This window comes from Triticum dicoccoides, chromosome 4A (assembly GCF_002162155.2).
Source record: "Triticum dicoccoides isolate Atlit2015 ecotype Zavitan chromosome 4A, WEW_v2.0, whole genome shotgun sequence".
In the NCBI taxonomy this organism is placed as follows: domain Eukaryota; kingdom Viridiplantae; phylum Streptophyta; class Magnoliopsida; order Poales; family Poaceae; genus Triticum; species Triticum dicoccoides.
Window position 1 is genome coordinate 550,064,731 of NC_041386.1, and position 64,820 is coordinate 550,129,550.

The 64,820-nt window shown below is 45.2% G+C and overlaps 2 protein-coding genes, 2 non-coding genes and 1 pseudogene across 4 annotated transcripts; all 5 read right to left on the bottom strand.

The window, feature by feature from the left end:
* Positions 1–13,320: 13,320 nt before the first annotated feature.
* Positions 13,321–15,523, bottom strand: LOC119283638 (NADH-ubiquinone oxidoreductase chain 4-like). Its single transcript, XM_037563102.1, has 2 exons — positions 14,965–15,523; positions 13,321–13,942 (listed from the first exon to the last, which is right to left on the bottom strand). The coding sequence occupies exons 1-2, from the start codon at positions 15,423–15,425 to the stop codon at positions 13,321–13,323; spliced, it is 1,083 nt and encodes a 360-aa protein (XP_037418999.1). The 5' UTR covers positions 15,426–15,523.
* Positions 15,524–35,698: 20,175 nt separating this feature from the next.
* Positions 35,699–35,771, bottom strand: TRNAF-GAA. Its single transcript has one exon. It is a non-coding gene; the product is annotated as a tRNA-Phe (tRNA).
* A 421-nt stretch (positions 35,772–36,192) lies between these two features.
* On the bottom strand, positions 36,193–36,279 carry TRNAS-GGA. Its single transcript has one exon. It is a non-coding gene; the product is annotated as a tRNA-Ser (tRNA).
* A 5,830-nt stretch (positions 36,280–42,109) lies between these two features.
* Positions 42,110–42,984, bottom strand: LOC119289111 (annotated as a pseudogene).
* A 660-nt stretch (positions 42,985–43,644) lies between these two features.
* On the bottom strand, positions 43,645–59,271 carry LOC119283639 (B3 domain-containing protein LOC_Os12g40080-like). The gene is made up of 10 exons (XM_037563103.1): positions 59,241–59,271; positions 58,958–59,104; positions 49,087–49,187; positions 48,843–48,907; positions 48,565–48,679; positions 46,207–47,020; positions 45,906–46,093; positions 45,160–45,631; positions 44,846–45,024; positions 43,645–44,173 (listed from the first exon to the last, which is right to left on the bottom strand). The coding sequence occupies exons 1-10, from the start codon at positions 59,269–59,271 to the stop codon at positions 43,919–43,921; spliced, it is 2,367 nt and encodes a 788-aa protein (XP_037419000.1). The 3' UTR covers positions 43,645–43,918.
* Positions 59,272–64,820: the final 5,549 nt, after the last annotated feature.

The following is a 64,820-nucleotide window of genomic DNA, read 5'->3' on the forward strand; positions in this document are numbered from 1 at the left end:
TTAATGTTGGAAAAAAACAGAGCTCTCAAACTCACCCTCCGGGTGATAGGTAGAAGCATTAGTACCTAACGGAGCGGTATCTAACTAAAAAGGGAGGTGATGTTCTTTTTAGAAACAGGATGGAGCATGGCTTCCTTTCTTCTTAGATACATTTCATTCATTCCATTTCTCTATAGTTTACACCAGAACATCTTGCTAATCCTGACAGATCTCGAAAAGGGTGGGGGCACTAGAACCAAATCTACATACACATCGAAACTTCCTATCTCAGCCAAGCTAGCACCTTCATCCCACCAATGCATTGTACGACTCTCCACCCCCTTTTCCTCCCTCATGAAATTCGAATTTCCCGCAATGAAATTCGATTTCGTTCATGTCGGCGGTTGGCAAAATGGCCCTGAGATCCGGGACTGGTAAAACATGGGTGCCCAATTTGCTTTTCCGTGCTTCGCCTTAGTGCCCTTATGAAGGCGGCGGGGAGTCCTTAGCCTTTGAACCAAACTCTAGGGAACGCTCAATTGCCTGACGTCTCAACTGCAATGGTGAACTCAGTGACATACACTAAAATGGATTGCATCTATTGTTCCAAACAAGGCTGATATTAGCATAAAAGCCCTTCCACGCAATTTCTTGCTTCGCTCTATAGACGAAAGTGCCGGATAGTCAATGGTAACCAGAAGATCTATGGTTTTCGAGAGAAGGTAATTGGAAAAATGATTCATTCCTTTGCTTTCTTTCAGATATCTATTCAATAAGATGGTCTGACCTTACCTGAAAACTAGATTCATGAAGAAGCCCAAAAAGTGTCGGGCTTAGTGCAGCCCAGTTCCTAGCCAGTGTGGGGTTCTGCCATGGATATTCGGTCCACTCCAGAATTCCATTCATTTTTCAAACATAACTCGATTGACTCAATTCACAAACGGCAAGGAAGTCAAAAGTGACGCTTACAGGTCATACGACAATTGCTTCTCTTCCGGGATTACATACATCTTTTCTTTAACAACGACCATACAAGCTATTCGCTTAATACATGCTAGTAGGTAGGCTGGTGGTGGAGTATTTATTTGCTTATTTTTTTTGGTCTGTTTGTATTTCGGTTTTGGGATGGTGCGAATCCATCTATCCACCATTATTTTATCTTTCAGTAGTGTCAACCTCAGTTGTGGTTCTTTATCTTGGAATACTCTCCGTTGTCCTGGAAGCAATGCTTGAAAGAAAGCGTAAGGAAGCGTCAAATCAGTATGATGTATTGGCAAAGCCAGTAAGAAGGGAATCGAAAGTAGATAGGGACTCCCACTGTAGATGTGGTTTTATACCTTGATGAATTGGTACCTTATAGCATAGCGAATTTACTTTTCTTTCAAAAGGATATATCAACCTGTAGTGAAACCGGGCCACCGAGCTTGCTTTTACCGCTCTTACAGCTCTCTCTCTTCTTTTTTATGGGTAGTTTGGCCAGAAAGAGAAAGAGGAATGTACCCATTTCTATTTATCCATTCTCATAGAAAGTACCAAAATTGTTTTTGAATGTATGGAGCAGGCGTATGAGTTTATATCTTCAAGAGTCAAATCCTTTTCTTTCCCACCCAGCCATAAAAGAAAAAAATCGTTACGAGCGGTCTTAAACCCTCACCTCAATCTCAAAAATGGAATTGAAAAGCTCCAATTTAAATAATGGTACCGGGGAAATACCCAGGGAAGAATCATTTCTTTGAATCGTCCAGATCTATCAGCGAATTCAATAAAAAACGGACTGATCCTCGGAATACACCATCATCTTTCGAAGTGCGTAGTCAATATTATGTTATATTCAAAGAAACAAGTCAAAGAGTAAAGGCTTCGCCCTTCAATACCACACTTCCAATCGAAATTCCTACGAGATTGACGTTCGAAGAAAAAGACATGGTTTGATAGAAACTTTAAGTGGGTATCAAATAAACTGGAATGAATGGTATCAATTTCTTCTTTTCTATACTGAATCTGCTTCGGTATCTCTTTCTTCCTTCCCTTCTATAAACCAAGCAGTGACTAGCCTCTGGCACTCACTTTCCAAAGCACCAATTGACTTGCTTTTAGAACAACCCTGATCAGTTATACCTAAAATACCACCCATACGTAGTACGCCATTCCCAATGCGGAGCGCCTTTATTTTCGTATTGAACTCCGCTAGGAAGAAAAAGTTAGACCGTAGCCTTGTCGAACAACCTTGTTTCTCGCTTTTGTCGATTGACTCGTGGGACTCTACTGAATTCCACCATGGGTGTGGTAGATTACTGACGTGAAGCCGGACCTCTATGAGTGCTCTACATGGCCGGATCAAAGCTCCAAATCGTAATGTCGCGGCATACATAATCAAAAAATAGGATTCGTGAGAGCGTTTTCTTTAGCTGTTCCCTAAGAAAGCTATCAACTTAACCGCTTGTGTTAAACATATAGATTGTCCTATTCTCTTTTTTTTTCTCAAATGACCTATTTCACATAACCGATGTTGATTACAGATTTTGCCTTGCGTCACATTATCATGGTGATCAATTCCTTTCGTGGATCGATTGAAATAACTGATTTTGGTGCATTAATTCAAGATAGGTAATTTTCCTCAAGGTCATAAAGATCGGTCATCTAGCGTGGACTTCTGACTCTAAGTGGAAAGTCTTTCTCATCTACCTCTTCCATCCAAAACTGTTTTCCGCATTTTTTTCCTGCCAAGTTACTTAAATCTATATCAGAGCTATAGGATCGATAGACCCGTAAGCGAAGATAGTTCGCTCCCACATAAAGAGACAAATATTCGATGTGTTTAGCATAGTGACACTTTTTTGGTGCCGAAACAGCCCCAATCCCTTTGGTCATTTCTCTTTTCGTGCCGGCCTGTATTCGGAGTTTCTTGGATTTGCGGTGCCTGAATGCCTTTCTCCTTCTTTTTGGTGACGTCGGATGCCCGCCTTTGGCGCTCAGAAGTGGATTCTCCTTCAAAGATGGCTTTTCCCCTAAGAAAGGGACATGGTTGTACTGGATTTCTAGTCCTATAGTGGAAGAGCAGATAGGATCACACCTACACGTAAGTTCGTTCGTTGGGTTAGTGGCCACCCACACTCCAACCTATCTATATGGCAACAAAGCGAATGACAAGGCCAAAGTAGCTGACTCTTATCGCTAACTTGACTCGGTCTAAGGGCGAGCTTGAACAACTCACAGAACGACTCCTCCAGGGGCCTTCAGGCACTCAAACAGATAGTGAGACAGACACCATCTATAGAACTTGAATGACAATACACCCATATATTCTAGCTAACAATCAGAAACTGTATCCAAATGGAGGGGACACTCTTCCTTCAGAAAGATGCCTTCGAAAGAAAAGCTCTTCCCCTCAACGACACAACACATTTTCTCAAATGTTCCACGTTTCTCACCATATCCTCATAGGGCTGAAGCACAAGAAAGAGGATTACTTGGTTACCTTGCTTCCCTCGCCTAGGATAGTAGAAGGATCTGTGGCCGAAGGCGCCACAAACGAAGCGGGTCGCCTCTTTTCTGTAGATCTCCGCAAGATGACCCTTCTCCCTGCAACGATAGCACATAATGTTTTTCCCATGCTTGCGCGGTGAGGAGGACGAGGCCTTGAGAAGATTTTCCACCATTTTTCCCCTTTGGCATTTGGATCCATGTTTTCTTTAATGATATCCATGATAGTAAAGGTTTTTTTGGTAGCCTTTGCTTTTGACGGCGATGAAAGAAAGAGAACCCCTCCTATCTTTTGATCATGGTCAAAATCCTATCCAAGTCCCCTTTTTTCAGATCTTTCTCCTGGTTTTGATCATCACCGTTCACCTACTTGTTACGGAGATCCCGACCAATGCACAATCCAGATTTTTTTTAGCTTTTTTCTCCCATCCCATCTTGGACGGGCCCAGAAGCTTTTCTCATGTTTGAATGGAGGTCTTCCGCAAATGAATTTCCATATAGGAATTCTATAATGTGCCTGCAGATATTGATTGAAAGCTTGTTTCAATTGAACAAGGATGTGAACGAGAAGGCAACAAAAGGGAGCTTGGAGCAAGAGGAGTCATTTAGTAGTTCACGAAAAAAGGCATAGTAGAGAAAGTCTAAGGAGCAGGAAAATTTGGTCACATAGATCTTCTATTTCGCCGGAATTCGTTGATTGCTCCGTACTCATTTACAATGGAAAAACTCCTGTTCGTTGTAAGATCACTGAAGGAAAGGTTGGTCATAAATTTGGAGAGTTTGCTTTTACACGGAGACGAAGACCCTATCAAACAAATAGAGGAAAGGGGAAAAAGTAAAGTCTAAGCGACATATGGATCAATAAGGAAATCCAATTTCGGTAATCCGAATCCCATATAGGTCTTTTCTTCATACTCGACCAGCCCTAGGTTGGGGATAATGAATTTTTCGAATCTTGTTGGGAGATGCTTCGCTCCGAGTCCGACTGGGACGGAATGGGGGACCCAGGCCCTTCAATGCCTCCATCCGGATCCACTAACTCGGAAGAGCTATTCAAAGCTTTTCTGGATGACTGTGAGGACGCCTCTGCATCCCGGGAGCAGACCGCTCCCCCGGAAGCTGTGGTCAGTCAAGAGCGGCATCCGAATCCCGCTCCAATGCCTGGAGTGGCAGCGGAAGTTGAACAGAACCCTCCTTCTTTTGATTGGGAGGGGCGACCTAAATCCTGTGGTCAGTTTGGATAGGGGCATTACAAACGAGCTATGCTCTATGATTTCGCTTTGTTTACACGGGTGAGTGACCTACACCTTCCAATCTATGGTTTCACCCGCGAGGTAGAACTTTCTCTAAAGCTTCTTCGCTCCGTAATACACTTGCACCTTCCTTTATAACCATGCACTCCCACTACTTCTTTAGGACATGGCTGACTTGCTTCTCACAAGTCGTCTCCCGAAAAGGCAAATATCGAGACTGAGATGCTGCTTGGAGTCTTCATTCTCTAGGGTAGAGCTCACTGCCACTCATTATCGGAGGGAGACGTAATAATACTGAGCTATTCTTCGATTTCCTTGATTGCGAGATCAAAAACTGGGTATCGAACAAAGAAATCTGCTCACGGTACCTCTTACCTCAAAACTTCTATTGGATCTGGGATCAGAAGAATTCCAATTTGAATGTGCTCATATCCAACTACCCGAAGGGACGATATCAGGAAAAGCAAAAGGTGCATGGGCGGTTTCAAGTTGTTTTGGTTGCGCAGCTTTCGATCACTGTGTCAGCCGAGCTCTAACGCTTCTATAAAGTGAGAAATCATGGTACCTTCATGTCTACCTTTCCCAAGGGCTAGTTCAATTCCAGAGAAATGCAAGCAATCGTATGGGACTCCCGCCGCCTTCTAGGCTCACTATACCAAGTTAAGTTCCTCCAAAGTATTTTCATCATCGGTATCAGTAGAGTCACAAGATAAGGGATAAAGATAGTAGCCCATAGCTCCTTTATCAATTTCCTTCTGAAACTTATCAGGGTCTAACAATGTTGGAGAAGTAGTATTGCTGCTGTCAGAAAGAATAATGGTTTCTTGCCCATTGTGACAAATACTCACTGTTCTGGCCTTCCAATCTAAATTGATTGGACTATGACGATATAGCCAATCATAACCCAGTATAACATCATTACTTTCCAATTTCAGTAGCTTGAAGGTGTCTTGAAATGTGTGCCCTTTAATAAGTAGTATCTGCAGTGTAAGCTCCAGTAGTTAATTGACCTCCTCCAGCCACTTTGACAGTAAACAAATGTTTCTGACTCTCATATCAGTGAAGCCCACACCACCATAATCTTTAGGGGTGCATAGGTGTTCCCATCTGACCATGTGAAATTTCTTCTTCTTACTCCTAGTAGAAGTGATTTATTATTGTATCAACTTTTTTCTGTATTTTGACAGGCAAAGTGTAGCAACCCAGAAGGTACATAGGGACATTTGATAAACAAGCATTGATCAATATATCTCTTCCTCCATAAGAGAAATGTTTGCATTGCCAAGAGTCCAACTTCTTTTCTACCTTTTAATGAAAAAAAATCATTAGAAGAGATCTTGTCTTTGCTGATTGGTAATCCCAGATATTATATTTTATTGGAAATTTGCCTATCTCACAGTTATATCAGCTACCCTCTGCTCCTCCTCTACACTCAACCCTACTGTGAAAATATCACTCTTCAAGTAATTGACTTTCATGCCAGACATTTCCTCTAAACAGTAGAGAAGGAATTAGAATCCAGTAATAGACTCCATGTCATTATGCAAAAAAAAGCAAAGTATCAGAAGCATATTGCAAATGACTAATCCCCCCTGGTATCAGATGTGGTACCAAACCTCTAATCACACCTGCTTCCTTAGCTCTATCCAGAATTGCAGATAGTGCATCACCTACTAGGTGAAAAAGCAAAGGAGAAAGAGGATCTCCTTGCCTCAAATCTCTGAAAGTAGAGAAATATTCTCGCCAATCTCCATTCATATTCACACACACTTTGCCTCCTTCCACTGCTTGTCTAATCCAATCTATCCACCTGTCAGGGAAGTTTTTCCTATGCATTACCTCTGCCAAGAAAGGCCACTGAACTCTATCATAAGCTTTTTCAAAGTCCAACTGAAGAAAAATTTCTTCAGAGTGAGAGGTTTTCAACTCATGCAAAACTTCATGAAGAATTACACATCCATGCAAAATGTACCTCCCAGGAATAAATCCAGTCTGAAGAGAGCTGATTACTTGTCGAGCCAGAGGAGTAAATCTAAGTGTCAGAGCTTTGGTAATAGCTTTAAACATAACATTTAGAACACATATGGGTCTATACTGTAGGATACTATTAGCATCCTTAATCTTTGGCAATAGAGAAATGACACCATAGTTTAGTCTAGACAAGTTCAACCTACCATGATACAGCTCCTGAAGCATTTATATTAGTATATCTCTCAACTGGGGCCAAAAAGCTCTAAAAATCTAACAGAGAACCCATCTGGACCTGGAGCAGTATTTGGTTTCATGCTTTTCACCACCTTGTCTATCTCTTCACTCATGAAGTTAATACAAGTGAGGACTGATTTCTGTCATTCATATAATTCAGAAGAGGAAGGCCGGTTGAGTGCTTTCCGCGTAAGACTATTGAGTTTCCAGCTGATTGCCCATATTTTCCAGGATAGGATTTGTCCACTTGATTGAATTCATGTCATTGAAGCAATGAACTTGCTAGCCAGTGTGCCAAAAAGGTTGCTGACTTTGGGTACACAGAGTAGTGGCGAGAAAAGGGCTTGCACCTCAGCCGTTTCGCTTGATTCGGACCTTGTGGTTGTAGTCATAGGGTACAAAGATAACCCCACAACCATTTGTTGTATTCTTTAAGTCAATTGCTCATAGTATGTGCTAGAATGAGATGAGATCTAGCTCAAAGGTGAAGACCTCATTCTTTGAACCCTCCCGGGCAGTTCCTGTTCTAGCTTCTCTATCTCTAGCAAGTGATACAAACAACACAACATCTTCTCCGGTCGTAGGTCGGTAGGGCTTGCCCTGGCTAAGAAATGGAATAAAAAATTCCTAGTTTCTTGACTGTTTTTGAGATTATTTACCTTTATTTACATGAAGATGCACGGTCTCTTACACTTTTCCTAGCTTAAGTTGGCGGATTGGTAAACAAACGGCTCTGCAGCTCCGTTCGCTTCGGCACCACTCCCTTGCTTCTTATCGAGGTTGGTGCCAACAAACAAGTCCCATTCGAGCAATGGAATCTACATAAGAATGTAATCACTGTTAAGTATTCCACTCACTGATGCCCAGGAAAATGGGCCTCTGAAGAAAGCAAAGACGTGGCCCAGACCAAAAAAGGAACTTGATCACCCAGAGAAGATTTCTTTTCTTTGCTGATTCCTCTCAATGAAATTTGCCATGTTGCACTAAGTTACTTACGGATGTATGCATGCAGTCCGGGAACACTTTGGGGTGAACACCCATCCGAACAAGTAGGGTCAATAGTTCAGCATTTAGGCCGTAACATTTAGCAAAAAACGAATCTGAAACCCAACAAGTGCTCTCCGAACCAAGCTAGATAGTCTCCTATCACTAGGCTCACCAACCAACCTGGACTTTGATTCTTTCTTATTATTCTAACCGGATATAAAAACCATAAGGATTGTTTCCAGCCGAGAGTTCCCATATGACATAAGCACTCTTGGGTGGGGTGGGCCCTCATTCGCCAGGTCTTTGAGTGCCGGTCGTACCACCTGGTTGGTACACTAGGCTGATAGATACTTTACTTTAAGGATCTAGCACCTTCGCTAGACGGAGAGTAAGCGACTTCTATTAGCACCGGACCGTCGAGTCAAATTTCTCGTGTCATGTGCAACGTCCATCAATGGTGGTTCATTAATGTCCATAGATTTAGACTCCTTCCCCCTTCCCTTATATGCAAAAGATCGAGAGGGGCCCGAACCCAAACCGAGAACGTAAACAGAATTCGACTCACTGTCGTATGGCTCGCCCTCGAGCCCTGGGCGAGTCGGCCGGGTCTTTCCCTCTTGTTCTATTTCCGCCACGATAAAGACGCACGGAAGAACTATGGTATGCCCAGCGCGTGGAGGATCCGTTGAGAGTGTCCCTTGTCTCGGTAGGGAACAGTACCTATTGTCTTGAAAAAAAAGGTTAGTGCTACGGTCCCCTATTGTTTGATCCAATATTGACCGGTGCAGATCACGTTCTACTACCTCCAGTCCGTGGTTCGACCTCCCGTAGTGGTCCTTGCTTTTCTTTTTGAAAGCTCCGCAGGGCCAATTTTGCGTACTTGCTCAGCGTGCCCCCCTTTCGTCGAGTGCCCCGCCCGGTTCACAAGGCTATTGGCCTACCAAGCAAGCACTTTCCCGCTGCTCCTGCCGCCTGCCAAGTGGGCTCCGCGCTCGTTATCCTGACTGTTCTCTCTGCTTGGCCCTTTCCTATTGCTCTAACCATAAGCTATGGCAATTCCAGCTCGCACCCGCTCTGGCCCGCCCAGCAGGGCCTAAGTGAGCTCAGTGGTCAGCCCCTGACGTTAGGGGTCTTTCGCTTTTGCCAGATCTATAGAGATATTAAGAGTCCTCCGTCCCAGATTCCCTCGCCGCGACCATCTGGTTCACCGGTACTACCAAAAAGTCTCATGCTTACGTTACTGTGACTGATATATAAGTATGATCTCGGACTACGAAGACCCAGTCGTGCTTCTGGTTTCCATTCTCATCATCATATTGAAGGAAACTCCTCATGCTCTGCCATAAGAACTTGGAGTCCGTATCATGGTGAAGGTAAGGTAACGTTGTGATTCTTGCTCAAAAAATTGACCGAACACGTTCGAGTTATTGGCTCGTCCGACCCGGCAGCATTCATGAGTCGCTCGTTCAACTGTCCCTCGGAGACACGGTCGAGAAGTGCCATGCATGGTCGCCCCCCCTGTCCTTTCTTTCTCTCGGTCCCACCAGGGTGGGCCCCTCTGGGGTAATAAAGAAATGGATAAAAAAAGGGGACTTCTGCTACGGGCTATGCCACCCATTACTTATGAGGGAAGTCGCATCCGTCCCATCGCAAGCACCTACAATGTCATGATCACATTGGTTTACCCTTTTTTGGTAGTTCAACGGACGGTCGCCCCTCCAACAAAAAAAGGTAGAAATATGGAAACTTCTCTGCCATTTAGATCGGAGAATTTATAGAGGAAATCGGGTTTTAAATTTCCAGAAACCACACGATTATATAGCCAAAGGGAATATGCCGTGCCTAAAATCATCCCAAGCGCAGCTAATGTGGCTACTAAGCTATTTCTTTGGAAAGCTCCTACTAAGATTAGAAATTCCCCGATAAAGCTGCTAGTGCCGGGTAAACTCATATTGGCTAAAGTGAAAAAGAAGAAAATGGTAGAGAAATTCGGCATGGTGCTCACTAAACCTCCATAATATCTAACAAGTCGAGTCTTATGTCTGTCATATAGAACACCAACACATAGAAAAAGGGCTCAAGAAACCAGTCCATGACTTAACATAAGTAAAATGCTACCTCCAATTCCCTGTATGTTCGATAGAGCCTAATATTCCCCCAGAGTACGCCGCTTACCCCCCGAACCGTACAAGATAGTTACCACCTATCATACGGCTTTCTAACTCCACTTCTTTTTCTGGTCGTCCCGCTCTGTTGGATCGATGGTAGTCTCAGAGATCTGGTACCCTCCGACATTTTTGACAACATGCTTCCTGCTTCCGTTTTGAGTTGCGCATCTTTCTCCCCGGGGCATACTATAGTATCACATCGTAGACCCCCACCCCAACTCTATCTTCCTTATCAGTAAACCGGAACATAGTGCATAGGTACTCTTAGATGCTGCGAGGACGAGATGAGGTGACATACTAGGATCACGCACTGAAGTTCTGCCCTTCGGCTCGGCATATGGAACCTCTCAGCTGCTCCCTCGGGATAGGTAGGCCCACCCTCCCCCTTTCCCGAGAGGCGGCCGGGCTGTGTTTCCCCTGCGGCCACCCAATGGCGGCAGAAAACGAAAAAGGGTGGGCTCCGCGCGGTTCGCGTTTTATTGTAAAAAGAGAGCTTTTCATTCTCTTATAGAAGCCCGTGCCCACGCGGGTAAAGCCCAGCGAAGCTGCAGGGAGCACTAAGCAATGGGGGGATGAGGGCGACTCCGCCCACGGGTTGGACCACACCACAGGAAAAAGTCCTTCCACGGCAAGAGAAGGGTGACCGGAACAAGAAAAGGGAGCTAGTCATTGGAGGGAAGACAAGGCTCGTTCTGCGCGACTCCACAGAAGAGTACGCGCGCTAGAAAAGGCAGCCAGCTTAAAAACGCTAGCTAGCTACTTTTGTAGCCTTATTTAGTTTGGTTGCCTACGCTTGCTCTCCGGCGCGCTACGGCAACACCCCCTGCTTGCTTCTTTTTGTTCGATGCGGAGCTCGCAGCCTCCCCACCCTTGCTTAGCGTTCCACTTGTGATCCTGGAGGATTTGGAGAAATGCGCCCAACCATGAAGAATGGATTTTGTATTTTCTTTCATGTGAATGGCCCTACCTTGTAAAGAATGGTTTTTCGTGCTATAGACCATGTTGAGAAAGACCAACCAACAACACAAATAAAGACCGTTCCATTTGGGTACCTCAAAAGGGAGGTGCTCCTTATGATGCTACGGACGGCTCTCCGAAGTGCATGCAATGACGGGCTCGGATAGGATAGGATTGTGCGCGCCGGGCCCTTCGGGTGTCCATATTTTGGCCGACCTTAGCATATATACTATGTTATGCGGCCGTAATATTTTGATACCTTCCACCGCTGTTACGCCAGAAATCCAAGGTTCCACATGAGCTCCTATTCTGCGGCGTGGTGGCAGGACCGCTAGGGGATTGGCTCCGGGTGTAGGTAGGGTCAAATCCGCAGGGGTCATGCAAATACATAGGCCCCTTCCCTTCTGCCGAGTTGTTTAGAAGGCGCTTTCCGTTCTACGGTCCCTCGGAGCGAAGGGTTAGGAAGGTAGTACGGGCCCTCTGACTTCCAGCTATGTGCTGTGTGCGACTCCCGCGAAGCGAATGAAGGGAAGCTCTTCGAGCTTTCTCCGCCAGCGGCTTATGTAGTGGTCGGCATTCCTACGTGCTCCGACTGATCCCCACTGGAGATTATATGAGGGGTCTTGGAAACTTTCATGACGCTTTGGTGACGAAGGTCACCAGGGTGACTATGGAAGGATTCCGTGGTAGTCTCTAACTCCCTCCAACTCCATCAATATCAAGAACATGTCGTGAGCATGGGGGTTTGGCCGACTACTAAACTATTGGCTAGGGCTTTTCTAGTTATAGCTTCTATAGTGAGTGTCCCTTCCGCTTTGATCTAGTTTTAGTTTGTATTGTACTAAATTGAACACATATCAAAGAAAGGAGATCAATCAATAAGTAGTTTCCCTTCTCCGGCCTGGGAAAAGCAGCGAACTTGTTAAACAAGGGGCTTTTTTATTCATGGTCACTACTGTTGTATTGTATATTGTCGGGGGAAGCTACTGCTTCTACGACAGCTCCGCTTCCTCATCTTGCTTCTACTTTGCTTGTTTGCGTGAAGGCTTAGAGTCCTTTTCGCTAGGTCCAAATTCGTCAAAGCGAAAGATCTGATCCAACGGAAATCCCGCATATTGAGCGCAGCTGATATGTGGCTACTAGGCGCGATCATCCCGCATGCCATAAAAAATACTTCTTTTTTTATGGCCCGTCATATAAAGATAGAATAGATATGGATAGAGAGACATTCTATTGATTCGCGAAATGGCTCGTCGATCCAAATGAATCATTCTTCTGGTCTCTCTCTGCCCCCCGCCCCAAAACTGACCCACGACACAACGCCCATTCGTTTCGTGCGCGGGAAGGCAACGAAGTTCAGTTCAAAAGACCGCAGCGGAGTGGAGCAGCCGCGACACGAAGTTCCTTACCTTAGCTGGATCTCGCTGGTGCCACCTAAACGGTAGGTATAGGCGGCGGATGTCTGACGTTTGGAGTTGTCGTTCGTGCACCTATCCCCATTAGAAGAATGAGTGATCCCTTCCCCTGCAGATCATGGCCTTACCACTAGGTCCCCGATGGCCAGCGGGGGATTCGGTATAGCAGCTCACGTTCGTTTGCGCTTCGCGTTCCCGCTGGACTGGACACGTGTTAGCTGTAGGAAGTATGGTTACGAAAGTGACTTCGGTTCGCCAGTTCAGGCTCAACGCTCTTTCTTTCTGTGTGGGACGATGTCGGGGAATGTGTCGAGGCGGCGAACAACAACAAGACAACTAACTACATTTGCTTTTTCCCTCCATGAGATGAGCCAGTGCATTGGACCGATGGATAATAGAACTGAACTGGCCAAACGCTTGGGCGCTCTACATACGATGTAGAAAAAATCAGATACATATCGATTTCTTTCTGATGGATCTAGAATAGATAGATATCTTGTATCATCAATAGATAGAAAGAGGTCAACCCTTATCATTGATAGAAAACCTTTCGATCTATCAGAACAGATCAGGCCATCTATCAATCGATTTGAATCATCTCGCTTTTCGTTCATTTCAGCCACGCCATAATAGCCGCCACAATAAGAAAGAAGCAAGCGAAACAGCTAGAAGCGCTCGCTTCGCCGCGCCCAGCAATTCTTATTCACGGGAAAGCCAACCGAAAGATTCGATTCGGACTTCGTAGAGCCGGTGCTGCTGCTGTCTGCGTAGGGCCGTCCCCCACTCCCGTCCCGGGGCGCTAAGGGGTTTTGTTTTAGGAACAGACGGCGGTGTTTTGCTGACGCCTCGAATCGACGCTTTTGTTGCGACATGCTAAGTTTTCTCCCCTATTGCTAGTAGGTTGATGGGCCGCACGCCCGGCACACATGTTTTGCCCTTGCTTGTGTGTCCATAACTCAAAATAGGTGACCTAACGGCCGCCGCCCGACTAAACATACCAATAGTCACCAAATTCATATGGGCTACTGAGGAGTAGGCAATGATCTTCTTAAGATCAATCTGTCTTAAAGTGGTCAAGGAAGTATATATTATAGCAATCGCGCTTAGAGTATAAATGAAAGGAGTGAAACAAAGTGTCGCTTCGGGAAACATGGGTATTGAAGATCTTAAAAACCCGTAGGTTCCCAATTTTAAAAGAATTCCAGCCAAGATGATGGATCCAGCCGTAGGTGCCTCTACATGGGCTTCGGGTAACCAAATATGAACTGGTACCATAGGCACTTTGATGGCAAAAGAGGCGAAAAAAGCAATCCATAGAAGGCGCCGCTCACTAAATTCAGTGGTTAATAAAATTTGTAAATCGGTGGTTCCTGTTTGGAGAAGAATCAACAGAATAGCTAATAGCATAAAAATATATCCCAGTAAAGTATATAGGAAAAACTGATATGCTGCCTTGATCTTTCTTTGTCTCGAACCCCATACCCCTATAATGATGGTAGAGTCAGGGGTGGCCCCAAAGCGGAATTGACCGGTGGTAGTTGGTCGAAGCTCTAGTGGGTAGCCACTCCCTTCTCAGGGAACCGTACGTGAGACTTCCGCATCATACGGCTCCGTCCCGAGCTTCTGTCGTTGGCCCTTGTCATTAGACCACTATGCTTGTCTTTTCCGCCTTGACTCTCGAATCTTTTGCTTCTCGGGTGGTGGCGAACAATGTTGCCTGCATAGCGGGAGATGCCCGCCCGTCGTCTAGGCCTGCTTCCTGCCCGAAAGAAGGCTAGTCAGACTAGTGGTAGGGGACCCGACCATCAAAAACCCTACCCTATTCTCGAACCCCCTGCCGAGCTCTACCCTACCCGCATTTATTTGGAAGGGGGCCAAAGAAATGTCTCCACCTGCTGCCAACAGTCTTTCTTCGGAATTCTACTGAACGGGTCGATCCTCCCCTCCGTTTGTTTTAGCAACTTATCCTAAGGTCTCTTCGCCAAGAACTCTCCGGCAACGACAGATGAACTAACCTGCCTGCAGTGGCGGGGCGGCTTTTTTTAAAATAAGACCTGGACGATTATCCCTACCCTCGGTAGCTTACGAGTTTACATCCATCCCTGGTCGGGTACAGTTTCCTTTATTTTTATCCCTTGTAGCCGTTACCCGAATTCGTGCAAGTGTGTCCACACCCCCCTGACTTGACGAGGAATTCATTCTCGCGAACAAACACACCCCCTACACACACCTAGGAGCACCCCTTCCTGCATATCCATACAAGACTTGAGTAGGCGGGTCAAGGTCCTACGAGGTACCCACTACTCGGAGTACCCTCCCACCAAAAAAAGATGTGTGGTTCGGTGGTTCGACCAGAAATGCTATGCTTACGCACAAGACTACCCCTCTTCCCGAAAGCTTCGCGGGGACCTTTACTACTTTACGACAACGGGGGACCGCCCGTAGGGGGTTTACTGCACAAGGCCCTTGCAGAGGAAAAGCTTGATCCCAGCGAATAAAAGATGCTCAGCTCCGCACAACATAGGGATTGGCACGCTTTCGGAAAGAACATAGAATAGTAGAGGATCCAGCATGCAGGACACGGCGATCATTAGAAATTCACGAATTAGAAATGCTGTAATATACTCTTTCCCAAAACTTCTCATACCAGACCAACCCACTGAAATGCAAATAGGGATCAGAAATGTGGTCAATATCACAAAGAATAATGAAAGGCCGTCTATACCCATATACAAATGGATGTTTTCATAAGGAAGCCATCGAAGGCTTTCCACAAATTGAGATTTGGCCATAGAAGGATCGAATTGTATCCGAGGAACAGGGGGATACAAAAAAGTAATAAGAGAAATGCACAGACCAATCAATCGTATCGGCCTTATTGAAGAATTTGGAATGAAAAGAGGAGTAATGCTTCCTAGCACGGGACAGAGAATAGGACCACTTAGATCGAAATAGCATTCACAGAAATGTTCTAACATAGAGTAGAATTGAACATTGAAAAGATTAGTTGACAACAGTCAATCAAAAGATGGGGCGCCAAATTACTAAACAATAGGGGTCTTTCTGTGCAAGTCAGCTGAACATCGTAATTGATGAGTGAGTAGGTGGGTTAGGTGCACCCCTCGCCCAGTGGGAAGTCATGAGGCTAGCCCCCCCCCCCACTGAATGAAGAAGTAGTGGGGCCCCCTGCCCGCCCACGTATGCGCCTTTATTTAGATTATAACTAAATATTATACTAAACTTTATCCGGGAATCTTTCTAAAGAATCCATCTGGCAAAACGCAATTTGTCGATTTCAATCTAAGGTGCACCTTGCCTTTTTCAGGTAGCTTTGTTACGCCTATTCAGCTAGGTGGGGCATTGGTCATAGCCGAAGTTGAAGGGAAAAAATAAGGTAATGAGATGATGGTGCCATCAAGAAGTTTTCGACGAACGTAGTAGCGGCCAAAAATGAAACTCTTGCATGAAAGACCAGATTTGACGCAAGATGAATGGCGTTGGGGTTTTTCAAATGAAACCCGCGATCAGAAAGTCACCAACGGAGCCATACAATCTATCTAGTAGTGTGCCATGGCACGGTACTCCGCTTCGGCAGTGGAAGGAGCAACTGTCTATTGCTTTTATCTCATCCAAGATAGTGTCTCGTCTCCCCATAAAATAGATAAGCCTGTAGTTGAGCACCTATCTGAAGGCCCAATCGGCATCAGTAGTTGCATGCAACTCTAAAGAAGACGATGACGGAAAAAAGGACGGCTCGAGAAAAGGTACCTCGAATATATCTAAGAATCCGATGAAGTGCTGCAAAGTGAACTGACCGGGGGGGCAGCCATGAAAGGCTGACTTTCTTAGGAAAAGCCATCTAGGCAAGAGATCGTCGGATAAACCAAACTACCGACCTACTGTATGTACTGCGTCGGATCAGATAATGGTGAGCCATCAGTCGGACGGAGTTTAACATAAAGCTCCAAGGGAGTGTCAACAGTCTTCTCATCATTGAGTTGAGCTCGAGTGATCAAGTCATGACGTTATTTGATCTGAGATACCAAATATCCACGAGGAGAATGTGCGACCTCCAAGCCAAGAAAAGGCTTAGGGCGCGTCAGCGCCTTCATAGCAAATAATTGATGAAGGTGACACTTGATCAGCGATATGGTAACGGAGTAATCACCAGTCAGTTTGATATCATCAACATACAACAATAGAATAGCACGTCCTCGAGGATAAACTGATACGAACATGGCCGAATCATGATCACTCCGAGTAAACCCTGCCTGGATAACATAACCACTGTGCTGAACTTGAAAAACCGACGCTATCGGGGCTTGTTGAGACCATAGATCGCTTTGCGTAAAGGACAGACAAGAGAAGAAATCAGAAGGGCAAGTTCTCTTTCATCCGTCTTTTCTAGGTGCGCATCTCCATCTACTAAAAGTAGGGGTGGTTGCCATAGATAGATTGGGTCATTCGTAACCTGAGCAATAACCGATGCTACTACATCAATAACGAAAATAACCGATGCTACAGCAGAAACTACAGCTATACGTGGCGGCCCCACACGCAGCTTTGTTTAACAAGCATCACCCTTCCTTTCTTTTCAAATGCTTCCTCAGTCAATCAGTAGCTTATTCGATTCCTATTCTTGTTAAGCATCTGATATAGATGGTGGGAACAATGAAGCAGATTCTTCATCTGTAGGTTGCAATCCGTATGATTTCTTTTCTCGATCTCCTGCTTGTGTTTCACCTCGCACCTAAGCATCACGTTCCTAGGGACAGAGACATCTGCGCTCTAAGGCAATCATAGTACTACCAGCATGGTTACATCGTTCTGCGGGAAAGCTTCAACTTCAAAGTCGCCTGATTTGGCACCAGCCAAAGGAGTAGGAACAGCAGCTAGGGAAGCACCATTACCATCCATGGGATGCTTTGTGAACAGCCCCCTCTGTTCAATACCGATACCTGTCAGATTCCATAGCTGATGAATCTCTTTCTTTTTCCACTCTTTCCCCGTCACGCAAGACGCTTTTCTGGCACAAACCTACTAGTTATTTGTCCTGCTGATCTTGGGTGAACTGATGACACTGATGCTCCAAGACCAAGAGTTTTCACAGCCAAAGCTATTGAAGCTGCTCCCTCCCATGAATCACAGCTTTCTGGACGCACTGCTTGAACACCATGGAGCAAGATAGAGAAAAAACTCCTATCCCAGTTGATCGAGCTGAACCCACCCACCGTCAGGCAGGTGCATCAGCCTCTTCTTTCTAGTTTCCGACAGGGCTACCCGCACTAGCCTCTGACCTCTACTCCAAAACCTGAACTTCACAGATCCGAAGCCTAAACCTTCACTACTTCCATCACTTCACAGAGCAGGTCTTGTTTTCAAACTTGCTTTCGGGTTAAGTGCAGAAAATCAATTCAATATTCCTGTCATTGCGGATCTATTAGATGAGCTACATGGTGCAAAACTGTTTTCCAAACTTGATTTGAGATCAGGTTATCATCAGATAAGAATGAGAAGAGAAGACATTCATAAATTTTAGGACATATTTTTGTCATTATGAATACTTAGTGATGCCATTTGGACTCACTAATGCACCTGCTACCTTCCAATCTTTAATGAATCATGTTTTTGCTCCGGAAATACCTTTTGGTATTCTTTGATGATATTCTGATATATAGCAAGACCAAACAAGCTCATCTCAAGCATCTAAAGTTAGTCCTGGACATTCTAAGGTCATAAAAACTATATGCTAAGATTAGCAAATGCAGTTTTCCTGTCCCTCAAGTGGAGTATTTAGGGCATGTTATCTAAGGATAGGGTCTATCTACAGACCCCCACAAAATAGTTGCCATCAAAGAATGGCCAGCACCTAAGACTATCACTCAGTTGAGGAGTTTTCTTGGTATGGCTGCAGAAAAAGAAGATTTGTCAAGAATTATGGGATCAATTCTAGGCCACTTCATGACTGTCTAAAAAAAGATTCATTCCAGTGGTCAGATGCTCAAATTGAGGCCTTCACAACATTGAAGAATTGTCTGGTCACCGCCATTACCTACTTCTGCTTGGACTGGCATCTCCCTGGATTTCTTTGAGGGTCTTCCCAAATCATTGGGCAAAGAAGTCATATTGTTGGTGGTGGACAGGTTCACTAAATATTCTCATTTCATTCCCCTTGCTCACCCTTATACAGTACAATCAGTCTCTCATGCTTTCATGGATAATGTTTTTAAGTGGAATGGATTGCCAAAGTCAATAGTTTCTGATAGAAACTGGATATTCACAAGTAACATGTGGCAGGCCTTCTTTAAAGCACTGCAAGTGAAATTGAGGTTTAGCTCTGCCTATCACCCACAATCAGATGGCCAGACAGAACGTGCGAATCAGTGTGTGGAAAATTACTTGCGTTGCATGGTTTTTCAGCAACCAAGGAAGTGGGCTAGTTTGGATCAAGCAAATGCCACTTGGGAGGATGCCGAATTCATCAAAGGTCTCTTTCCGGAGTTCTATACAGCTCCTATTCGTGGTTGGTGCCCTAATTCCAACACTTGACAATGCTTTGGGGGAGGTATTGTCATATCTGAAGATTACTGTACCTAACTCTCGATCGAATTCAGAGTGCTGCCTTTACTTCATCTGCCGTGAACGGAGCCAAGAGGCTTGCGTTCATTTCTTCAGTTACTCGCATGTTTACTTTCCCCAGTAGCCCAGGGTCGGGAGCTAGGACTTCTGAGGTGAACAATCCCTCAAAGTAACCCTGTATCAGAGATGCTAACTGGTCATTACCTTCGATCCTGTTGCCGTTTGAGTCATTCAGAAACTTCATTATGTTCTTCTTTTTTCTCCGTTGCAAAATGATGTGATGAAAGAAGCTCGTATTTCGGTCTCCATGGCGGAGCCAATTAGCCCTTCCTCTTTGCAGCCATTAATCTGAGTGCAAACTCTCTCAATTAAGTGTTGGAAGCAGTCGCTCCTATCCACTCTGTAAGTGCATCTAGTGCCACCCCTAGTTGGTTTTGGAGTATTGACGACAAACCTAGTTGAGGGACTAATGTGTTTGTGAGAATTGCAGGATAACACAGGTAGAAGTCCCTCATTGATTCGGTTTTACTACCAGAGATGACCCCTAAAAATGTATGAAGACATTGAAGCCAAAGGTGGTATATGAAGGTATTCACATTGAAGACTATGACAAAAGAAGACACGTTATGAAGCCTATGGAGCTCGAAGACTTAGATCTTTCGTAGTTCTTTTTCTTTTGTGTTGAGTCATAGGAACCACCATACTGTTAAGTGGGGTCCAGGAGAACCAGTCAGAATGACTAAAGTGATGCCTAAACCAAAAACCTATGTCTTCGAGTGAAGAAAATGAGAGTGAATCTTGTCCAGAGCCGGACAAGTCAGCTTTGCTTGTAGCCCAAGTAAAGTTGCCATGAGAGTTTGAAATTTGACCATTGCGACACGTGTCAGTTCCTTAGTGACCCAGGGTCATTTCGGACAAATCAGGTCGGGTTGCCAAGTGGCTATAAATAGCCCACCCCCTACAACCATAAACGGTTGGCTGCTCAGATTTTAGTGCACGGCTTTTGTTGTTTGAGAGCAACCCACCTCGAAGCCTTTGAGAGAAAATTCCTAGCGAGGAGAAAAGCCCTAACCACCCAGAGCCATAGAACATTGGGCATCACATAAGTCTTCTTGTCTGTGTGATCTAAAGACTTATTACACTTGAGGACTGTGAATCCTCCAGACGGTTAGGCGTCACGTTCAGAGCATCCAAGAGACATTGTGGATTGCCAGTGAACGAAGTCTGTGAAGGTTTGGGAGTCTACCTTGAAGACTTACCAGAGTGATTGGGCGAGGACTATGTGACCTTAGCTCAAGGAGAATACGGTGAGGACTTGGTGTCCTGAGCTGTGTGTTCAAGACTGGGTGTCCGGGACTGTGTGTCCTAAGGTTTAAATACCTAGCCGCTCCAACCATACGTACAGTTGTCACAGCAACTGGAACTGGTCCAAGACATCATTGTCTTCAACGAGTCACTGGTTTCATCTTCACTTCCTTTTACTTACTGTTACTCATTGTGAAGCCATTGCATGCTTGCTATATCTTTTGTCTTCACAACGTAACTGTATGATTTGTTTGGCTTCATAACTTCTTCCTACCTGATCCTTATTACACTGCAGCTACTTGTCATTGTGCTTTCACTCTATTGAATACTTGACCATGGCTTGCCTAGTGTAATCTAACTTCCGCTGCATGGTGATAGGCATATCTCTACTGTTTGTCTTCATAACTTCCACGTTTTGAAGACTTTCATAAAAATCGCCTATTCACCCCCCTCTAGTCGATATAACGCACTTTCAATTGGTATTAGAGCAAGGTGCTCCCTTGTTCTGTGTGATTCGGTTTAACCACCTAGAGTTTTAGCTATGTCGACTGCAGGGATAATCAAAGTCTCCGCTGTGTGCCCCGTCTTCGATGGAACTGAATATCCCTACTGGAAGAATAAGATGCGCATGCATCTCGAAGCCATTGACGTCGACCTATGGTATGTCGTCGAGAACGGCGTTCCCAAGGCTGGAGAAGGTGTCACTGCTGCTGATGTCAAAAAGTTCACTCAACTGGACTCTACTGCCAAAAATATCATCTGTGGTCATCTGACAAAAGGACAGTATGGCCGTGTGAGTGCCTTGAAGACATCCAAGTTGGTCTGGGACTGGCTCTCCAAGGTCAATGAAGGCATCTCAACCCAGAGAGATCAAAGAATCAGTGTTCTTCGCAACCTCTTCAACCGCTTCAAGCGAAATGACAATGAGAATGTCCAGCACACATTTGACTGGCTCACTGACATCACAAATGAGCTTCAAGCCCTCGGCGCCACTGAGATCACCAAACATGAAGTCGTCAAGACGCTGCTGAGATCACTTGATAGTTCGTTTGACATCCTAGCCCTGATGATTCAAGAACGTCCTGATTTCAAGACACTCGATCCGTCTGACATACTTGAGAGGCTCAACACACATGACTTTCAGCTTTCTGAGAAAAGAGATATCTACGGTCCAAACTATGGGCGAACTCGTGCCTTGAAGGCAAAAGCTGTTTCCTCATCTGAAGAAGAATCTGATAGTAGTTCTGATGATCCTGAAGACATTGGGAGGGAACTTGCAATGCTTGTGAAGAAGTTCCAAAATTTCACCAAGAAGAAAGGCTTCAGAAAATCTTCACGATCAAGCTCAAGGAATGATGAAGCTTCTGCTCATGACTACAAGAAGAAAACATGTCACAAGTGCAAGAAAACTGGACACTTCATCTCTGAGTGTCCACAGTGGGACAATGAGAATAGAAGGAAGAAGAAGAGCAAGGAATATGATTCTGAGGACAAAAAGAAGAAGAAATACTCAAAGTCTTCTTCCAAGTCTTCCTCAAAGTCTTCATCACACAAGAAGAGCTCATCTGGCAAGGCACGTGCGTTTGTTGGCAAGGAAATGGATTCAGAGGAGGAGTCCGCTTCTGAGGAGGCAGAGGTGGAGTCTGAGGAGGAGTCTGATTCTGGCATTGCGAGTCTGGCTACAGCATACGTCGCCAAGTCCATCTTCAACACTAAAGACAATGACTTCATCACTGACACTGATGCAAATAACAAGAACAACTCCACTCCTACCTACTGCTTCATGGCACGCGGTGCCAAGGGTACGACACCAGCGTCTTCAAAGTCTTCAGAATGGATTATTAACAGTGGGTGTACAAATCACATGACTGGCAAAAGAAGCCTTCTCATGGACTCAACCTTACGTCCATCCGACAAGAGCCACATCACATTTGCTGACACTGGTAAAAGTAAGGTATTGGGTCTAGGTAGAGTTGCAATCTCAAAGGATCAACACATGGATAAAGTCATGCTTGTTGAATCCCTTGGCTTCAACTTAATGTCTGTCTCAATGCTTTGCGATTTGAACATGATCGTAATGTTTGGAAAATATCGTTGTCTTGTACTAATGGAATCTGACAAGTCTCTAGTGTTTGAAGGGTATCGAAAAGATGATCTGTATGTGGTAGATTTCTCAACCTTTCGAACTGCTCCACATGGATCTTTTCGGCCCCACTCACTACTCAACTTTCACCACTACTGCTTGCCTCTATGGCTTCGTTATTGTTGATGATTATTCTCGATATACTTGGGTGCACATAATCCTTTACAAGACTGAAGTGCAGGATGTTTTCAGACGCTTCACCAATCGAGCTATGAACAATTTTGGCGCCAAGATAAAGCACATCAGAAGTGACAATGGCACTGAATTCAAGAACACTGGCCTTGATACATATCTTGATACCTTGGGCATCACACATGAATTCTCAGCTCCGTACACGCCACAGCAGAATGGCGTCGTCGAACGCAAGAACAGAACACTCATTGAGATGGCCAGAACAATGCTAGATGAATACAAGACTCCAAGAAAATTCTGGACTGAAGCCATTGACACTGCATGCCATACAATCAATCGTGTTTATCTTCACAAGCTTCTGAACAAGACATCTTATGAACTCCTAACTGGCAAGAAGCCAAATGTCAGTTACTTCAGAGTATTTGGCGCAAGGTGCTGGATCAAGGACCCACACCACACCTCAAAGTTTGCACCAAAAGCACATGAGGGCTTTATGCTTGGATATGGAAAGGATTCACACTCCTACAGAGTCTTCAATCTCTTTCATTAAAAAGTGGTTGAAATAGTGGATGTGCGGTTCGATGAGACAAATGGTTCACAAAGAGAGCAACTGCCAAATGTGCTAGATGAGATTCCAGCTAGTGAATCAATCAAGCTAATGGGAACTGGAGAGATTATACCTTCTGAAGCTCAGCCTGAAGAAGAACTTATCATCTCAGCACCTGATCAACATGAAGACATTGCTCAGCCTGAAGACATTCCTCCCAACAACAACACAGATCAGCAAGAGCAAAGTCTTCGCCCTGTACATCCTTGTGTTGCCAATGAAGTACAGATTGACAGAATAATTGACAACATCAATGCACCTGGTCCACTCACTCGTTCAAGGGCAACTCAGCTAGCAAATTTCTGTGGGCACTTCGCGTTCGTCTCAATATCAGAACCCAAGAAAGTTGAAGAAGCCTTCATGGAACCTGAATGGATTCAAGCTATTCAAGAAGAGCTTCAACAGTTTGAGCTGAATAATGTATGGGAACTGGTTAAGTGTCCTGATCCACGGAAGCACAACATAATAGGCACCAAATGGATATACCGCAACAAACAAGATGAGCATGGTCAAGTTGTCAGAAACAAAGCTCGTCTCGTTGCTCAAGGATATACTCAAGTGGAAGGCATTAACTTCGATGAAACATTTGCTCCCGTGGCTAGGCTTGAAGCCATACGCATTCTGCTGGCCTATGCAAATCATCATAACATACTTCTATATCAAATGGATGTGAAGAGTGCCTTTCTCAATGGCAAGATTGAAGAAGAAGTGTATGTTGCACAACCACCTGGCTTTGAAAATCCAAAACATCCTGACATGGTATACAAGCTCAACAAGGCACTGTATGGCCTCAAACAAGCCCCTAGGGCCTGGTATGACACACTCAAATACTTCCTGAAAAGCAAAGGCTTCATACCTGGTTCCCTAGATCCCACTCTTTTCACGAAGACATATGATGGTGAACTGTTTGTGTGCCAAATATATGTGGATGACATTATCTTCGGCTGCACCAATCAGAAGTACAGTGAAGAGTTTGGATACATGATGCAAGAGCAATATCAGATGTCCATGATGGGGGAGCTGAAGTTCTTCCTTGGTCTTCAAATACGACAACAACGCAATGGCATCTTCATATCTCAAGAGAAGTATCTCAAAGATTGCCTGAAGAAGTTCGGTATGCAAGACTGCAAAGGATTCACAACACCAATGCCAGCCAAACATCATCTAGGTCCTGACGACAATGGTAAAGAGTTCGATCAAAAGGTATACCGCTCCATGATTGGTTCTTTGCTTTATTTATGTGCATCTAGGCCAGATATTATGCTTAGTGTTTGCATGTGTGCTCGATTTCAAGCGGCACCAAAGGAGTCGCATCACTTAGCTGTGAAGCGAATTCTTCGATATTTGGCTCACACCCCAACTCTAGGATTATGGTATCCAAAGGGCTCAGAGTTTGATTTGGTTGGATTTTCGGATGTTGATTACGCTGGTGACAAAGTTGATCACAAGTCTACATCAGGCACATGTCACTTTGTGGGACGATCACTTGTATGTTGGTCTTCAAAGAAGCAGAACTGTGTATCTCTCTCCACTGCTGAATCTGAATACATTGCTGCTGGATCTTGCTGCGCTCAGCTTCTGTGGATGAAGCAAACACTCAAGGACTATGGCATTCATCTGAAGCAAGTGCCACTTTACTGCGACAATGAAAGCGCCATCAAGATTGCCAACAACCCAGTTCAGCACTCGAAGACAAAGCACATTGAAATTCGTCATCACTTTCTCAGAGATCATGTTGTAAAGGAAGACATTGATATCATACACGTCAACACTGAAGAACAATTGGCAGATATCTTCACTAAGCCCTTGGATGAGAAGAGATTTTGCAAGTTACGGTGTGAGCTAAATATCATGGAATCCTCAAATGTCCTCTGATCAGGCACACATCCTAACACTTATGCATATGATGACTTAGATGTGCAACGCACAAAGTAAAGTATATCTTCAATCAATGTAGACATACATTCTAAGTGTGAATACATTAATGTGGAATTTGACTTCGAAGCGCCATGATAATTGTGAGCCGTGTCTGGGTCTAATACTTCCTATACGGTGGGTAATGCCACCACCAAACGTTCTATTTTGAAGTGTTTCACTCATGGCGTTACCTTGCAATATCTTCACATTTGGTTTGGCTTCGAACTCAACATGTCTTCATGATTATCTTCACTACGTTGATTATATAGATGTATACATACTAGTGTTCTATCCTCTATAGCATTCACTTATAGCTATGTCTTCTTGGTTGAATCTTTTGAACTAAGTGAATGTGATCGGACCCTAATCTCTCTATGCTTTCTATCTCAAAGTCTATCTCTCTAAGTCATATGCATTCTATTGAAACTGTCGAATGTCTTCACTGCGTCCTTGTCAGCAGAAGATATAGAGACAACCATAAAGTCCGTTTTCAATGCTCATTCCTCCACATAAAATCCGGAGAAGTAGGAACGACTGCCCGACAATCCAGGCGTGCGTGGGATGTGGAACTGCCCCCAAAATACCGCATGATGGCCACGCACTACTCAAATGCGAATCGCCAGGGGCACCTGAGTAATAGCGCAGTGCCGCCCCTGCGCCTATAAATTCACACTTACCGCGGTCATTATCTCCTTCTTCCACCCTCGCACGAACCCTAGCGCCACCGCTAGCTCTCGACGACGCCGGCGACGAAGCGCTTCGCTGCCGCAACTTCTCCGACGCTGTCCTCACGCCGATTGCGGACATCATCCTCTCCGTCGTCGCCGTAGGTGTCTTCCGTCGCCAAGTTAGGGCACGGAGGACTGAACTGCTCAGCATCATCTCTCACTTCCGTCTAGCAGTTCCAAGTGTGGTAAATAAAACTTCTTTTTACAGCCTCTTTTGATCTCATGGTTCTGTCACTTTCTACCATAAGAAGTTTCTCTTCACATAAGATAGATCTCTCAATCTGCATCTCATAACATGCCTAGTATATTCACTTATGCTTCATAAAGTAGTTAGATTCCTCACTTGTACTGATCTGTGGGTTCGTACAAATCTGGAACCAACTTCTTATCTATGAGTGAATGTCTTCGCACGATGAGGTCAATGTCTTCTAAACTGATTAATCTTCAAAACCTTCTGAGAATGCATATGACCTCTTCCCCTTCCCTCGCACCTTAATGCTATCACAGGTACATGTCCGTGGGAGAATCCTTCGGTTCTCATAGTCTGCATTCATTTGCAGAATTCCTACAGCATCACATAAACTCTCCTAAAGCCAGTTCCTGTTGGTCCAGCAAAAGAAAGCCTTTGAAGCCTTTAAAAGTCTTGAAGCCTTTCAAGTTAAAGTTTATGGCTTCAGAAGCAGCAGCAAGGAAGGGGGGCAGACAGAACGTGAAGGAACTTCCAAAGATCTGCCTGAAGACCTGGCAGAAATGTATAAAACAGATCCAGAAGAGAGTTATGGGCAGCGCAAGATGGATTCGACGCTATTGGGCTGAACAATGGTTCAAATACCGCTTCGTCACCCAGGAGTATGCTGAGAAAAGCGCCATCAAGAGACCATGGGGGGACATCCTCTACAAGAATCTCGCACCCAGGACCAGAGATGAAGCCATTGCTCAGGGCTTCTACCCATGCATGGTCCGAGGACCACAGCCTGATGATGCACATCCGTCGTCACTACTCTGGTGTCGTGACGACAATCTGTTCAAGCGTAACTTCCAGTTTGCCCAACAATCAGCGAAGCAGAACAAGAAGAAATTTGGGTTAGACTTCAACCCTGGTCCCTCCGCACCAAGGGCAGATGGCACACGCGACCCAGAACCCAATATCATCGGTCCGTTTGCCATCCTTGAAGGCCTCATCACTCACATCTTAGTCCAAGAGACTGCCGTGAATGACCCTCCAGCTGACTCGGAGTCTGATGAAGCTCCTGCTGTACCGAAGCCAAAGCAGTCGAAGAAGCCAAAAGCTTCAAAGCTGGCCCCTTCATCAAAAATCTCAAGGGCGAAGCCATTGGCAACTGCACCTCCTGAAGACAGTGTGCAGTCTGAAGACGTATCCCGCGTCTCCAAGCCCCAGAAGGCCAAGGTGCCTCAGCCACACACCGGCAAAGAGCTCACAGCTGCTGCCATTCTGCGCAGCGAAGACATAGATCTGTCAAGTGATGAAGATCTTGGAGATGACGCTCTAGAGCAGCTCATCAAAAGCAAAGAAGAAGCTGAAATCTTCAACAATTTTCCTCTCTTTGATGTCGCCATCATCCACAATTTCATCGACAAATGGTTTGCCTCACCACACATCAGCTTCGAAGATCTGCAGCTGCCCGTTGGCCTTAGCGTCGCATTCCAAGGCGCTATTGCTTCAGAACTTGCTATTGCCCAGCGCATAGTTGAACTGAAGCAGAAAATTGATCATGAAAAGGCTCAGTTCAAGAAGCATATGGCTAAGCTCAGTGTGCAAGAAGTGAAGAGCTTCAAAACCATGTTGCATGAGATCAAGGAAAATTTTCTGAAGAAGCGTGCAGAAGCTCAGGGCTCACGTGAGCGGATGAAGTCTCTGGCTGAAAGATGTGTACAAGCCTACAATGAGGCTGAGAAGCGCAAGGCACTTGGGCGTCCTGGCATCAACCCCAAGATGGCCGCGCAGAAGAAGAAGAAGCCTGCTATGGCTGAACCAGAGGCTCCTAGGCAAGAAGCAGTTCCAATTGTCTTCACAACTGCAACGACTGGCTCGAAGCCAAAGAGCCGGTCAACAGCTTCAGAGCTCAAGAAGACAAGAACTGCTGAGGCTGAAGCCAGGAAAAGGAAAAGCTCTGAAGCCTCTCCTACTACCCTCAGCAAGAAGAAGCGAAAGATCAAGAAATCTCGGGCTGCTCCCAGAGAGCCCTTGATTGTTGAACCTATCTCTATGGTTCGACCCAACGTAGAACGTCAACTGACGGTTCATGAGCCCGCTTCCACAGAGGCTCCTGAAGCTGAAGACATACCAGCAGCCGACCCCATTGCTGCTGAAGACGTTGGTCATCAGGACAATGTACAAGATGATGCAGCCCTTCCTCAGAATGAACAAAGCGAACTCATCAGCATTGGTCGTCCTCTGACGCCAATTGCACAAGATGCGTCATGGGCGGATCGCCCCCAGGAGGAAGAAGACAATGAGGCCCAGCCCACTCCAACCCCACAGGCGTCGTCTGCATTCCGCAGGCTTCACAGAGGTCCAAGGCCTCAAGTCTATACTGAAGACATTCCGGCTGCATCAGCCGAAGAAGAAGCATCACAAGAGCCCACTCCAATGCTCCATCAAGAAGCAGTTCTCCAGGAGAACGTGCCTAAGTCTAACCCTCCAGCTAGTCGCGTGGAGGCTGAAAATGTTGAGGCTGCCACAACAAACACTGAAGCCAATGTGGAGCCCTCCCCACCAAAAGCTTCAGCAGACAGCGAAGCTACTGATCCAGACACTTCTGTTCCTGAGTCTGCTACAGGTCCTCAATTTGATTACCATGTTGAGCACAGGACTCATGTCTAGAAGCCAGTCTCAAGGCTGCCAAGGTTCCCAGGTCCTGCATCAGCACCTGGCTCATTTGACATCAATAGCTTCAAGGCAGACAATACATTTTTCAACAGCTCCAAGAACCCCTATTCAAGGGAAAGGATTTCATCAGATAGGTTCTGGAGCTATCCTCAGCGCAGCTACTATTCATGCATCCTATACAACCAAGGTCGCATCTTCCCGCACAAGCGCCTTGATGCTGAAGCCATTGCTGGTCTGCCCTGCTTAGAGGAAGCGCTGGATTTCTTTAAGCAAGTGGGTCTGCTGCGGTTTGTCACTGATGAAGAGCACTGGAATGAAGAGCTTCTGCTTCAGTTCTATGCCACCCTCCACATTAAAGGATACAACAGAGATCCGAAGACTTGGGTCCTGGAGTGGATGACCGGCAATGTCCATCATGAAGCCAATGCATTTGATATCATTGAGCTCACCGGCCTGCCCACTCCTGGCGAATTCTTTGAGGAAGGTTGTCAACTACATGCTGAAGCTATTGAGAGCATATTCCAGAGGCCTGAACCACATATGAGTCAGATGCTCTCAATGATGAAGCCATTGCCCCATGATGCACCCTATCCAACTGAGTTCTTCGTTGAAGACCTTGAGTACCTGCCCAGGACCATATATCACATCATCCGGCGAACTCTCTGGCCCATTAAGGGACACTCTCCACATGCCAAGATTGAGGGTGCAATGAAGAATCTCATATTCTATATCCTTCATGCAAAATGCTTCAACGCACAGGATTTCTTCATACGCCAACTTGCAGCGCCAGGCTCAGATTTATTTGGTTTGAAGTTCTATGCTCCTTGGGTGATGAGGCTGATCAAACTGCACTCTGCGATCTCATATCAGCCCTCAGCTCGAAACCATTGGATCTTCTTGCCCGATGTGGATACCTCTTCTGAAGCTATATATCCTGAGCCTGCCAAGCAACCGTTGAGTCTTCAGAATGCAGAACACCAGAGCTTCACTCAGAATGATGAAGGTGTTGAAGCCATCTCCAGGGTGTATCCTTTGGCTGGCACTACACGTGCGCCACACCCTGCTTCAACTGAAGCCACTGATAGTGCAACTGCTTCAAGACCCAAGAAGCGCACTCGTGTTCTCACTGACCGAGAGCTTCTTGTGGCCCTTCATCAAAAACAAGATAGGCATCACGACTGGCTAAAGCGTCAGATGAAAAGCCTCTTGGTGGATGTTAATCGTCTTCGAAATCTTGCCACCAAGAATGCTTTCGTCACTCATGAAACCTGTCGTCGTACTTGGAAAGGGCTCTCAATGATATGTACTGAAGCTGAACTTGAAGAGGATGGCTTCACAGAGCGCTTCAAGTTTGACACCACACCTCCTAGAAGGGCTGTGATGCGAAACACACCATCACTTGAAGACTCTGAGTTTTCTTCATCTGCTGCCACAGTCACTGCCAGAATCATTGATGAAGAAGACGATGCTACATCACCGCCACCTGCTTCAGCACCTCCAAGCTCTTCTGCACCGCCAAACACCTCCAACGACCCTGCTGCTCCTGGGAACGAATAGACACCCTATGTCTTCAAACCTTTTTGGTCCTTGCTGACAAAAGGGGGAGAAGCATATGGGTTGATAGTCTTCAAGCGGGTCCATATGGTCGGGTGCTTTATGTTTTGCTATATTTTGCTTCGTGCTTACAACTCTCGTTTTTGCTTCATTTGGTTCTTATGAGTTGTAACACTTAAATCAGATGGTCGTCTGCTACTTGTTTGCCACCCTGTTTTGCGAAGATAAATTCCGCATGTGTGATGATAAATTCCGCACTTAGCTCATTCTGCAGACGTCCATTTTCCATTATGCATGTCATTATCTTCATATACTTTCACATGCATAGTGGATTTTCATCATAAGCTGAAGTGGATCTCCAAGTACAACCTGCCATGTGCATTTGCATTCCAAAAGCAAATTAACTTATATGCACATCTTCAGGGGGAGCCCTTGCAACTTATGAAGACAACTCCTTATCCTTTACAATTTCACAGACTATATTCCCCATTGAAAACTTCAACTAGTTTGTCATCAATCACCAAAAAGGGGGAGATTTTAAGTGCATCTAGTGCCACCCCTAGTTGGTTTTGGAGTATTGACGACAAACCTAGTTGAGGGACTAATGTGTTTGTGAGAATTGCAAGATAACACAGGTAGAAGTCCCTCATTGATTTGGTTTTACTACCAGAGATGACCCCTAAAAATATATGAAGACATTGAAGCCAAAGGTGGTATATGAAGGTATTCACATTGAAGACTATGACAAAAGAAGACACGTTATGAAGCCTATGGAGCTCGAAGACTTAGATCTTTCGTAGTTCTTTTTCTTTTGTGTTGAGTCATAGGAACCACCGTACTGTTAAGTGGGGTCCAGGAGAACCAGTCAGAATGACTGAAGTGATACCTAAACCAAAAACCTATGTCTTCGAGTGAAGACAATGAGAGCGAATCTTGTCCAGAGCCGGACAAGTCAGCTTTGCTTGTAGCCCAAGTAAAGTTGCCATGAGAGTTTGAAATCTGACTGTTGCGACACGTGTCAGTTCCTTAGTGACCCAGGGTCATTTCGGACAAATCAGGTCGGGTTGCCAAGTGGCTATAAATAGCCCACCCCCTACAACCATAAACGGTTGGCTGCTCAGATTTCAGTGCATGGCTTTTGTCGTTTGAGAGCAACCCACCTCGAAGCCTTTGAGAGAAAATTCCTAGCGAGGAGAAAAGCCCTAACCACCTAGAGCCAGAGAACATTGGGCATCACATAAGTCTTCTTGTCTGTGTGATCTGAAGACTTATTACACTTGAGGACTGTGAATCCTCCAGACGGTTAGGCGTCGCGTTCAGAGCATCCAAGAGACATTGTGGATTGCCAGTGAACGAAGTTTGTGAAGGTTTGGGAGTCTACCTTGAAGACTTACTAGAGTGATTGGGCAAGGACTATGTGACCTTAGCTCAAGGAGAATATGGTGAGGACTTGGTGTCCTGAGCTGCGTGTTCAGGACTGGGTGTCCGGGACTGTGTGTCCTAAGGTTTAAATACCTAGCCGCTCCGACCAGACGTATAGTTGTCACAGCAACTGGAACTGGTCCAACACATCATTGTCTTCAACGAGTCACCGGTTTCATCTTCACTTCCTTTTACTTACTGTTACTCATTGTGAAGCCATTGCATGCTTGCTATATCTTTTGTCTTCACAACATAACTATATGATTTGTTTGGCTTCATAACTTCTTCCTACCTGATCCTTATTACACTGCAGCTACTTGTCATTGTGCTTTCACTCTATTGAATACTTGACCATGGCTTGCCTAGTGTAATCTAACTTCCGCTGCATGGTGATAGGGATATCTCTACTGTTTGTCTTCATAACTTCCACGTTTTGAAGACTTTCATAAAAATCGCCTATTCACCCCCTCTAGTCGATATAACGCACTTTCACACTCCTACCAGGGAGGGGAGCCCCAAGTATTTGTCAGTGAGCGATTCAATGAAAATATTCAGCAGGTTGCATACCTCTTGTCTGTCCCCCCTATCTGTCTAAGGGTCCTTGGTAAAACTCTCTTCATTGAAGGCAGTACGTGGGTATCCATCTTATCTACGGTCTGCGGGTCATCCACATGACCAAAACAAAGGGTACGAAAGCAGTGAAACCGATATATCTGTTGAAGGCGATCCCACCGGTCCTATTTATTAAGTTGCAATGGTGAGTATCTTTGGACCCCAAAGAGTTGTATAAGTTGGAAAATGGAGATTTGCCTGTGGCATTAGCCGTTGGGCAGCTAGCTATTGCATTTGAAGGCTCCACAGAAAGAACCCGCAGGTACTATTATGACAGGTGGCTTCAAATCCAGTTTGTTAGTCGTTTGCATCTCGGTTAACAAAAATAAGCTTGAATCCCTCCATTCGTAGATCAATCAGCTAAAGTTGTTAAAACAATGCCCCGGTAAAAAGGTAGCAGAAGGTCGTTCTTTCTTACTCGAAGTTGCACTCAGGTGATGCCGTTTTAGAGCTAGGTGATATTCTCTGTGTAAACCAGTATCGTATCTGTTCGATATGGAACATTCTATAAGTATAGTCATTTCAATCTTCCTCAAAGGATCTCCGATCTATTGTGCAACCTTCCCTTCGAAACCCACCCCACACGAATACTTCTACCCCTTATCACAGCTCCAATGCCCACGGGCATCTGTCTCTAGCACAAATCTTTTACTGAAATCAGGGAGAACCAACACAGGGGCCTCAATTAAAGCTTGCTTGAGAACATCAAAGGATTGCTTTGGCTTGTCCACACAAATGGTACTCCTTTCTTTAACAAGTTCGTGAGAGGTCTCCTAATTATGTATATACAGGATGAGTCACATCTTGACCGGAGCCATGCGGAGCACAAAAAGTGAAGAGAAAGGATTTGTTCACCACTTTAAGCCAAAAGATAGAAATGAAAGCTGTTCCCATAGAATGAGATTAGATCCCGCAAGTGAGCTATTTATACCGAAGCTTACAAGAAGCAAAGTTGAAATGGGAGCTTTCCCACCACGGCATCCAACTCTTCTCTTCCGTAAGCAAAGGGGCTTTCAACGAGATAGGGAGCTGTACAATTTCACCCGTGGGTGGGGCTGGCTCACAATACAACAATTATCGCTACTGATTCCAGATAGAATGTTGATACCGATGGAAAAGCACTTCTTTCTATGTATAGAGCAGTGAACTAAAAAAGTGTCCTTTCTCGATGCATAACATTGTATAAGTCAACCCAAGCCGCTTCTTCATCTCCGGGAATCGGGTAAGGTACTTTTGGAACACGAATGGGCATATTAGATTAATATTATTATATTATAGTAAGAAAACTACACTTTAATATATAAACATAAGAATGGAAGAGAAAGAAAGAACCTGAGAAGAGCTTAGTTGGAACTCTTTACCGGGATCATAGGGGCTATGCTCCCCTCTCTCTGTCTCAGTCCCAGCCAACGGCATAGCAACACCTACTCTTCCTTCTGATGCAGCCTTCCTGGATCCATAATTTGGCTTCCTCGTTTATTGATTGCTTGCAATCGCCACAACACCGTTGAGTGAGCGTCATAGAATCCTCCAGGCGTGAAGTAGAAGTTCTTCGAACCTTGATTGTGTGTGTTCGTGCCCACTCCAATAGAGCATTTGGCCCTGTGAGCTTTGACTACGAAAGCTACCTATGTCAATCAGTATAGCCACTAGAGGGATTGGAACAGGTATATTCCTTCTCAGACAGTACTTTAAGACAAACACGGTTCACAAGGTGGATTTTCTATCTATTAGTTGACTACGGAGCTTCCTCATCCCGACCTATCTATATGTGAAAAGCTCTCCGCCAGAATCTTCGTAGTAGTAAGTCGTGGGTTACAAGCTGTCCCTTCCTCAAACCACCCCGCAATAGATATAGGGTTTACCAACCTCAGGCATGGACATAGACACCAAATCATTTTGATGGAGGGCCCATTTTTGGAATAAAAAGGATAGAGACCAGACGTAGTCCAATCGGAAGGTCGTGCTTTAGAGAAAGACTTGTGTTCTATAGGAACAGCTGCCTATGTTCACCCGGCTGCCCTGCCTATCGCAGAACTGCTGTGAAGCATCCACTCTATTCAATTAGAAATAGCATCTATAACTAGTAGTAGACGGTTGCTTCGAGGTCTCACAGGTCCTGCTTAAGCGAAAATGTAGTTGTGGAAGTAGTCTTGCCCACTTTGCCTTACGCTCATAGAGATCTATAAGTATCCCTCTTGTCTAAGTAGGTAAGTACGCTCGGCCCAGTACTAAACTTTAGCATTAAAGCCAGAGTCCTTATTTTCATGAATGTTCAGGAAGAAGAGAATCCCTAAGTGAGAATTGAATGCCATCCCATTTCCTAAAGAAAGAGATTTCCAATATACGTGAATCACGAAAGAACCAATGTTGTAACTTGCTTCATCCGGCATTATAAGTAATCAATGAGATTTTCTTCCTCGAGAACAAAAAGCTACACGAGGAGAGCCTTGTTTACTAATATGTTACTAAAAGACCAGAGGTGATGGCCTCTGAATTGCAGGGTATGGAAAGTGGGTGTTAATCAACAAGATTATCTACATTTGCGGAAACCACTACTGGAATAAAGTTAGATCTTTATTTCATTTCAAGGAAAAGTTTCAGGGTTTAGCCACCACTCAGGCAGTAGTGAAAAATCAAACAAACTCTAGACGAAAGTGCATGGAGGATCTGTGATTCCTCCTACCTTATGAGCCCTTACGAAATGCCATTTTGAATGATGGACAAATCATGGGTGTCGGCGGTCTAGTCAGAGCATTTTGGAGCGCCTGAGCGGGCAAAGTAGGTTGACCCGTCCCGAGGGGGAGGGAACAAACGGGCAATTGAACACCATAGGGCACAAACGAATAGCCAGTAACGACCTGTATATATCAGGCAAGAGGTGCTACTCCGACCCGGAATCCTGCGTGATGGTTGGTCACCTTACCAATAATCTTCTTAATGTTGGAGAAAATGAGGATCATTGACTTAAATTGGAATTGATACCTAGACTACTTGGTTCTAGCTTGCCACCCCAGAAGGCAACGTATACACAAGTATAGACTATAGGTAACACTGTAGGGTACAGCCTTGGGTAGTCTTAGGGTTTTCCAAGATATGATATGATCGGGTTATTTATTAGAATCGGAAATAGCTAGACGAATAAGTAGGCTTTAAAAGGACGAATAAAGTAGGAATTCTAACTCAAAGTACTCCAGCTTAAGGAAAGACATGCAACATTGGTGATCAACGTATGGAATTTCCGCTATTTCGTTCCGGGAAAACACTTGTTTTTTCACGTTTTTCCTTCGCTGTTCTTTCCTGGATTTTCTGTTGATGATTCTTCCCCTTAAAAAAAGCTTTTCCCTATAAAAAATATGTGGCCCTTTTCTTTCCCGAAAAGGCATTCATTGTTCGTTCTGTGCCAGGAACCAGATTTGAACTGGTGACACGAGGATTTTCAATCCTCTGCTCTACCAACTGAGCTATCCCGACTATTTATTGTGCATCATCCTAGTAGAGTACTTGTATCTATGTCAATTAAAGGGACTAAAAAGAAAAAAAAGTATTCTCAAATTGGACTTAGTAAATATCAGGATAATGATATGGATTGTGAATGACTTACTTAATAATAGGGATTACTTGCCTATACTATAATATGTTCATTTGTATGAATGGGATAAGATCCAAAGAAGTCAGTTCGGATCCGTTTGTGAAAGAGTAGAATAAGAAAGATAGTGAATCTTGTTTGAACCATTATGAAAAATAGAGGTTGGTACAATAGTTAGGAAGTAAAATGGGCTTTTTATTGGGGATAGAGGGACTTGACTTGAACCCTAACGATTTAGAAAGTCGACGGATTTTCCTCTTACTAGAAATTTCATTGTGGTCGGTAACGTTGGTGAATTAACAGAAACGAAAAGAGAGGGATTCGAACCCTCGTTAAACAAAAGCCTACATAGCAGTTCCAATGCTACGCCTTGAACCACTCGGCCATCTCTCCTACATAATCTTATTATTGACCAGAAACTGAGTGAATAGCGAGTTTTCGTATCACTAAAGTACAGGTACAACCGATCACAGGTTCCATAGGGAGTTTGACTTCCTTTCCAATTTCATATTTCTCAACAACAACTTCTCTCATCCCCACGGATCTATTCAAAATTCTGGAATCGTCCCATGTTTCTATTTCGATTGTATGGCGTGGCGTATACACGTTATGCAAACAGAACGTATGGTTACTTTACTCTATTTTCTCATGGCTTGTTAAACCTTTTTTTTTCTTTTTGGATCATAACCAAATAAAAACTTCTCGAGTTATCAGAATCCATAGTCAAATTCAGTCCTTGGTTATTCAAGTTAGATGAAATAGTAATAGTTTGGCTCACATTGGTATACTACGAAATCCAATCTGATTCAAATATTGAATATCTCTCCTTGTCGGGACAATTTAAGCAGAATAAAATATCTATTATCGATTTTTTATAATCGAATTAGTCTATTTTTTGCTATTTCGTACTGTATAATTCCTTTGTTTATGGGATCATTTCCCTCGAGGGTTTCCAATCAATGGGGGCGTAGTATAGGTAGTTAGAGAGTGTAGGCTCCCCTAGCTTGAATTCTTTTTACCCATTCTTTGAGAGTGATAGGTTTGATTTTTCTGTACCGTAATAGAAGAGCTCAGAGGAAAGACCTAATTATATAAAAACACGACCATTCAAGCTAAAGATCAGAGGATCTGTAATAGGACTCTCATAGACTTGCCGGGAAATAGAAAATTTGGAATCGGCTTTTCTTTTGCGCTAAAAAAACTTGAGGCCTTTTCCCTTATTATATGGCATATCCATACTTTAATAACCTAGTGTCTGATCGATTGAAAGCAATATTTACTGTCAGATAGAGAGATGCTGATAGGAAAAAGGATGGTATTTACTTATTCTCAAGAATATATAGAAAGGGAAAAGCTTAATAGCCACTATTGATCCCCTGAGAGCACATGATTCGGGATCAGGTGCGATGTGAAGAGGTAGCCTAGCCTTTTATGAGAGTCAATTGGGAAGTGGAAAGGCAAAACCATTAGTTTAAGTTCCCGGCTTTAGTCCTCTGTGAAGTTCAGTCAACCATTTGAGTCAATTTGGAGTAAATAGTAAGACTTCGGATCGCACCATTCATAATATTGCATCTCAATACTTGGCATCTTTTTCCCACTGCTGGCTCAGAAATTCGCCTTGGTTTCACCGGAATTCGTTTATTTCGTTCATTAATTCGTTCTAATAGCTACGCAGAGGTCTTTCCTTACGACTCCCGTGCTTAATACAAAAAGCGGTTCTTGTGTGAAAAGTGCCAACTGACTATCTCCTTATTTTCTGATTGTTCTTCCGATAGGAATATTCCCTTGATCAGCTAACCTGGCCCAAGCATAACAATAGTGCATTTCCCCTTGATGGTACGATTTACATATCTTCTACCTCTGCTACTTCTGTTCAGGAAGGTTAGTTTAGGCACTCCATCCCTGAGGGCTGCATCAGCTTATCTTTCTAGAAATCCCAGCTATAAGCTAGATCGGTATAAATAGGGCATTAAGCAGCAATAACAGAGATAGCATCCATGAGTTTTTTAATCCATCCTTTAGCATCGCCTGACTCGGACAAGGTGTTTCCTTCCTTCGCAATACCCGGCCAGGGCAATGTAGCTATCCCAATAAGATATGAAAGCTGAGCCACACCTGAGCAAGGAACTTATACATAGAAGTAACAGTAAATGTGCAAGATTTGGACCACTGCCATTTCCTTAAACCATCAATCAACAAATTGAAATAGAGATATCGGTATCTTCCAATCTGCCACAAGGATCTAGTCGCCAGTATCTTTGCCTTCTTCCCAACTTATCCCAGCATTCCTTGTAAGCGTTGCTATCACTATTTCTCCCTCCGGTGGCCTTGAGGCGTCTTGATCAATCGGTGTATCCGCCACAGGACACACCTCCTTCTCTCAACCATCCAAACAAGAAGATTTTAGCACTAACCCTCCTGCAGCTTTCTTTTCGACCGAAGTACCACTTTTCTTTGCACTACTTTCAAACCGTATCAGGAACAAGAGCTTATGCGTTGCTTTATTTTCGCAGTACCCGCCCCCAGGGGTCATTACTTGATGAAGAGTGCTTCCCCTTTGAGCACCTTATCTTGGCCATCAATATAATTAATCCATCCTGCCTGTCTAGATATTGCTGTTAATACATCCATCCTGTCTGTCTAGATATTGTTGTTAATACACAGGTTGATTGTATGACTATGGCATAGTGAGTTCTGGCTCCTAGCTGACATACTGAATACATCATCGAAGCGGGTCTATCTTATTCCGATGTAACAATTCCATTGAATATTGTGATAGCATCCTTGATTTCAGCTAGCTATTCTCAGTGATATGCTTTCTCCTCTTGGATTTCATTCCATGATAAGTATGTATTGGAAGTTGGAATGCCTAAAGTATTGGTGCATTAGGGTCCTCTTAAGCCTTGTTTCCTTCTTGATCTTACCTTTCCGTTGCTATCACTCGCTCTAGCCTCTCCTGGCCAGAGCTCCCTCTATCAACAACACCCTCACGCGATTGATTCCCTGGATAGGTATGGCTCATATAAGGTATCCTGATCATAGTAATTGTATCATATCTCCTTCTCATATTGATCTTACCATCCCTCGAGTCCAAGTCTCGGGATGGCGCTTATTAAGGTCCTGTTTCCCCTTGATAGGATCTTCCAGTTCTGGTATCCCTGAAGAGCATTTCCTAGTATGTATTTACTAACCTTAAATGATAGGAGCCGTATTTAGATAGATATCCTATAAATCTATTGATTTTCATTAGCTTGTAAATTCCTTGTGTGAAATAACTCAGAAATTCATTGTGCTAAACTTGTATCTATGCAGTACTATTTAATGTGGAAGAAGTGTTTTTGTTACTAACAACATAGAAACCATGATACCAGTGCATAAGCATGAAAAACGCACTCTGTGATCAGATTGATCAAGGTTGTAGTCATTCGAATTTACTACTTCGTTAAATGATGGTTGTTTAAAGGTGTCTACCATAATTTGTTTGGACAATGTCCTTAGTAATCAGGTATGTGACCTTCTTATAACCCACGACATCGGCATGATAGGTGTTAAATACATCCAGTGATGGTGGAGCTAAATCAACAGGTTTTATATATGGATCCCAAGGTATATACTTATACCAGACAGTACAAAATAACCCTGCGTATACTAGAAAAGCAAAATAACTGTACACATACGACTTAGAATTCTCATCATAAAATGGTATTATTACTTCAACCAACTTGTTTATGATTTCACGTTTCAAAAGGGATTTCAAACCAAGACCGCTATGTGAGAATCGCTGAATAACGTCAAAAGTATCCCTTAAGTAAATATTATCGATAAAAAACAAACCTAGCGAATCATTTATTTCTTTAAACTTATCAAATATATACATTTATATTGTCGCCAGCCTACCTGAGCGTGGAACAAATATTTTATATATACATATTCCATAACTAGAGTTCCATAATTGTGAAACGTGGTATATGGTCGTACGCTAACTCCTATTTGAAAGTCGTATGGCTCTCTAACAAACATGGAAAACAAACCTATCCTCGGCATCCAACTGTTATAAAAGAATGGAAGCACAATTGTTGTTGGACCTATAAACCCTATTATTTTGGCAATAAAACCATTTAGACCTCTTTGATCTAAATTGGTAAATGTTTTTCGATTTTTCACAAATCTATCAATAGGTGAATTCAAGTAGGAAGTCCAACCACTGTTGGAACTATCTCCACTGTTTGAACTACCACCACCCCATATAAAATGGTGGATTATACCATGATCGCCGTGCTTAGGTGCACTAGTTTTCACATTTGGATTTGTTCCATCATTAGTGGAACTAGAACCATCATTAGGGTTAGGGGAAGTAGAAGTAGATGCATCATTACTGCCACTAGATGCATCATTGTTGATAGGTTCTTTAGCTCCTTCCTCATCCGTTATATCTTTTTTCTTGGATTTCTTATTATTGTGGAGTTTTTTATCATCATCTTTTTCCCCGTCTCTATTGTATAACGAAATAAGTATCTTCTTAATGGATTGAAAGAATTTCTTTATGATAACAGTATTTTCTATTACTCTCTTATTGGTGGATTTCCTCCGCTTAATTTCGAAATTTACCCAGCCTTTTGAGTACTAGGATCTCCCCCTTATCCTAGCAGATCGGTACCCAGACCATATCCTTGGGCAGCTCGGATGTATCTATCTTTTCGTTCAGATCACATCATCTCGAGCGCGGAATCTTATTAGTGGATCAGAAGACTATGGTGACCCGTAGATCTTCAGATGTTGATTTGCAGAGCAGGGCCGGAATGCGGGGATTGCATTCTTCGAAAAGTATCATATCTTCTTTCCCTAGGGAGAAAGCAGAAACCAGAAACGATTGGAGGTTCGATCTCTCACCCAAAGCAATTGGGGCTGGTGGAATCTTCCCCTATAGACTCCGAAAAATCATCGTGTACCTTTCCCCTATAGACTCCGGAAAAGCAGCGTGTACCTTTCCCTAAATCCTTCTCCCGTGCATGCTATTCTCGTGTTCCGTGATTAGAAAAGACCTGTTTCTTGTTTTCTTTGAGGTAATAAACGAGTTGTATCCCGCTTTGCCTATCTTGATGTGGAATCTATCGTTGAGCACCCATGAATGCAGGTAGAAGGTGTTTTTTCTTAACTCTTTCCAGGCCTCAGCTTGATTGGACTTCGTCAGCTCTTGTCGTTCAGCTTCCTCTCTCCTCTCTCATCTTGTCTCTCCGTAGACGGAGTTAAAAAGTAAACAGACTTAAAGCAAAGTAGGTTCGATCCTTGTGTTCTATTATATGAAGTAGAAGAAGAAAGAGCCGGGGGGGTGGTCTTGGCACCCATGGGTTAATGGTGAAAGCGCTCAAGGAAATAGGGAATGGAATATTCAAATCGATCAGAAGTGCTATGCTTTATGTAATCAGGCTGAAGGCTAACATCTCGCGAGTAGGCCGAGCTAGGATAAGAATTCCAATAAAAAAAGAAGTATGAATTGGGCCCAAAATCACTACTTTACTACCCATGTCGCGTGTCGCGCCACCTAGTACGATAGACTTTTTGCGGGAAAAGAGCAGGTTTTGCCCCAACTTGGACCCAGGGAAACCAAAGAAGAGCTAGTTTCGCCCTGTTTAGTTAGCGGTGGATGAGCTGATTTCTTTTCACTCCTGTTTCAGAGATACAAAACAAAAATAAAGTGTAGAACCCAATGTTTGAGCTCCAGGCTTTTACGATTCTTCCGATTGACTTCTCTTCTCTGCTCCTAGCTCCGAATGCCAGTATGTAGAGAAGTCTGGTGTTCGTTATACCATTTAAGTGCAACAGTCGTAAGTAAGGCTCGCCATGTTCCTAAAAGGAGTGACCATCTTTTCTTCCTTTCTACTGACACTGAGCGAGCAGCAAGCATAGGCAATAGTCTCCGTAGGGGTGGGGCGCAAGCAAGCGTTTTCAGGCTCCGCTAGCTAGCGTACTCTTCTGCTATCAATGAAACCGAAAGAAAAAACCAGTGCCCTTTCGTATAGATCGAGACGCAGTACTTTTTCTTTACTTCTTCCATACTAGGAAGAATGGAAGGAAATCCTTCGATAACACTTCTTCCTTATTTGAAGAAATGATATCCGATGCCCGTGGAAACTCTTTCATTTCAAAAAAGTTCTTCTTCTTAAGAAGCAAATAGCATTTCCTATTGATTTGTCCCCTGGACTAGACCTATCTAGATTCGGAATTATCCATTGCTACGCTGTTCCCAAGGACTAGCAAAATCGAAATAGCGAAATTCTTGGGTCATCTCAATGGGTTCAGAAACCACACGTTTCTCTGGATCATCATAGCGTACTTCCACATATCCACTCAGAGGAAAGTCTTTTCGTAATGGATGACCCTCGAAACCATAGTCTGTTGATATACGGCGTAAATCCGGATGATTGATGGAAGAAACACCAGACATATCCCAAACTTCTCGCTCCCACCGGCCGGCTGATGGAAATAGACTGACTACCGGAGATATTCGTGTTACTTCGTCTGCACTTGTTTGTACACGAATGCGTGAGTTATACCGAGTACTCAGTAAATTATGGACAACTTCAAATCTTCGTTTTCGAGAGGGATGATCCACTCCGCAAATATCGATCGAAACTTGAACCCTTGTATAGGCATGCCATTTTAGAAAGCACAACAATGGAAATGGGTAGTCAGTATTGGTATAAGATCTATTCCCATGTTCCGATCTTTTCATTTTATGTACCCATTTTTTGGGTAAAATCTCCCAACTATATTGGAAAATGGATTGGTTATCCATAAATGAAAATAAAGAAAGCTTTATTTTGGTTCCGCTTCTTGCTCTAAGCAGAAAGACTTGTCGGAAATCGCCGGTTGGGTTGGTCCGACCAAGAAAGGCATGGGAGTGGAGAGGCAGAAGTGAAAGACTGGCTACTAATAAAGATCCAAAACTGCACACTTTATATAGTTATGTATCCAGGATCGGCTGCATGCTCTAGTGTTGAATCGGGTATAGAACCCAGGATGCTTGGTTACAATTCCGAATCCGCTAAACCATCGCTCGGGGAAAAGTATTATACAGAGCATTAGTACTTATTCTGATCCTTTCCTTATATTTAGATTCTAGTAGTTTATTTCAGTCGTATTCGTATCCTTACTGCGGTTTAGTAAGGGTAACAAATAAAAGTATGCAGGTAACAAAAAAAAGTATGCAGGTTTAGAGCTATCATTGAGAATGAGAAATCTCAGACCACACCCCGCGGCAGCACCAACGGTCGCAAGCCGAGCCGGCGCCATGTAAGCTCCTCGTGCCCGGGTGGGCAAAGAGCCCTGGCAAACACCTCTCAAACGCGCAAGGCGGCGCGCGTGGAGGCCGGGTACGGGAACCGAACAGACGCATGCGACGAGAGGCCGACCAGCCGCCCCACCCGACCGGACGCACAGCCGGGCAAACTACACGCACGAGGCTCGCGCTACCGACGCAACCCGGCCAGGGCCGGATGACACCTTCAGCCGGACCCAGCCTGACGCGAGCAAGCCAGCCCCGCGGAGCACAAGCCGCTCCGCTCGAGCAACCTGTAGTCATTCTCTCAATTCTTCCAAGCTTTTACTAGGGAACACCTACACTCAACCTGTAGCTCGTTGGTGTAAACTATGCAAAGAAAATTTAAACTGAAGATACGACCAAGGAAAATGCAAAGGTTGAATCCCATCCCAGGCAAAATGAAAAGGTAATAAATAAAAGAAAATAGCAAACGGAAGGGGCCAGCTCGTTTTCAACGACTTGAACAAACCTTACACATCTGCTGTTCCACAAACTAGGTCCACTCAACTGCAATTCATCACCGCGACTCGCCGGCGTTACTGGTTCAAACCACAGAAGTCTGTTCAAGCAAACACCTGCGCCATTATGCGACCCCTAACAAACCAACAAGGACCTCCAACGAACTGACTAAACTGAGTAAACAACACCTTCTTAAAGTCTTAACGACGACGACGCAAAGGATCGGTGGAAACAGATGAACACCACTGTTGATCAACCGGCACGCTTTACACGGCGGACGATGTGGACCTTCATTGTGCACTCCTTGCAGTGCCTCAGCCGCTCGAGAAGGCAGACATCGCCCGTCCGCAGCCCGTTCTCCTTGGCGAACTTTACCCATCCACCCACAACCCTGTTGTTCTGAGGCCCGCGTCCCAGCGTCACTTGGCACCTCTCCCCGTCTCGCTCCAGCCAGATGCTTCGCACCTCATCCCCCAGGTGTCTGCGGACATATTTCTTGGAGATGCTCTGGTTGGTTACAGACATGGAAAAGAAGAATGTCAGATGATGGTGTTCAAGCAAATCAGGATGTGAAAATTATTACTCCTAGTCAAGTTGAAAAAGGAAGTGAAATAATCAACTACAGGTTATGAATCTGCAGCATTCACAATAGTGTTTTTATCTGTGAGCAAAAGTTCAACAAGGCATATGTTGGTATGAACACTGGATCGAGCATAGATTGATTGGAGTTTGTAGCCACCGCAGCCCAGAGCGTCGATTCTCAGGATAGGAGAATAGACTGGTAAGAGGTACATTGTTGCTTGGTTGATAATGAATTAGGGTCTAGGGTGGCATCATATAGCTATGTGCAAGACTCTTATTAGATGAAAAGCATCGACTTGGGGGCTAAGAAACCTAACAAAATGGAAATATATATCTAAACTCCAGAAGGAAATAGCAAACCTAACATGGTTACATCACTAGGCAGAGGCTGCTCCTAAATAGCCTCAGCGCGACACCTCTTGTGGCTTTGGGCTAGCGGCCTGTGATGGTATGCGATCACCCCCACATATCAACAAATGCACTACCTAGTTCTAAAAAAAAACATAAGAAATGCACTACTGTAGCACTAGCAGATTATGCACAGAAGAATAAAACATTTGCTTCGAAGGAAAGTATATAAGAAAATATGGATCTCACTAGAGCGAATCTTCCTGTAACATTGGTCTTCTGCATCACGAGCACACAGATGGGAATTTCAGAACCAATAAGGTCGACCTTCTGCTTCACCACCTTCTTCTGAATTAAAGGTATGCGCCTCAAATGCACACCGATGCAACCAGTCAAAGTGACACTATCCTCTGACATCGAAGAATCTCCTGCACGAAGAAAAGAACAAAACAACTATTCAATATAGCTGTGGAAGATGACAATACCACATATGATTTGGAAGGAACGACTGTGTCTCTAGTAACATGAACTGCATGAATTAGAGAAGGAAGAACTCGTCATACCCTCGTTGCCCAGACTCGAGTTAACCGTTTCAACTCGTATCTTTCTTTCCTTTGAGGGTGATTGCATTTCCATGGGCTGAGGACGAGAATAAGAATCCTCTACACTTGCATTACGTAATTGCATTTTCACGAGCTGAGGACGAGAATGAGAAGGTTCCACAGTTTTAGTAGTAGCTTCTTTACACCATCCATCGACACTCCTCCCACCAATTTGGGAGGGTCTATCAAAATCTTTTGCATGGATGATATGGACTTCCATTGTGCACATCTCATCAATCTTCAACAATTCAAAGATGCAGATATCACCAGTCTCTACATCATTGTCTTTCACAAACTTCCGCCAGCCACTAACAATCCTTTTGACTTCAACGCTACTGCTAAATTGCACATCCCACCTCTTGCCACATCGCTGAAGACATATCCTTCGCTCCTTATCACCCACATGTGTCTGAACATATTTCTTGGAGAAAGTCTAGTTACATAATTGGGGAAAGATAATTAGATAATGGCATTCAAGTAAAGTGCCAAATAATACTCCCTCCGTCCCAAAATAAGTGTCTTAACCTTAGTAGACACTTATTTTGGGACGGAGGGAGTAGGAAGTATAGGATCTGCAAGTTTAATCATGGAAGGGTTAACGAGTGAAAGCATCCAAAACAGTACTTTCAACAGAAAACTATGGTTTAATAAGCTTGATGCGCAGTACTAGAAGAATGCTCCTTCAACAGTAAAAATTCAACACTCACTAAAGTGCACGTTCCTGTAACATTGAACCTCCTCATCACAGCCACAAAGATTGGATTGTCCTTATGAATAGATTTGACCTGCTCATCAACTTCCTCCTTCTGCACTGTATTTAGACTGGTGTTATATATGAGCGTGTATCTAGGTGAAGCACAACCTTCAATATCATGTTCTGAGGACAAAGAATCTCCTGTGCACAAAATGAAAATAACTAATCAATATGTCAATAAAATATGGAAACATCAAGTTTGATTGGAATGGAATCGTATCTCTATAATAAATAAATTGCAAGAAATAACTCACTGGGAGTATCTGAAGGACTCGGCGCTGTCTCGTTGCCCATACTCGAGTAATCCCATTGAAGCATTGTTTGTCTCAGCTTGGTAGGTCTACAAAACAGTTGCATTTGCATGGTCTGAGCATGACCATTAGAATGATCCACGACCTCGCTAGATGGTTGCATTTGCATGGTCAGAGCATGACCATTAGAATGATCCACAGCCTCGGTAGATGGTTGCATTTGCGCAAAATGATGCACAGCCTCAGTAGATGGTTGCATTTGCGTAGGCTGACTATGGCCAAACAAATTGTTCACATTTTCAGTAGGTGGACTAAAACCAACAGGATCATCCAAATTTTCAGTAGGTGGTTGCATTCGCATGGGCTGAGGATGCGCATGAGAAGGGTTTGCATTTTCAGTAGGTGGTTGCATTCGCATGGGCTGAGGACGCCCTTCAGGATGGTTGGCATTTTCGATAGGCGATTGCACTTCCATGGGCTGAGAATGACCATGAGAACGGTCTAAATTTTCAGTGCCGCTGTTGTGACTTTCCTGTACAGGCGGAGCACTGTCTCTAATAACAGAGAATGCTTTCTCGCGACCAAATCGATCAAAAACTATGACATCAAACTGAGAGTTTCCTTTGTATCTGAATACCACACAGTCGTCCATATGTAGATCATAGGTTTTGACGAATGTTTCCCATCCCGCCTGAAGAACTAGTTTATCTGGATACTTGGCAACTCCAATGGTGTAACTGTGACCATTTCGTGTTTGTAGCCTGATCTCCCTTGGGATCTCACCCCTGAAACGTCTCAGAAATTCATCTGGGACGATCTGCAGAAAGAATCAAGATTAATAATACAGCTCAAATTTTAAGAGCACAGTTCTTGTGTAAACAATGAGCAGGTATGGCGTAAATAAGGTCTTCGATATCTGACTTGAGAACAAGACGAGACAAAAGGCGCTAGCTTAACTCTCTACTTTCAGTCTCCGGGCATCTAGTGTTTATGCTATCATGCTACTGATTTTGATTCATGAAAAAGTATTGCAGAGGTAATGCATACTTTGATAGTATGTTCATGTCCCTACAATAATACACTACTACATGGAGTTTCAGCTTCCCAGGTAACTGATCAAACAAAGAATACAATCACTAACATAGAAAGATCGCATGGTAACACAACCGGTACTGAACACCTTTTAATGCTAAAACTGAAATGAACTTTTACAAGAATAAACATGAGCAGAATATATATCCAAATTTCTGAAGTATTGCATCACTTGGAATTTTTTTCAAGAATACGCATCACTTGGATACAATTCGCGTCATAGTTTACACTGGCCTATGCAGTAGTGTACAGAGCATACCAAACTTATTCTTATGAGAAACTGCATTCGCACCACTTTTACTATGAGCCATTAGTTATTCACTATCCAATCATAGAGATCATAATTAACTTGTAGATTCTAACGCGCGCCAATTTTACTATAAGCCATTAGTGTCTCATGCATATGTTTTCGATGGGAATAGTTCTCATGCATATCATTAGACAAATTTTTGCAAGTGCAGAGTATTCCAAATGTACAAGTCTGATTTTTTCTATTCTCGAAATTATTGAAAAGCGAGAAAAGGTGTAAAACTTGCAGACATGACGCAACAAATTAATTGTTCAGGTATATACATGTAAAATCAAAGCTCAACAATTGAGGAATGAGGTGGAAGTAAAAGGTTGAGAAAATATAATAAATAAATAAAGTATTCACCTTCGGATCTATTGTTAATATGTGCTAATTGGGAGCACAAAAGTACATTTTGTTATTTTAATGCATGTAGGTATAATTCTTGCAAACGTATCAATGCCATACGAAAAGGTAGAGGAAAGTTGTCGTTTCAGTGTTAATATAGGTGAAATTGAGAAATTATTAATTGGAAAGGAACAATTAAATACAAATTAAAATGTTCCATTTCTCTTTGCATGAAGGTATTCCTTTTTTCAGTCTGCCAATAGCTAACCATATGTAGCAAGCATGTTTTCACACAAAAAAAGTACCAAGCATGTATGGTCAAATTTACCCTTGACCGATGGATGGCTAGGACTAAAAAACAGAGGTGGGTGTTTCTGCTACATCAAGCAAGTAATCGAACTAGTACCTGTTATTGAACAATAGAATGTGAAGGAATAATCTGATAAACCAACACAGTACAATACAAGAATCTGACTAATTTGCTAAGAAGCAGCAATCCTATGAACTGGGCATATCTGCCGACGCAGACTCCGCGACTCTAAACTCCGCAGAATAATGGGGGGAAAGAAGAAACACAAGGAAATGAAAACAAGATTTATCTAATCATACTCAACGGGTTGAATGTGATTTACCATCTCCTGACCACAGTCATCGACAATGAACATCAAGAAGTGTTTCTCCCGGTCATCCAAATTGCAGTAATCGAGTTCATCCCTCCGCTCGCACCTTTCGCACCCCATCTTCTCACTGGACATGCATCGCACAGTTAAATTAAAAGAAAAACCATTAGCTGCAAGATTTGGTACTGGAACAAGAGAAATGACAACCCGTTGAGTATGATTAGATAAATCTCCGCATTTGGGGGTATCCTGTATCCAATCCAAAGAAGCCGGATCGGAGGGGGGCTTACCTTGAGCGAGGCGACGGGCGAGCCTGAGATCCTGGCCGACGGGAACCTCGGGACGCGCGCCGATCCTAGATCAACAGGAAAACATCGTGAGCGGCGGGTGTCGTCGAGTGGCCGCGCATTGTGCGAGAATGTGTGCGGAGCTCGGCCCCGGATGCTGCTGGAACTCACTCCACAGTGCTAGCCTAGGAGCTGCCGACGGGGAAGGGGGTGGAGAGGGGGAGAATCTCGGCGGGGATGACGAGACCTGTGGACGCGGGGCGGGGCGGCGCGGAAGGACACTTGGCTCCCTCCTGCTGAACGTTGGGTGGGCGGAGAGAAGAGGCGATGGAGTGAGTGCCTTTGGCTCTGGCGCCAACCACCGGAGGCACGGTTACTTGACTGCCTGCCAACACGCGGCGGATCGCGGTAATTGATGGCGAGGATGGGGTAGTTCGGTGCGGCGGTAAATTCCGAGACCACGGAGTTGTGGAGATTGATTGACCGTGTCACCTCTCGTTATTCACGGAATTGTCAATAAAATGATAATCCATGTTTTATTTTGAGAAAAACATTAAGCAGGCACATCCTATCTTTACGAGTATCTTCCGAGCCGACGAGTCTTAAGATTGACGAAGTCCCCATATGCGTCTCGCTATCCATATAAACATTCCCTAATGAAAGAATATGGTATGCGTGTACTGCCAAATCTTGTGCAACTGGACCTATCAAGAACTGTAACCAAGATATTGGATTTTGCATGCAAGTATGCTAACATTTGCCTTTCATTGAACCGACGAGACATCTGTTGACTGTTGTATTGCCTCCCATTATGCTAACACCCTTAGGTTCTTGGCATCGAAATCACCATTAGTCTGGGATATCGCGAGGTTAGAATCACCTCGGACCTTGAGCCTCCGGATGTTCATGGACACACCATGCGAAGACCGTGTAGGAGGGCTTCGTACTCGGCAACATTATTGGAGTCTGCATACATGATTTGCAGCACGTAGCACATCTTGTCGGCAGTTGGAGAGATCGGGACTACCCTAGCCCCCAATCCGACCATCATTTTGGATCCGTCAAAGGAAATAGTCCAATGCATATAATCAATGGGCCGTTCTGGTTCATGGGTTTTCGTCCACTGTGTTAGCCAGGACATGTGACTTTATGACCCAGCAAGGCTGGTACATAATCTCAAAAGGTAGCAACTCAATTGTCCACTTCGGGGTCCGGCCTGTGATGTCCCTATTGTTGATGATATCTGACACAGAAACCTCATTTCAACTATAATGGAGCATTCTTGAAAATAGTGCCAGAACTTTCGAGATGCCATGAATGTCGCGTAAGCGATCTTCTGGTAATGAGTGTACCTCGTCTTGCACGACCTAGTTATCATCAAACAATAGCATGATCGTCCTCCCCGCGCTCAAGCACTAGGACAACACTAGTCACTTGATAAGTGGCCGAGACACCAATCTAGGGTATTGCAAGGATAGGGTTAGTAGGCAGCAATGTCTTTATTTCCGCCAAGGTTGCTCCCACCTCGTCGGTCTAGACAAACTTGTTTGTCTTCCTCAACAACCGATATAAGGGGGTGCCTTTTTCTCAGGCCTCAAGATAAACCGGCTCACAGAAGAAACACATTTGCCTAGCCCCTGGATTTACTGCAACTTGGTCGAAACATCGAGCTTCAAGAACGTCTTAATCTAGTCTGGATTGGCTTCAATTCTGCTTCGGGAAACGATCACTACTAGGAAAAGGCCTACTAGTGGCGCACCAGTTTTGCCTACTAATGGCGCACTACTGGTGCGCCACTAGTACCACGCCACTAGTATTTTTTACTAATGGCGCACCACGCCGTGCTGTTGGGGAACGTAGTAATTTCAAAAAAATTCTACGCACACGCAAGATCATGATGGTGCACAGCAACGAGAGGGGAGAGTGTTGTCTACGTACCCTCGTAGACCAGAAGCGGAAGCGTTATAACAACACAGTTGATGTAGTCGTACGTCTTCACGGCCCGACCGATCAAGCACCGAAACTACGACACCTCTGAGTTTTTGCACACGTTCAGCTCGATGACGATCCCCGGACTCCGATCCAGCAAAGTGTCGGGGATGAGTTCCGTCAGCACGATGGCGTGGTGATGATCTTGATGTTCTACCGTCGCAGGGCTTCACCTAAGCATCGCTACAATATTATCGAGGATTATGGTGGAGGGGGGCACCGCACACGGCTAAGAGATCAATGATCAATTGTTGTGTTTCTGGGGTGCCCCCCTGCCCCCATATATAAAGGAGTGGAGGAGGGGGCCGGCCAAGGAGGGTGGCGCGCCCAAGGGGGGGAGTCCAACTCCCACCGGGAGTAGGACTCCCCTTTTTCCTATTAGGAGTAGGAGAGGGAAGGAAGAGGAAGGAGGGAGGAACGAAAGGGGGGGGGGGCGACCCCCCTCCCAATTCGAATTGGGCTTGGGGGGGAGCCCCCTCCCTTACTCCTTTCCCCTCCTTTCCACTAAGGCCCAATAAGGCCCATATACCTCCCGGGGGGTTCCGATAACCTCCCGGTGATCCGGTATTGTCCCAATCTCGCCCGGAACCTTTCCGGTGTCCAAATATAGTCGTCCAATATATCGATCTTTATGTCTCGACCATTTTGAGACTCCTCGTCAAGTCCGTGATCACATCCCGGACTCCGAACAACCTTCGGTACATCAAAATATATAAACTCATAATGAAACTGTCATCGTAATGTTAAGCGTGCGGACCCTACGGGTTCGAGAACAATGTAGACATGACCGAGACACGTCTCCGGTTAATAACCAATAGCGGAACCTGGATGCTCATATTCGCTCCTACATATTCTACGAAGATCTTTATCGGTCAGACCGCATAACAACATACGTTGTTCCCTTTGTCATCGGTATGTTACTTGCCCGAGATTCGATCGTCGGTATCTCAATACCTAGTTCAATCTCGTTACCGGCAAGTCTCTTCACTCGTTCCGTAATACATCATCTTGCAACTAACTTATTAGTTGCATTGCTTGCAAGGCTTAAGTGATGTGCATTACCGAGAGGGCCCAGAGATACCTCTCCGACAATCGGAGCGACAAATCCTAATCTCGAAATACGCCAACCCAACATGTACCTTTGGAGACACCTGTAGAGCACCTTTATAATCACCCAGTTATGTTGTGACGTTTGGTAGCACACAAAGTGTTCCTCCGGTAAACGGGAGTTGCATAATCTCATAGTCATAGGAACATGTATAAGTCATGAAGAAAGCAATAGCAACATACTAAACGATCGGGTGCTAAGCTAATGGAATGGGTCATGTCAATCACATCATTCTCCTAATGATGTGATCCCGTTAATCAAATGACAACTCATTTCTATGGTTAGGAAACATAACCATGTTTGATTAACGAGCTAGTCAAGTAGAGGCATACTAGTGACAGTTTGTTTTTCTATGTATTCACACAAGTATTACGTTTCCAGTTAATACAATTCTAGCATGAATAATAAACATTTATCATGATATAAGGAAATAAATAATAACTTTATTATTGCCTCTAGGGCATATTTCCTTCACGTGCGCCATTAGTATAGACCACCATGCGCCATTAGTATGCCTCCCAGGGGGTCATATTTACCCACGTGCTTTGGCATACTAATGACGCACTATGGGGCGATGCACCATTAGTATCCTTTGGCATACTAATGGCGCACTATGTAGTGATGCGCCATTAGTATCCTTTGGCATACTAATGGCGCACTTTGAGGTGATGCGCCATTAGTATGAATATTAGGTTTTTTTTTACTTTTCTGATTTTTGCACAGGTTACAAAATATATTATTGGACAGAATATAGATAGCAGCACACAGCAACAACAGATTCATCGAATACAATAGAAGATTAGTCTCCGAATACAATTCATCATATTAGTCTCCGAATTCAAAAGACCGAACAAAGATAAAACACTACAAGTCTCGAGACCGCGAGTAGCGAGTTTGTCTTTACATTACAAGTCGATATCGATCATCTAAACTACCATCACATAGAAGAGAGCTGCGGTCATCACGATGAGCATCATCGCGATGAAACTGGTCTTCATCCGGTTCCTCCAACGCTCCCTCCTCTCTCCCGCTAGATAGCGGGCGTATCTAGATTCCGCCACCGCCCTAGTGGTGTACCCTTTGTAACTGTTACCGCTGAAACGGTGAACCTGTCTCCGACACTCCTCCCAGTCGTCGTAGACTTTGGGAACCTTACCCTTGTACACGACATACGACGGCATCTCTATGCACAAGCCAAACAACAGACAATACATAAGCAATATATAAGTATGCAACAAAAGGATCGGGAGAGAAAAGCAAGACATTAATAGCACGATTCATGGTCCTACTAATAAATAGCATCGATTACATCTAAGTTGAACGACTATCCAAACCAAAGAGACATACAATTCATTAAAGTTTAATTACAACATGAGCCAATCAATGTTTCAGAACTACACATAGCATCACTACTTTCGACTCGACTCATGGGACCGGAGCGTGGATGAAGCCGCCGTCTGTCGTGATGGTCATGAAATCGCGGGCGTTGTCAGCCTGCATTTGTAGCGTTTTGTCTATCTCACTATTGGACGGTTGATATCTGAGGTAGAACTGCCCCGAGGTATGAAGGACATCTTGATGGGTGATTTCCGCTAACTCCGACTGGATGCAAAAGAATTCTTGTCTGATGTCCGCGTCCTGGATTGCCGACAAGCTCACGGCCCAATCTTTGAGATTATCTGGTAACAGAAGGTGATGATGGTCCCGTACGATCGCCCGCATGTGATGGAGGGCGTAGTAGGCATCCTTATGACCGCCAGGCGGCTGCTTGACGCAGCAGAACTTAGTATTGTGGGTGAACACGTGCCTGCCGTACCTACGAACTGGCCTGGTGAAGGTGCCTCCAAATTTGGCGTAGCCGGGGAGAACAGCATCAAGAACTTTCTTGATATTTGTGTAGTCTATCTTGGAGTCACGGTTCGGGTCGAAATACGTGGCCATGGAATATTTCGGGCTTAAGAGGATGAGTGTGCAATGTGTGTCACTGCACAGAACACAGAATGTTAGAAAAAAGAAAGAACGATTGAAATCTAAGAAATCATTTGTTTCGGGGCGGTTAAGGGATGACTTACTCGGGAAAGTAAGACACGAGGAAGTTATCCTTATCTGGGTTTGCCAGAATGACGCCTTCGTGGTGTGAACTCGCGACTTGGCGGTCCCCAGCGCTACCCAAGAGCTTGGCACGCATGTAGAAGGGGTCGACTATCACGATGTTCGTGGTCCTGTCTCTAATGATCCGCATCTCCATACTCAGTGAAAACAGCCGAACGAAGGTGTAGTGCAGCGGATGAAGGTTAAACATAGCAAAGATGTCATCAAACCGCAGGACGATCGTACCCCCGATGGCGCCATCGACAAAGCCCTTGCCCTCTGGCACCTTGGCCATGAAAACCGGGTATGCCACATCATTCTCTCTAAGACGTCGCTTCTCCAAAGAAAGAACACTGCCATGCAGACTCCGCATAGCACCGGTTGCAGCATTGAGCATATTTGTCGGTAGCATCGCCCTACCCGCCATGCACCCTCCTCGAGATATCCTTAGGTGAAGGTGGCCCGTCCTGAGCACGGATCGTATTCAGTGCCGGCTGGCTCGCACCGGCGCCCTTTTTAGCCTTTCGTTTCCGTCCCTTCTTCTTGATCTGTTGTAATGGGACCAAGTTCTGCTCACAGACCGCCTTCTTGAGCGTGTTGGGGCTGATAATATTTGGCACCTCGGCTATCTGAGGCTCGGTGAAGGCGGCAGCTGGAGGCGTCTCCTGAGAACTGAACGCTAGACGACGCCTGTTGCAACTGGGTTTCTCCACCGTACCAGCTAGATCGCGGTCGTCTTGGTTGGGTTCTTGAGAAGGAGGCCCGCAGAACTCGTCACCGTACCCATGTTCGGCAAAGTACTTATCGACGTTGGTAAATGTACCGTCGTCGTTGTCGTTGTCGTCTGGATCCTGTGCCATATGCATGTCCGGATCCTGTGCCATAGGGATGTCCGGCATGTCCGGTAGCATTGCGGCGTTCTTGCCATGGCTTGGCGCTGGCACGACTGGCGGTCTTGTTTGTGGGGTGGTGTCCCCCGCCCCCAAACGAATCTGGCTCTTCGGCCAAAGCAGGGGCCAGCTTACGCAGGCGCCGAGGGTCATCTCTTCTTCTTCGTCGGCCCCAGCGGGTTGAATCGGAGGTAACAGCTTGTCGCAGCCTGGCAGCACCCGAACCACTTCAACCCTATACACTGTGGGTGGCATCGGATTACCGTGGAACACGGGGTTGCCCGGTTGAACGATTCTGTCCTTGGCGACATCGACCAACTCGCCGCCCACGAAGTGCAGGAGAGTGCAAGGAACGTCGGCGGCGCCCTGCAAAAACATGTAGGGCGTCAGGGATGCCCAGTCAAAGACAAGGAGATAAAGTCATTGGCCGAGAGGCTTAGTTACCATGATGCCGTCGAGCTCGGCTAATGTCGAGGCACCGCCAACGGCGGGCGTGCAACTGACGGAGGGGCCGCTTGCTGGCGAGGTGCCGGCCGGCGTACACCCGGGTGCATTAAGCTCCAATGCCCGTGCTGGCGCAGGAGACACGAATACCGCCTCCGCCGAAGACACTAATGGCACCACCGGAGACACCAATGGCGCCGCATGTGCGTTGTGCGAGTTGCTGGTCGTGAAGCCGGGAACCGAGGGAGGCCCCTATTGGCCGCCTGCAATCCACGTCGTCAGCCGATGAATCAACGTAGGCACCATGGCGTTGAGCATCGTTCCCAGTTGTTGTTGCACTTGCTCTTGGACAATCTCCGGAATCCGCGCCACTTGTGCCTTGAGTGCTTCAAGCTCGCGCGACAGGCTTTCCTAGCTGGTCTTTTTCTCCTTTTGCCCACCAGCGGTATAGTATGACGACCATTTTGTGGACAAGCCTTTGCCGGCCACACGACCAGCTGACGTCGGCTTACTGAGCTTATCCTTGTTTTTCATTACGTTCAACGCCCTATTTAAAGGGGTGTCGAAAGGGGAGCTCTGAGACGACCCCGCGCTACTGCTTTCATTGTCCTGCGGAAGGAACGTGAACCATTTAGAAATATTGGGGATTAATTAGAATGCAACCATATGGAGCTAATTACGCGAGGGTGTATTCCTTACCAGAACAAGCTCAAGCGCCTTGGTCTTCGAATCCGTGGTAAGCTCCTTTGTTACCGGGTCCTCCTTGTACCGGGCCCTGAGAAAGTTCCTGTTCTGCTTGTCACGGTATTTCTCGAAGTGGGGCGGTAGGCCTTGCTCGGCACGCTCTGCGTCCTCCTTGTCCCATATAGGCTCCGCCACTCTGTAACCACCGGGACCGAGTTGGTGGACACCTAATTTCAACTTCCGCATTTCTTTCCCCCACTGACTTGCTTCAGAGGTTGCGTTGCTCTCGCACTTGATCTTGAACTCCTTGTAGTCATCTTCGCTCATCAAAGGATATTTCGCCTTGATCTTCTCATAACTATCACCTTTTTCAATCATTGCCTTCACCGTGCTTTTCCAAGTAGACAGGGCCGTGCTCATCCTCGTGAGGGCGGCACCGTTCACTTTATTCCCTGAGAGGCGTGTGTTTGCAAACTTAGCGGGGAACTTGTATCGTTCGTGCAACTTCCTGAAGAGGAGGCTGCACAAATTCCCTCGGTCCTTATGCCTTAGGTTCTCGGTGTTGATCGAGATGGTGCTCTGGAGAATGCACCCGAGCTGAACCGAGTACCCCTTGACTACGTGTTTGGGCGCCGTTGGATGCCCGTCGGAGTTCACTTTAGTAAATTCCTCCCTGACGGTGCCGAGCACGCTCTGGCACCGGTCCTTCCGTTGCCTCTTCGGTTGGCTACCATCTGTGCGTGCGTGCGCCACCATCATCAGTGGTGGCATCCGCGGCGCCATCATCAGTGGTGTCATCCCCGGCGCCACTAGGGGTTGTGTAGTCAGGATCGGTGTCTTCCGCGGCGTCCTCATAGCGGTGAGGTTCTTCCTCCAACTCCTGGGACAGCTCCCAGAATTGCTTGTCGCCCGAACCGCCGGCCTCATCGTTGTGGGCCATGTTTCGCTCTAAATAGGAAAAAAGTTTGGTCAAAAAGTTGGTTATTGTCAAGGAACAAGATCATGGTCTCATCATTTAGGGTTTTTCGACACCGAGGCATCCTAAAAGCTAAGCTTTTATCATTTAGGGTTTGTCGACGCCGAGGCACCCTAAAAGCCTAAGCATACATCATTTAGGTTCTCATCGACATTGAGGCACCCTATACAAGCCAAGTTAAGTTTTCATCATTTAGGGTTTATCGATGTCGAGGCACCCTAGGTTGGACCTAATCACTTGGCACTAATCACTTGGCTCTATTGCCACCTATGTTGGGTTTATCATCTAGGGTTTATCGATGCTAAGGAGAATTCTAAGTTGGGCCTAATCACTTGGCTCTATTGCCACCTATAGTTTAATGCAGCAAGAATGGCGGGGCAGTTGATCCTACTTAACTAAGTACTAAGATACCCCGGCCCATGCATTAGTCGCAAGTACCCCATATGTCCTATTTTTAGCAAAGTCATGCTAAAATTCACGGAAAATTTCAGCATGACCTTTGCTGAAAATAGGACATATGGAGTACCCAAATTTACCGGAACGGAAGTTAATCAACATTCCGGCAAACTCAAGGGCCTCTCGGGGTACAGCAGTAGCATCACAAGTTGACAAAATTACACCATGATGATACCAAATTCTTGTAGCAGTACAATGAGTTCACAGGATAAAAAAATCATCTACATTCACCAACCCAAACTGGTGGAGATACAGCAAACCATAACATAGCCTCTTAAATTATTTGTTATAAGGTTGTGATTCCATGATGTTATAAGGTACCTGTTTTGATCAGAAACAGCAATTGCCACAAAATAATTTCACACACATATTCCAACAAGCACTTCAAAACAGTAGAATATTTACTAGCATGTGTTTGCCAAACTGCAACTATGTGATAGTGAACAACACAAGAGGTGATGCTGCTCAGGGCTTCAATTTGAAATACTACTGGAAGATAACTAACTAAAAATATGTGGAAGTGGAGCATTACTACTCTACAGAAAGATAACGCAATGTAACAAAAGTGTAACTCTATCTATCTACAATGAGTGGAAATGGCCAAGCCTAAACAACTTACTACTTAACCAATTCTTAGGCAGGCCATACACAACACGGTGGCTCATAACGCACCAACCAGCCAGATAACAAGAGTAGTTTAGCACCACTGATACAGTGCTCCAGCTACCAAACCAAACAAGTAAATCAATTACCACACCGGCAGAACCATACAGTCAGTCCCGTGACCCTCACCATACATGTCACTGTGATAGAGCATTTGAAGGGAAAATCACATGTTAGGCACGCATAGTGATATGGGGCACATTCAGATTCATACTAGTACAGCATGCACATAGAAATGGTGCTCTTTTTTACTATCTGATTCTGTCAAAATGCAAGCATGTGTTGCAAACAAGTAGGTGGCTCTGCTCGCGCACGCCGTCTGTAAAGAAAGAAGAGTGGATTACTAGATCACAAAATTTCCTAGAGAGCTCCAACCAGCGCAAGCACCACAACAACAATGTGGGGGAGGCAAGGCGCAGTCGTTGCTAAAATGATGGACAATTGAACCAACCTACAACAATTTCAGACTACAGTTGCCGATAATTACCAACTCCTGACAGTTTTAGACTACAACAGTTTTAGTTAACTGTTTTTTAAACTACAACAATTTTAGTGAACTTTTCCTCGGACTATAACATGTGATGCATAGACATTGAACTTTTGTAGGAAAAAAATAATTACTGAATGTGGCCGGTCCCAGCCACCAACAAATGTGGCCACTGCCATATCATTCAAGATATGATCCATACATCCTATGGAATGTTACATGTCTGTCTTGGATAGGATGCAGGTGTACATGGACCAGAAAGAAATCTAGTACTAAGGAATTTACAAAAGATGTGCAGTGCAATGCAAGAACCCCAAGTCTGCGACTTACCGTGGCCGATGCACGAAATTCGGTTGTAGCTGAGGTTGAGCACGCGAAGGTTCGTCAGTTCCCGAAGCCCCTCGACATTGGCGATCTTGTTCCGCGACAGATCCAGCGAGTGCAGGCCCTTCGGCAGTGATCCAGGGGAGATGTGAACTGCATGACGAACAGAACAACCGAATTCAGCAACGGAAGCTGTACTATCTATCTACTAGTTACTGAATGTCTCAAGATGTTGCTGTCTAGTACGGGAGCACAGGAGCGCGTGAGCACGTGGGAACGGCGGCCGCACCTAACCCTAGGTCGCCGCCCCGTGGGGGCATGGGGATGAGCCGGGGAGAGAGGGAGGGAGGGAGAGAGACTAACCAGGCCGCGCGGGAAGGCTCGCGCCGCCGTCGAGGAGCGCGTCCGACGAGGCTAGCCGTCGTCGAGGGGCAGCTCCGACGAGAGAGATTTGGTGGTGGCTGGAGCGGAGACGACGGAGGGCGGAGACGGCGAGCTTGGGGGAGGCGGGATAGACAGCGGGGATGTCGCAGGCTTCTAGGGTTTCGAGGGAGGCGAGGGAGGCGGTGCTCGGGGGGAGGCGGGGCTCGGGGGGGAGGCGGCACTCGAGGGGGAGGAAGGGAGGCGGCGGGGGCGCATGGGCGGCTGCGGCGTAGTGGGTCGGGGCAGCAACGGCGGCAGCGCGGTGGAGGGAGGGACGAGGGAGGGAGCGGCGCGGTGGAGGGAGAGGGACGAAGTGTCTAGCGAGAGGGAGGGACGAAGTGTATGGATGGGGAAGATTACTAATTGCGCACCCCCAGGCGGTGCGCCATTAGAATATTTTTTTCATAGCAAAGGCGCACCAGCGGGACAGTGCGCCATAAGTATACTTTTTTTAGATAGCAATGGCGCACCAGCCACCCGTGCGCCATAAGTAAGATTTTTTTTCTTTTTAAAAAATGAATATGAATATGAATATGAAACAGTAATATATTTTTATAAAAACAGTAATAATTGTTGTTTAACAACAATTGTAGTCTATATTTTTTTATTATTATCTTTTAAAAAAATGAATATGAATATGAAACAGTAATATTTTTTATAAAAACAGTAATAATTGTTGTTTAACAACAATTATAGTCTACACTTTATTATTATTATTTAAAAAAAATGAATATGAAATAGTAATATTTTTTTATAAAAATAGTAATAATTGTTGTTTAACAACAATTGTAGTCTACACTTTTTTTAAATGAATATGAATATGAAACAGTAATATTTTTTATAAAAACGGTAATAATTTTTTTTAAATATCATCGAATTTGTTATTTGAAAATATCATCGGCGGCGGCGGTGGAGCGAGGGAGGGTGCGGGGGGTGCTCGTCGGCGACGGTGGAGCGGGGGAGGGTTCGGTGGGTCGTCAGTGGCGGTGGAGCTAGCGAGGGAGGGTGCGGGTGGGATCGAGATCGAGATGGAGGGGGATAGCGATCGAGATGGAGGGGGGTCGAGATCGAGATGGAGGGGGAATCGAGATCAAGATGGAGGGGGATCGAGATAGAGTGTCCTCATGAATTCAAAAAGTGCCCATGAAATTTAAAAATATTCATGATATCAAAAAGTGCCCATGAAATACAATCGAGAAATGAAGACTACGATTTAAATACAATCGATCTTAGCTAGCTATCTGTTCACAATCTTCTTGCCCTTCTTTTTCACAAATGGAGTTCTTCTGTGGAACGGACGTCCTTTAGGTAGGGTGGTCCTGCTTCTTCTTGTGGTGTATGCTGCTACTTCATCGTCGTCGTCATGTTCAATCTTCGGGTCACCGTACTTGTCGAAGTCTTGCTCATTGGCTACTCCATCCATTTCGATGATCTTCCTTTTGCCTCTCCTCACGACAACACGACTGGGCTTTGATGGGTCGGTAATGAAGAAGCATTGGTTCACTTGGGAAGCCAGTACCCATGGCTCATTTTTCGCTATGACGTTTGCGCCCGCGGTCTTGGATTTGGCATCGGGTATAACCATGGTGGTGAACTACCGGTCTTCTTTTAGGACGATCTTGGCCCATCTGAGACGGAACATCGGGACCTTCTCTCCAGCGTAGCTCAGCTCCCAGATCTCCTCGATCCTTCCGTAGTATTTGTCCTTGTCGTTACCAGTGTAGGATTCTATCGTTACCCCGGAGTTCTGATAACCATCGCTCTTCATGTCCTTGTCCTCGGTGTAGAATGTGTAGCCGTTGATATCGTACGCCTCATAGGTCATCAGGTTGTACTCGGCACCCTGTGACAAGGCGAATATGAGTTGTTCTTCCGCGGAAGAATCCTCATGTAAAGGATACGACAGAAGCTTCTGCTTGAACCAACGCGTGAAACATGAGTTGTGCTCTTTGATTATATCTCTGTCCGTCCTCTGTTGGCCTCAGTCATTGTACGTCTTCTCAATAAAGGTTTTGTGCTCTACCACCCAAGGATCGACCATGTCTATGTGTTGTAGCGTGACTAGGTTTGCTCTTTCAAAGTCGGCGAGTCGACCCTCGAAGTCGACATGCATTTCGCGGCGACCCTCACGGTGACCCCATCCAGCAAGCCTGCCGAGGTGCCTGTTGACGGGCAGACCAACGGGGTTCTCGATGCCTAGATAATTCATGCAGTAGGAGATGCACTCTTCGGTCAGAAAGCCCCTGGCTATGCTTCCCTCTGGACATGACATGTTGCGAATGCATCCTTTGATGACACCATTCATCCTTTCGAATGGCATCATGCTGTGCAGGAACGCGGCCCGAGTTGGATGATATCCTCCACGATATGGACCAGCAGATGCACAATAACGTCAAAGAATGCGGGCGGGAAGTACATCTCAAGCTCGCATAGTATCACCACGATCTCTTCCTGTAGCCTTCTGAGTTGCCTCACGCCAACCGACTTCCGAGAGATAACGTCGAAAAAGTTGCATAGGCCAAATAGCGTTTCACGGACGTGCGCGTCCATGATCCCACAGATTGCAACTGGAAGTATCTGCGTCATCATCACGTGACAGTCGTGAGACTTCATCCCGCTGAACTTCTGCTTCGCTGGGTCTAGGTATCTGCTTATCTTCCCGCGTAACCGTAAGGAAGTTTTACTCCTACGAGGCAGGTGAAAAACTGCTCGATCTCCTCCTGACTTAGAGTGAAGCACGCGGGAGGGTAGTCATTTCCGGTCTTCTTGGCCTTTTTGCCTTTGCGATGACTTTCTGTGTCCTGCTTCGCCTCATCATCATCATCATCATCATCAACATCATTAGTGTGAAGCTCCTGCCTGATGCCCATTGATTTCAAGTCTGCCCTTGCTTTCGGCCCATCTTTGGTCCTCTCTGGCATGTTGAGCAGGGTACCAAGCAAACTCTCGCACACATTCTTCGTGATATGCATGTCATCAAGGTTGTGAGGCACACGGTGGATCTTCCAGTACAGCAAGTCCCAGAAAACAAACCTCGTTTTCCATACCTTCAGCAGCGGCTCTGGCGCCTTTCGCTTCTTTCCCGGATCTGGCGCCTTTTGCTTCTTTCCCGGCAGCGGGCAATCTTTCCAATTTTTCAACAGCTCGTCTATTTCCTCGCCGCTCCTCGTACGCGGGCGTCTTCGGGGTTCGGTTTCACCATCGAACAGATCATTGCGTTTCCTCCATGGGTCATCATCGCGAAGCCACCTTCGATGTCCCATGAACACGGTTTTCGAAGACCCGGGATCTCTATCTAGCTGGCGATACGTTGTGTCATCCATGCACCTGACGCATCCAAAAAATCCGTGGACCACCTGCCCCGCGAGATATTTCTAACCGAGATAGTCGTGCACCGTCGTGAGCAGTGCGGCTCTCATAGGGAAATATTCTTTCTCTGCGGCATCCCACGTATTGGCTAGCGTTTTCCACAGCGTGTCTAGCTCCTGTTTCAGCAGCCCCAGATACAGATTGATGTCGTTCCCTGGTTGTTTCGTCCCTTCAATTAGCATACTCATGTGAATGTACTTCCTCTTCATGCACAACCAGGGGGAAGGTTGTACATCCACACAAACACAGGCCAGGTGCTATGTGTGCTTCTGTGGCTGCCAAACGGATTGACTCCATTGGTGCTCGCGCCCAGCACGATGTTCCTTGGATCCTTCCCAAATTCTGGGTGTTCAAAGTTCAACGCTTGCCACTGGCTCCCATCCTTAGGGTGACTCAGCATCTTGTCTTTTTTATTTATCTCCGGATCATTTGCATCATCTTCTTGCTTCTTCTCCTCCCTATCTGCCTGCCAACGCAGGAGCTTTGCTACCTTAGGGTCCGTGAAATACCGCTGTCGACGAGGAGTGATCGGAAAGTACCACACCACTTTTCGAGGAGCTTTCTTCCTCTTCTTGTATCGAGTGACGCCGCACACCGGACATATGGTAGACTCCGCGTGCTCGTCCCGATAAATGATGCAATTGTTCATGCACACATGGTATTTCACATGCGGTAAATCCAGAGGGCACACGATTTTCTTCGCCTCCTCGAAACTGGTAGGGCACTTGTTCCCCTTGGGAAGACGTTCGTGCCAGAATGACATATTCTCGTCGAAGCATGCGTCGGTCATTTTGTGTTTTACCTTCATCTCCAAAGCCATGAGCGTTACTTTCAGGCAGGTATCCTCAGGCCTGCATCCTTCATACAATGGAGTAACCGCGTCTATCTCCAGTTGATCCAGCTTGGCTTTCTCTCAGGCGACAGCTCTTGCATTATCAGTCTGCTTGAGAAGCAGCTCTTGAATATGAGGGTCCTGCACCCAGCCCATCGATGGTCCATCGCCGTCTGCTCCGTCGGCATCTTCATCTTCATGATCATGCCCTTCATCTGCTCTGGCATCTTCCTCATCATCATGTCCGGCATCTTCTACATGATGACTGTGTACAGCATCACCGTTGTGATCATGTCCTGGAGATTCTTCGTCTTCTCGCCCGCCCGAGCCGCGGTGGTTGTCTTGCTGCCCTTCCTTATTTCTTGCCCGGCCCCCATGGACGACTTCATAGTCATCTTCATCACCTTGCCACCGATAGCCATCCATGAAACCACGCAAGAGCAGGTGGTCCCGCACCTGCCTGGAATCCGGGTCCGCAATAAGGCTCTTCAACTTGCATCTTCGACACGGACATCTTATCTCCGTCTTGTTCTTTTGAAGCATCTCGGCCTTCGCGGAGCTCAAAAACCTATTCACGATGCCTTCGGTCATCGTGCGGACCATGGTCGCCTGCGGGGTAGAGCAAAATGATATTTTAGAACCAAGAAAAAATTTGGCATGACTTTCCCTAAAAATAGGACCAAAAAGAATGCATAGTGCCAAAATTCTCGCCGAAACGGAAATGAATCAACATTCCGGCAAAATATTGGCAACTATCGCATTTCAAATACCGGTACCTGCAAACACAAACATATATGCAACACCACAAACATATGCAACACCACAAACATACATAGATCTAGCTAGGCCACAAAAAGTGCATGTGCACGTTGTTGGAGCGAGCTAGGGAGAAAAAAAGTAGATCTACAACATGAACATAGCTTTCCCCTTACTTACCTATCAAAAAAAGGTAATTTCACCACTTAATTTTGATGAATCTATGGTGCAAATGAGGTGAGGAGGAGGAGGCAGCCGACAAGCTTGGAGAAGGAGGTGGATGGAATGAAGTGGGGAAAGTGAGTGTGTAGGTGTGGTTGTCCAAAATATCTAGCTGGTCCCAGGTTACTAATGGCGCACCATCCAGCCATGCGCCATTAGTAACCCAACATCCTAATGGCGCACCTGCTGGCCGTGCGCCATTAGTAGTTTTGCAAAATATATATATATATATATATATATATATATATATATATATACTAATGGCGC

Coding starts and splice junctions, on each gene's coding strand:
- LOC119283638 (XM_037563102.1), bottom strand. CDS start 15,425: ATGTTAGAACATTTCTGTGAATGCTATTTCGATCTAAGTGGTCCTATT. Junction 13,943..14,964: donor AGCGTGCCAATCCCTATGTT/GTGCGGAGCTGA, acceptor CCCTGACTCTAC/CATCATTATAGGGGTATGGG.
- LOC119283639 (XM_037563103.1), bottom strand. CDS start 59,271: ATGCCCCCACGGGGCGGCGACCTAGGGTTAG. Junction 45,632..45,905: donor TTACAGGAACGTGCACTTTA/GTGAGTGTTGAA, acceptor TTATGTAACTAG/ACTTTCTCCAAGAAATATGT. Junction 45,025..45,159: donor CTCGAGTCTGGGCAACGAGG/GTATGACGAGTT, acceptor TTCTTCGTGCAG/GAGATTCTTCGATGTCAGAG.